Below are 71,765 nucleotides of genomic sequence, written 5' to 3'. Positions count from 1 at the left end.
GAAACCCTTGCCACTGGCCTGAGACCCTGAGAGCCGGGTGGAGCTTCTGATGTGGACCCAGTGCCCAAGGAGTCTTCTGTCTATGAGCAGGACAGAAAGTGAGGGAAGGGAGCCTGTAACACAGTGACGGGCAGAACAGAGGAGCCCCGACCCTCAGTCTGCCCCGGCGATAAGGGCGCATGTGCGTGTGGTCAGGCTGGGCCGGGGTGGATGTGCAGGGACCTGGCCCAGAGCTCCACCCTGACTGTGGGCAATTGTTTTGTCCTCATTCACTGTGACAACTGTCCCGGGCTGTGACAACCACAGACTGGATGCTGAGTCTGCGCCCAGCTCCCTAGCTCCCTCACAAGGGGTTGACCTGGGCCTGTGAGTGAGCCTCTTGTCCTCTACTAGCCTGCTCCTTACTGTGACAAGGACCAGCACCTGTGTGCAGAAGGAGTCACCGTGAGGAACAATGACCACAGTCCTCGTGCGCATGTGTACGTGTGGAGCGCATCTGTGTAAGGGTTTCACATCAGCACTGGCACAGACTGTGGGTCAGGTGCTGGCTAGCTGACCAGGACAGTGACTGGTCTTGGCAACTTCCCATGGTCACTGAGGGTCACCCTTGCCGTCTGTTCTGTCTGTTACCTTGTGTGTTATTCAGCTTCTATCACATTGGTAAAGTCCTTGGGATCATCAGCTTAAAAGGAGGAAAGATGCATTCAGGCCCACGATTTCAGGGGCTTCAGGCCATGGTCACCGGGCCCTGTGCTTTGGTCACCTGACCTCAGCAGTGAGGCCACCCAAGAGTGGGAGTGCATGCAGCTGGGAAGGAGGGGAGAGGGAGGGGACCCCAGAGGCCCTCCAAGCCACACCCCCAATGACCTCACTTCCTCCCAGCATGCTCCCCCTCCCAACAGTGCCACACACTGGAGACCACACCTTCAATACAAAGCTTTTGGGGACACTTCCAGCCCCTGCTGTGCATGAGCAGTGATGAGGGACAGCAGAGCCACCAGGATAAAGTCAGTCTGTACCCTATGATGTAACTGATCCAGAAAACAAACGTAGAAAGTCATAGTTGATACTTTCCTATGTTCTTATTTCAGTGTTTCTCCTTGACTAACATTTTGGAGGAAATGGTTCTGAGGCCAGCCAGAAATGACGCCAGTGCTGCTCTCTTCCTGCTGGCAGTGGCATTCACCTGCCATGGAGAGAGAGAAAGGCCATGCATGCCTGGCTGGCCCTGGAGGGCCACCGTGGAGAAGGGAGGAGCCGCATTCCTCTCCCCAACGCTGTACCCTGTGAGCTCCCAAGCGCCCCAGAGGCTGTATTCCCGTTTGCATTCACACAGAAAACCAGGCACCCTGACGAAAACCTGCCTCACTGGCTCCTGCCAGCCGTCTGACTCAGCCTGCTGTTCCAGACAGTTTGTCCCAGTCTCCTCGCTCCTCTGCCAGACCCGCTCCCCGCTGGATCCAATTCCCAGGCCATTTCTGGCTTCTTGTTCAGCCCCTAGTCTCTGGAGCTGGGGTTTCCATCTGGTGCTCCCCCATGCCCACCACCTCAGCTCCCTGCAAGGCTCCCGTCCTGGCTGGGGCCTGCACACGCCCTCTTCTAGGGTGGCCCGGTGAAGGACAGAATACCCAGGTATATTTGCATTTCACATACTTGAGATCTTCTTATTTATTATAAGACTTACCCACGTTTATCTGAAATCCTACTTGAACTGGGCATCCTGGGTTGTTTTTGCTAAATCTGCAGCCTTTTTCTGACTTGGGTTTGCCTTGGGGACTGTACCAGCTCTGGCCAACTCCCAGGACAGCACTCCTCAGTCTGCAGCCACCCAAATCCCAAAGGTGGGCATCATTTCAAGTGAGCCCCACCTCCCCCGTCTCCTTTCCTGTGTCGAGGAGAGCAGTCTGCCCTGTATATATCGACTTCCGCTGTACCAAAGGGGATGAGAGAAGCTACATTCAGCCCATGTGTGTGCTCTGTCATCCCCAGGGCAGACGACCTCCAGCTCAGCCTGCAATCAGCCATGGCTTGCGCCCAGGTAACTGACGTGTTTCCTTTACAGATATGCAGGCCTCTAGGCAAACAGAGGCGTCTGAGGTGTCAGAGAGCAGCCTGCAATTCCCAGGATCCTTTTAAGAGCTGAGGCTTTCCAGACTGTTGTGTTACAGGTACTAAAGCAGGTTTTCATCTCCAAGGCAGAGATTCTCCCTGAGACTCGGAATAGTCCGTCAGACCTTCGAAGACTGCAAAGTCCAGCAGAGGAGACAGCATGGGCATAAAAACCAGCATTTGCTCTGAGGCACCCACTGGGATGGCAGGTCACTCATATGACAGTCAGAAAACTGGGCGCTCGGCAAGGATGCAGCTGGACGTACATCCCCAGTCTTGCAGTGTGGATTTGTGGGAGGCTGAACAGAGGCTGTGATTAGGGTGAATAATCATCAGGGCGCAGTCACAGCAGTGATGTCACACCAGCTGTGGACCCGGAAGTCAATCTGGCAAGAAGACTTCTGTACGCATGTCTCAGCCGTGTAACGTTTCTCAAGTTTTACTTTTTATTAATACGTGTTTTTGTACATAACAATTGCATGCATAAATGGGAGTTAGAACATGGACATAACACATCTTAATTCTGACTTCCCTTCTCCCCCCCTCCATCTCTTGGTCCCATTTGCAGAAGGTCACTGCTTAATTTATGCTTAGACTAGCACATGAGACGCAGGCCGAAGGCCAGACATGTAGCCACAGGTGAGAGGCAGAAGTTGTGCGTGTTAGAGCTGCAGCAGTGTTGTTGATAGCCACAGGAGAGATGCTCACACAACCCACCGTGGTGGGCCCGAACCGGGTGGTGTTTTTCCTAGCAGAGAGGAGAAAAGTGGATCTGGGGAAGTCTGTGCATGTTTGTATGTGATAGATAAGGAAAGGGAGCAAAGAACTGGTTCATCCTATGGGTTTGGAAGTCTTGTTTTAAAATCCTGCTTCTTAAGTTCTGCTTACAAATGGAAAGGGAAGTTGCAAGGCCTGACCAATAAAGGTAGATGACGTCTTTATTCATTAATTAATATCCTAGTTTTTGGAGAAACACTGGAAGCTAGATGTCACTATGTGAGGACAGACAGACCACTGGCTTGAGTAGGGGGTGGATGATCAGGACAATGGTGTGTGGCAGTTGGTCTCTGCTTTTAAGTCGTGCCTGGTCTGCTGAATGTCACAAGAATACCTGCCTGCTGCAGTGTTAGACACACTGCAGTACTGTCCCTGGGGCTGCTGAGTGTTCTGAGGCTCACAGGAATGTGTCAAAAGCCTTCAGAAGGGTTCTGCTGTGGGAAGCTTATATATCCGATGACCACGGCTACAACCTCCTTCCTGGGGACATGATTAATGCATGGCGTGTGGCAGCACCGTGATGATCATGTTATCATCATATTATCCTCAGTGGTGGCAGGGGATAAGATGCAGGTAGAAGGCATGGCACTGGCTGATCAGGAGGCTGTGGCGCTTGGTTGCTATGGCAACAGTAACACTCAAGATAAAGGAGTCATTGAGCTTCCTCCTGCCGCCCAGCGAGCTTGCAGAGGGAAAGGCAGAAATTAATGCTCTGCATATTCAGTTAAGAGCATGGTGCACAGCTAGCTCTTGAAGAGTCCTTAACTGTGGTCGTGTGTGGATGTGGGTGAGGTGCTGGTTCAGGTGCTGATTACAGAGCTGCACAGTGAATGCTCATTAAATGCTGGACCCAACCAGGAGTTGCTAGGGTAGGGAAAATGGCAAGGAGGACACTGGGTATGGGATGAGGACATTTAAGCAGATCCGGAATGAGCTCCACAGCTCTGAACCTCCATGTTAGTGTGAACAGTTCCTTCATTAGACAAGAACCAGCCTGCTGTCCTATTTGGGTTTGCCTTCACTGTCCTGTTTCCCCTTGGACTCCACCTGTCCCTTCTCTGAGAATACTTTTGTCACACCTGGCAGTGGCAACTCCTCCTACTCCAAGTGGCTGTGCACTGTGTCACTCGCTCTGTTGTCATCGCTGTTATTTTTTGTTGTTGGTTTTGCATTGCTGGGGATCAAACCCAGGCCTCACATACCCTGGGCCGGGGCTGTACCACCAAGCCACATCTCCAGCCAGTGTTTTACCCACCTCAGCATCTTATTTGCCAGCCAGAGTGTGTCTACTTACCTGAGGGTGGGTGTCTAAGGGCAGGCCTTTGTGTTGAACACCATGTTGCTCCCACACGAGCGCTGTACCTGGTGGACAGCCGAGACTTACTGAAGATTTGCCACATGAAAATATGAATGTGAAGTACAGCAGTGAATGCGAATAGAGAAACAAAGTGTTAATCTGAGGGACCGACTGGGTCAGCCATCATCTTCTAGTGAAGCCTAGACCTGTGTTGATATGAAAGTAGAAATGGCCAATGCAGAAAGAGGGACACTGGGAATTAGGAGGCCTGTTGTTATGGTTTGTGTCTGGATGTCCCCCCAAATCCTCATGCAGTCATGGGGCGGGCTTCTAGATTTATAATTGATCCATAGTCCAACGCTGGGATTATGGGTATGAGTGCTACATCTGCCCCTGGGGCGGATAGTTTGCATATGGGGGAGAAAAAGTCTGCTTGCCTTAGCTCCTCCCTTTTGCTCTTGCTAATTTTGCTCTCCCCCTCCCCCACCATGAACTATTGCTCTCTGCCTTGTGCCACTCTGCCTTGGAGCCAGCCATGTATGAACTGAAACCTCCACAAAGTGTGAGCTAAATAAACCTTTCCTTCCTTAATTTTGGACGTTGGGTGTTTTGTCTCTGCAACGAGAAAAAAAGTAACTGAGACATGTATTAGTCAGGTTTTTGTCCCTATGACAAAATAGTTGAGCAAAACAATTTAAGGAGAAAAGGTCTATCTTGGCCCATGGCTTGGAGAAGTTTCAGGACATGGCTGGCTGGTTCCATTGTTTTTGACCGGTGGTGAGGAAGAAATATCAGGCACAGGGATGTGGTGGAGCAAAGCTGCTCACCTCATGGCAACCAGGAACCAGAGAGGAAGAGGTGGTCCCCACCGGTTTGCACTCCTGTGACCCCCTCTTCACCTAGCCCCCACCTCCTGCTTCCATCACCTTCCAACAATGCTGTCAAATTATGAGCTCTTAAGTGGATGAATCCACTGATGAAGTTAAAGTCCTCATGATCCAGTCGGTGCCCCCAAACCTAGCAGCAATGAAGATTTCAACACAGTATGTCTTTGGGGGGACACTTTGGATCCCAGTCATAACAAGGCCATCTAGCAAGCATTGTGGCATGGGAGTGGTGGAACACTGGACAGGAGGAAGAGGAGAAAAGGGGTTTGCTTCACTGGGAGAGAAGAGCCTGCCTTCTGTGTGCAGGTACAAAGTGAGATGCCGGAGGCTGAAGCCAAGGACATGTATTAGACAGCTTTCCTGTTGCAGGGACACAACTCCTCGCAGCCTCAATTTAAAGGAAAGGGTTATTCAGCTCTCAGTTTCAGGGGATTCAGCCCATGGCTGCCTGGCTCTAAGGCAGGAACATCATGGCAGAAGAGTATGCAGAGCAAAGCTCAGTGGTAGCTGGGAGCAGAGCAGGGGGCAGCCCCAGAGAAAAAGGGGCCAGGGGCCATATTCCTCCATGAAGCACCCAGACACACACAGAGGTGTGCTTCTCCAATTCCTTGGGTGGATTCCAAGCCAATCAAGTTGTCACAAGCACTTACAGGACATCAGTCATCTGGCCTGCCTCAGTCCACAGGACATCAGCTCAACACTAGAAGAAAAGAAGCCAATGGTAGAACATCATCCTGGAGGTCCTCTTCTGGGAATTTCATCCAGTATTTTGAGTGACCCCCTGGAAAACCACTGGGAGCTGAAGTTCACCTTTGTGTGGTGGCAGAAATTGATGAACCTGTCTTATTCCAGTACAAGAAATTTCCTTTCAGCTCAGCACCGCTACTTCATCCTCTTGCAGTTCTCTTCACCCTCTCTGTCAAATACTTCTGCTTTGGGACTGCCCAGCTGGATGCTCATCCTGACCACTGCAGCAGCCCCATGAGGTGATAGGAGTGACATTTATCCCTGTCCTATGGTACACAGGATGTTCTCAAGGTCACCATGTTCATGATGTGCAGTTTCCATGGAATGCAGTATTTCTTTCCACTGGTCTTTACCGAGTCCAAATCATTGACAGACAGACCACATCCACGCAGCTGGCTTCATCCAACGCAAACAGGTGTGGGGAAAGTAGTGCTTTCCTTCGGAGACTGTTCAGATCCCCAGACCATTCCTTCACATTCTGATTTCCCAGGTCAGTCACTCTGGCCCTCAGTCATAATCAGTTTAACCATGAATCTATTCCACAGCGGATGCAATCTGTGTCTTCTCATTCCAGTGTGATAATACATTTGTTGAGGGCTGGGGCCCTGCTTACCAGTTGAGGGCCATGAAATCTGTGAATCTAAATAAATACCCCACGGGTGATTATTTTGCAGACAGGCTAAAAACAAACAATCAAGTAAACAAAAAATTCAGCAATATCCTTTTACGGAATTGCTGACAGGCAGCTGCACAAACAATGGGCTTGCTGTTTCTTCGCTTTCAGTAATTTGTCACTGGTTTTAATTGCACTGAATTAAACTAGAAGTCAGTTGTAGCTGACGATAAATAACCAGATTGAGGGGTGTTTTTACCTTTTTAGCTTTATGCAGATAGTTTCACTCAAACACACTCATCCACGAAATAAAACATACCTGTGAGATGGATCCCACAGATCTGAAAGGGAGTATGTGTCTGGGGTGGATGCTCATGGCCAGAAGCCAGCTCCAGGGAGGTCTGGAAGTTTCCATGGTGACATCCCAAATGACACAGGGGCCAGCGAAGGTCAAACTTAAGCACAACAAAGCAGGCTGCCAAGGTCTCGGAACTAGGTCAAAAGAAGTCACTGTGCAGGAAAACCACACGGGCACAGCCCAGGGACAGAGCAGCAGCCAAGTGAGCGCAAATCCCCTGACCTCTTTCCATTCTTTTCCATGGGAATCTATGCTTTTTGGGTATTTGTTTCCGCATAGCTTCTTAGCTCTGGCTGGCTTGCTAAGCAGACCCTCAGCACGCAGGCCTCGGCATGGCGCAGTTCCATGATTCTGTTTAGAAGGAGCCCAGTTCCTGCCAGTGGGTGGTTTTCCCAAAATGTCTCATGGCATCTTCAGCAGCTCTGTCCACTGCTGGGTTTGCAATAGGCTGGGGCCGGGTTGTTACTGACAGGAGGGCTCATGTTCATGTCCTCTCTACCTTGTGGAGGAGACCATCCAATGCTTATGGAGTAAGAGGCACTTTGCATTTATGTTGGTTATTTTATTTTCTGTGGTATAGATGTGGTTTTAGAACCTTTAAGAGGTGGCAGTTAGTGAAAGGTGACTGAGTCACAAAGGCCTCAGCCTCAGAAGGGATCGATGCAGGACTCAAGGGACTGTGCTAGTTCACACCATCCTGATGCAGTCTACAGGGACACGCTCACCAGGACTGAGCTGGAGCCAGAACCATGAGCCAAATTTCTCTTAATGCAGAGTCTCAGCCTTGGGGATTTTGCTACAGCCATACAGACTAGATTAAGACACTGACAGCTCTGTGACCTTGGGTTAGCATCCTTGTTTTCCAGATAGGAAAACTGAGCTCAGAGAGTTTAAGCAACTTGCCCAAAGCTATCCAGATAACACACGGCAGAGCTGGGTTCAGTCTCAGGTGTGTCTTGATCCGAAGGCTCTGCTGTCTCCACAACAGGGGGCTGCTCTGTGTTTCTGCGGCTGATCGTCCCATTCTTACAAAATGAACAGGCAACTCTCCTGGGTTTTGGAGGCTGGTCCTAGTGCTCAGAACTTGGAACCCCGCTGGTGCAGCATAGGAGACTGGGGCCACATGTTCACGAGATTATACATGCTTCCATTTGAACAGCATAACTACTACATTTATTTTAAGATCCCAGGAAAAAGAACTGATGTGTGTGGTTTAAATGTGGACTTATTATCCAGTTTTTAAAATTGAATCAATGGGCTTAATTTACTAATGGTCAGAGAAAAATAGCTAAGCCAGTTTTGGATACTTGTAATTCAAACATTTATGTCTACAGCATGTTATTTAGAGGAAGATGTGCTCCAGGCTAGTGTAAGCAGCGAGCTCCTGTGCTGTCTGGAAGGCACATGGGTCTTTACAGTCCTGCTCGTCCTAATTCTCTTTTTTCTGCCCTCACTCTATGACATGTTGACTCAGATCTTGAGGAGTCCACATACTCTGCGTCTCTCCTCTCTCCTGTCCCTATGACCCTACCCACGCCTACTCATCCTGCAAAACCCAGTCTGGGTGTCTTTTGAAGACAGCCTGATTCCCAGGCTGATATTGCCCCCCTGCCTGCCACACCCAGCATGTACCCTGTGTATTAGCTTCCTATGGCTGTGCTGATAAATTGCCACAATTAAGTGGCTTGATACAACTCAGATTTATTATTTTACAGTCTGGAAGCCTGAAGTCTCACAAGGGTTTCAGTGGGCGTGGATCAGGGTGACAGGAGGGCTGTGCCCTTTTTGCAGGGCCCCGGGGAAACCCATGTCCTTGTCGTTTCTAGCTTGCAGGTAGCTTGGACTCCACAGCTCATGTCTTCCTCCATCCTTAAAGCCAGCAGTGGCCAGCTGCACTTTCCACATGGAACTGTTCTGACCTTAGCTTCTGCTGTCATGCTTCCTCTTCTGACTCATTCCCCTTGTCCCTCTTATAAGAACAGGTGACCCCTGTGAGTACCTTGGGTCACCTGGGCAACCCAGAATCACTCCCTTTCTCAAGGCCCTTAGCTCACCATATTTGCAAAGACCACACATCTGTGTTAGGCCACACGGTCAGCTCTGAGGCTCAGGATGAGGACATCTTGGGGGCATTGCTCTGCTGACCACCCCATGTGAAATGAATCTGGATCTCCTTGTCCTGCACATTGTTCTTCCTGGACGTGAGATCCCGGGAAGGGCTGTGTCCTGTGCATCTTCATACGCTTCCTGCCCTCCTGAGCTTCAGATGGACTGAGTCCTACTGTCCCGCTGCTTTCCCAAGCTGCATTTCAGTCACCTCTGCTACCATGTTTATATTGCTCAGCTGGAGTTCTGGTTGACCCCCTCCCCTATGCCAGGAAGGTGGATATTTGAATGGGGGACTCTCAAGACCAGACCCTGCAAAGCTAAGGGCAGAATGACAGGCTGTGAGGTGGACAGTCTCAGATACACCCACACCCACTCCTCTGGTGGCGCAGGACAGGAGCTGGGGATAAACCAACCCTTCTGTGCAGGGATCAAGAGGGACATTTTGTTTTCTAGTATATATGAGGTGTGACTGAAATACATGGTGAATATTTAAATTTGTAAAATGTGTTACAGTAAAAGACACATCCCCATGAATCCCCCTCAGAATCCCTCCCTTCACTTCAAACTTACTTACCCCATCATACTCGCCACTTTCTGAGTGGTTCTAGAATTCCTCGTTCATGTGCGTCTTTCTGAGAGGAGATGACTACCACTGCTGAGTGTTCTTCAACAGGTAAGCAGGCTTCTGAAAACATGACACTGTGCCCGCATCCGCCTTACTCACCGGCTCTGGCACTATGTGACTCTGGCTCTTCCCCAAAGCCAAAATGAGCACAACAGGGAAACATTTTGGCTGCATTCAGGACACCAAGAGGACAGCTAGACCTGCTCCAGAAAGTCACAAGAATGAAGGGGTAAGTGTGTTGGGAGGGGGTGTTTCGAGAGGTACTAATGGCAATGAATCTTTTACTGTAATAAAATTTTAAAACCTTAAACGTGAACCATACTTGATCGCATCTCATATACTGATGCTTAGTTCCCTTGAGGTCCACGTGAAAGACAGACCAAGCCATGGGAGACAATAAATGTTTTCCCAAGGTTGCATTTTTGCCCATTTAGCTCCCTTTCTAGGGCTTTCAGATGCACAGGTGGGTATAGCCATGCCCTCTTCAAGCAACTCCTGCCTCCCTCTGCTTTGCTATCTTTGGTCTGCCTCTATGATTGGGTCAACTGGCTCGAGCACAAACAAATTAAGCTTTAAAAATGCCATGCTCAGAGAAACACTAGTCACTGGGACAAAACGCCCTACACCCATAACTTCAAGGAGAAGAGGGTTACTTTGCCTCACGGTTTCAGGGGGTTCAGTCTGTGGTCAGCTGGCTCCAGGGAAGAAACGGCAGAGGAAAGCAGTTTACCTCATAGAAGTCAGAAAACAAGAGCGAAAGGAGGAACTGGGGATAGGAATATTCCTTTTGAAGATCTGTCCCTGGTGACCCTCACCCCTTCCAACCAGGCCCCATCTCTGAAGGTGAGGCTTCTGGGGGCATTTTAGATATAAACCATCATTACAGTTCTAGCCTTTGAAAGGTTCATGTGCATCTACTTTTGCAAAATGCATTTAGTCTATGTCTAAAAGTTGCCAAAGTCTTAACAGTTCTAGCATTGTTGAAAAGTCCAAGTAAAGTCTCCTCTGAGACACAAGGGAAACTCTTAGCTGTGAGCCTCTCTAAAAATCAAAAAGAAAGGTTCCAACACAGGCTAAACATTTCCATTCCAAAAGGGAGGAACACGGCCCAGAAAGAAATTGGACCAAGGCAAAACTGAAACCCAGGAGCTCATACATTGAATACTCTAGCTCCATGACCAGAAGCCAGGGCAGACTGTGCTGAGATGTAAGCTTTATGGGGCTTAGGCAGCTTGGGTCCTACAGTGTTATTGGTTATAGCCCACATGGCCTCTCTCTTGGGCTTTTTACACTCATTGCCTGTAGTTTTCCTCAGCAGATGTTCTGTGTTCCTGACATGTCTGATGACCTGGGGTTTCCACTATACTTTCAACTTCATTCTAACAGTTTATACACTGTCCTTTCATGGGCTCTTGGCAGGGACTATGACCCCATCACATATTTTTGCCTACTTTGCCAGCCTTCATCTGAAATCTTGTTGGAAGCCTCTGTGACCCCATAACTCTTTCACTCTGAATGCTCAGAAAGGCAGCACACTGTGGATGATGCTAAGGTGAGTTTCCAGCTTAAGAAGTAGCTGAGTCCCCTTGTACTATGACTACAATTGCCTCTGAATGTCTAGATGGCTGAACTCAGGGATACATTTTTCTAGAAATCCTGAATGAGCAAGTGTCCAAGAGACTCCCTTCTCAAATGAAATATTTATAGTTTTCCACCTTTGGCCTGTGATGGATGGGGTTCTGCCGATTTCTGAGATTCTCTCAGGCATCTTTCTCCTTTTTTTATATGCAAAGTATTTTGCTTCCTTTTAATGCTAATTTTTAAGGCTAGCTCTCCTCTTTCCCAGTATCTTAGCTATTTTCTCAATACTGAGACACAGTACTCAACACCTACAACTTAAAAGAAGAGAGGTATATTTTGGGCTCAGGTTTTAGTCTATAGTGAGCTATCTCCAGAGAAAAAGCAGTGTGGTTTACTTTGGGCTCAGGTTTCAGTCCACAGTCACCAAGTTCCAAAGGAAAAACTGCATAGTAGAGAGGCATGGCATGGGAAAAGCTGCTCATGTCATGGTGACGAGGAAGCAGAGAGTGAAGGGAGAAGTTGGAAGGGAGATAGACCCAGCAGGTCATACCCCCAGTTATCCACCTCTGCCAACCAAACCCAACCTCCTAATAGCAAGTCACCTATGTTACCCCACAGTTAAATCACCTTCCAAAACCCCCACCTATGGATTTATGAAGCTCTCAGGAACCATCACAACATAAATGATAATATCCAACTTTACAGGTACTTTCTTTCTGGTAAAAATACAACTTTTGAAATCATTCAGCTCTTCCATTTGCTCCTGATTCTCACTGTGTAATTGGTTAAAAGCAGCCAGCAGTATCCACACCACAGCCTAACTATTGGGCTGCCTTGAAATTTCCTCTGGCAGATTAGTTAGTCTGCCAATCTTAATCTTTGTTTCCTACAAAGTTTTAGGACATGGGCAAAATGTGGGCACATTTTCTGCCATAGCATAACACACATGGCCTGTAGTCCAGTTGCCAATGGAGTCCTTGTTCCCAAGTGAAAACTCCTGAGCCTGGCCTTTTCTATCTGCATTCTACCAGCATTCTGGTGTTCTGAGCTCTGGCCAGTATCACACAATGAGCACTGCTCACAGTATTTTAGGACTTTTTTTAGTGATTCTTCAAACTTTTCAGATTCCTACTACAAACAAGTTTGAACAGATTCTAAGCCACATGGTCAGGTAGAGTGACAGCATCACTTCTACTCTTGTTACCAATTTTCTGTGTTACTTTCTCTCCCACTGTTACAGGCAACTGAGGTAGATAGAAATATTATAGGCAGTCAGACAGGACCAGGCCCTTGAAGGAGCCAATATGGAAGACAAGATACCTTGCAAATGGAGATGTACTTGCTGCAGGCCAGACCTCAAGACAAAAGACTAAACATCAAGGATTGATATTCTAAATAGACAGCAATCACCTTGAAGTGTCACTGACCCAACCCATTACAGGAAATGCCCCTGTTCTGTATTCATGTCCACTTGCTACGTGACTCACTTCCCCCGCTTGATCGCAATTTAATCAATTTTACCTGAACAATTCTTATAGGTTGACCATAGTTTTGTCCCACCTCATGCCCACCTTATGATTTCCCATTTTTCTCTTACCTTAGACCTGCCTCACCTCATGGTTTTGCTCTATGAAAGTCCCTGGAAAAGGCCATCTCAAGCAACCCACTCAGGGCACCCCCTTCTTTCTCTCTCTCTTGGACAGAAGCTTTCTTTCCCTCAATCAATATATTCTGCTCTCAACCTCCATTGTTCCTAAAATTCACTCTTTGATTTTAGACAACACGAACTCGTCCCGGATGCTTTTCAGGTTGGGAGTTTCTATTTTCCTGTATCATCATCACTGGGACAGAGTACCCTACATGAAGGAGGAGGAGTTTACTGTGGCTCACAGTTTCCATTGATTCAGTCTGTGGTTGCCTGGCTCCAAGGCAGAAGATATATGGCAGAATGGTATGGCAGATAAAGCTGTTTACCAGATATCAGCCAGGAAACAGAGAGAGAAGGGAGAGCCAGGGCCAAGAACACACCCTCAAGACCCTCTCTCCCTCTCTCCCTCTCTCTCCTCCCTCTCCCTCTTCCTCTCTCTCTCTCTCTCTCCCTCTCTCTCTCTCTCTCTCTCTGGGTGTGTACCTCCATGGTGGAAGAGCACAGAGCCTCTTGCATAGACAGAAGAGAAAAACAAAGCTGAATCTGTAATTAGAACCCTCCTGGGGCCTTCCCACCTTACTCTCACTGCAAAGCATCCCCTCCCCCTGCCCTCAGGCCATGCAGACAGCCTCTCTGAAAACCTTGGACTGCAGCTGCCCTTCCCTGAGTTGCTGAAGGTAAAACAGACAGTGAGCAACAAGCGCAGTTCCCACAGTGACTCGCAGGTGTCTAACCTTCCAGCAGATCACCATGCTGCAAGGCAGCATGTTTGGGGGCTCTGAAGTCCAGCTGCTTAGTTCCTCACCTGCTTGAAGTCAGAGTCGGCATGCTCTTCCTACCCAGGGCCAGAGAAGCTGTCGATAGCAATTATGCAACTCAGCCCCTGTTATACAGAAGCAGTCAGAGATAATACATAGGTGGATGAGCATGGCTGAGTTCCCACAATATTTACAAAAACAAGTGGGGGTAGGGTTTGCCTCAGAAGTAGCAGTTTGCTGACTGCTATTCTAATTTGTAAAGTGAGGATCCCAAAGGTGGCCACCATACCGGAGTGTTGAAAATGGTGAAAATGCCTACGGGGCCTCCTGCAGTCACTGTAGAAAGTAATTGCGATCAATGCTTGTAATTAGCATTGAGTCTCCAACACTGGTACAGCGGTCAGGGCTGCATACTGCACTGACTGAGCCACAGAACTCTGTCCCCTCCTTTAATGTCCCTGGGCTCCTGCATATGTAAAATGAAAGGATGAGCCTGAGTGAGTGCAGATGGTTCCCCAAAGTCAGATCCACTGGCTCTTGAGATGAGCAGTGGTTCCCAAACCCTTTGCACTTGCCTAACCGCACTGCAGACATAGAAACGCTATCCTACTTATTCTGCCTCTCAGTACCTCTGGACTATGCCTTTCTGCTCACATTTTTGCATCGTTGCTACAGTATCTCACTTCCTGTCCCCATCACTGGTCATGACTCTCTTCCCCCTTAACTTTCCCTGAGGCTGCCAAGGTGATGTTTCCCCAGTGCAAAGCCTTTGCTGTCTCTCCTAATGGCTCCTAAGATACTCAACAACTCTCACAAATTCCCACAACCTTCTCTCACACATCAGACCTTTCCTGGAGGCCTGGTGGGCTGACAGGGTGTGTGCCAGGCCACAAGCTGGTTATCTCTGCAAGGGACTTGGGTGAAAACAAAGGGGAGGGTGCATGATTTTTTTACGCACTGTTTCCTGACTTTGTGAATCATGCAGTATTAGTTTTCTATTGGTGTGTACCAGTTACCACTGAGATGAATGTCTTGAAACAATAAACATGTTTTGCTCCAGTGTCTGTGCATGGGGAATCCCAGAGCAGCTTAGCTGGGAGGTTCTGGCTTAGGGCTGCAGGCAAGATGCTGGCTGGGGCTGGAATGGGGCTGGCTTACATGCATAGCCCTTGGCAGGCAGTCTCAGTCCTTGCAGGCTGTTTGCTGGGGGCCGCATCTCCTTGGCACTGGGTCTCCTGAAGGACTCCTTAAGTTCCCTCATGTTGTGGCAGCTGGCTTCCCCCAGAGGGAAGAGCAAGAGGCAAACTTTGATGCCTTGCCTCAGAAGTCATACACATCACTTCTGCCACACTGTGTTCAGTGCCAGAGTCACTAAAGCAGTCTACGTTCAAGAGGAGGACGATTGCATTTCACTTCTGAAGGAAGGAATATCCAAGAATCCAGGGGTGTATTTTAAAACCACCACCGACTCATGCACAAATTATGCAACCTGCATGCCTACGTATGAAAGTACAGGTGCTGAGGACCCAGGTAGACCTGCTTGAGAATTTAGTGTCCCTTCTTGGTCTGTTCAGGATCTCAGACAAGGCTATTCTCTTCCTCAGGCTTTAGTTTTTATCTGTAACAGAACAACAACTATGCCCCATTCCTCAGAATGCTAAAGATTGAATGAGAACATGTGTGGGATCGGAGCCTAATGGAACACATCTGATGGTTACCGTGCAGTGCGAATGGGCCCCTGCCTGCCTGGTCTCCCTCTGCTGTTCTGGCAGCTGGCCCCCCAGCCGTGCTGAAGGACCTGCTTCCCCATGGGTCCTGTGTCCCTCACACCCTAGTTCTTCACAGGTTGCATTTCTTCTGCTTACAAGGCCCAGTCTGCGTTTATAATTATTCTTAACACTATTAATTATTATAATTCTTATTTCCAAAAGACTTCTCAAAAGACTTTAATACCAAACAGCTTATATTTTAAATAGTCTACTACAGAAAGTCAACACACAGAAAAGAGGCAGTTCCCTGCTTCCCTTTCCCTGCAGTGACACTGTTCAGGTAGTATTGGCCCAGATACGTGTGCTAGCTGGATAGGACATCCCAGCTCTGGGAGGCTGGACTGGTCCCAGGCTCTCGGGCCCTCCATGGTCTCATTGGACTGCTTTGCAGGTAGATCCCAGAGCACAACAAGCAAGCGCAGGTTTGATGCTGCTTGTTTTCTGTGTCTCTGAGGCTGTTGTGGGGTGAAAGTATAGCAAAGTCCCCTGGTGGAACAGCTAACTCCAGAGTGCACCTGAGAAAGGAAAAGGTGCTGATTCTTATCATTTGCCACATACATTTGGCAGTTTCTGTCCTTAGTGTCCCCGTCATGAGCTGCAAAGATAAAAATCCCCCATAATTGCTCTGCAGAGGATCAGTCCTTCCGGAAGCTTCTAGGCCCATGTTCTGGGTGGAGTGACAAGGACCCCTCAGCCTACTTCTTGCACAGTCAAATCATGTCTGAATCACTTTTCCCATCACTGAAACAAAATACCTGACACCCACAGCTTAACTAAAGACAGGTTAGCTTTGGCTCATGGTTCCAGAGGGTTCAGTCCATGGTTAGCTGGCTCCAAGGCAGAAACAGCACAGTGGCTGTTCAAGGGAAGCCACTCACTCATGGCAACCAGGAAGCAGAGAGAAGGAAGAGCTGGTAATGTGACACCCTTACAGGTCACTTCCCCTGTGACCCAACTCCTTCAACCAAGCCCGAGCTCCTAACTGTACATTCAGCCATAAACTCATCCATAGAATGGTCCACTGATAAATACAGTAGCCCCGTATTCCACTCACCTTCCAAACACTTGAGATGTTTGGGGAACATTTTAACTGCAATTGCTATATGTATCAAGCCCAAGAAAAGAAATATTTCAAAAAAACACAGAAGTCATACCCAGTCCCTACCTCCCATGGCCACTTGTCTTCTTCATTAAGAAGATGGGAAGGTCATCTCTCCACTGGCTACACCTTCATTACAACATGTCTCGCATCCTTGACTATGAACACTGATAACTATCAACATGGGGAGATTCCTGGGCTCTGTGTGGAATCTCAGGCAAACATTTTATCCAATGGAGTGTTACTACTTTTTTAGACAAGGTCTTGCTATGTAGTCCAGGCTGGCCTTGAACTCACTATGTAGCCCAGGCTGGCCTCCACCTCTTGGCAATCCTCCTGGCTCAGCTTCCCAAGTGCTGAGATTACAGGCATGTACTACCAAGCCTGGCTTACTGTACATTCTTTATGGGAGGAGGAGAGCTAAGAGAAAAATCATACTTGGTTCCAATTTCAACACAATTCCCAAACAGCACACTTTCCACCTGCCCCAGATCTTCAGCAGGATGGGATAGGAGTGCTCCTCAGAGGCCGTGCTGGCGGCTGTGGGGAGCTGTGGCTGAGGCTTGAGGGGAAGGTGGAGGACTGGTATCTCCCAGGCTACCAAGATGTCACTTCTATTCTGTTTTTCAAGAAGCAGTCACCCTAAAGAACCAGCAGTCTGCCCTGTGGTCCTCCCACTAGGATCTTAACCCATGGCCCAGGTCTTCTGGGAGCTAAGTCAGAAGCTGGAGTGAGGACGTAGGTTGATGGCTGGCTGCTGCTTTACCTCTGTTATACCAAAAGCTAAATGTGTGTGTATTGGGGGTCTTCTGGAACTCTGCAAGGAGGTGTGACAGGGATGCATAGCTTCTTTCAAACCCAGGTGAGCTTCAAACCAAGAAAGTGGCAGAACAATCTCCATGTGCTAGGAATCCTTGGTCTCTGCAGGTGCTGCTGGAAGTCCCACAAGTCCGCAGTCTCTTCCTGTGTGATATAATTCAGTTTTATTGCAAAGGTGGCACTATGGTTTGGATGATGGCAGTTACCAACAAGACTTTGATTTGAATGTTGACTCTAATATGATGGTGAGGTATAACTACATTGACACCAGGCAAAAAAGAGCTCTGAAATCAATTACCAATGCCTGCTTTGAGCAGGGGAGGAGACACATGGATCTGTGTGCTACCCTGGTCTGAATCCTTGAAGTCAATGTTTACCCCATGCTTGTGCATGAACTAGACTATCTTTCTCCTGTCATCTTAACGTAAAGAGAGAAGCAGCCTCTGTGATGCCTTGGAGTCTCCAGAATTCACTTATGGTCTGCAGACTGGTGCTTAAGAAATCTTGTGGCTGGCATCCTGCCCTCTGCAGAACTCTGAGAAACTGTGTGTGGATGGGTCAGTGGTCTGGAGGTTGGTGATGAGAGCCGAAAGAGCAGGTCCATGTACCAAGTAGCTCGCAGTCTTGATCATAAGACTAAGATTTCAGAGTCTGTGAGGGAAACCAGTGCAGAGTCTGTGTAAGGAAAAGGGCAGGAACACAGGCAGGAGCCTGCCAGCATGCGCTTGCTGCACATCTACAGGCTCCTCACCCGGAGTCGACCAAGCTTGGATTGAAAGCATTCAGTGGGAGAGGGGCTGCACCTGTACTGAACATGTACAGACTCTGCTTGGCATCAGCCCCCAAATAACTCAGTGTTTGCATGGTATTTACACTGTAGTGGGCATTAGTAGTAATCTAGAATGATCTGAAGTGTGTGGAGGATATGCATAGCTCAGATGCACACGTTATACTGTTTTACGTAAGAGACTGGAGAATTCATATGGTTTTACATCCCTGGGCATCTTGGAACCAATCCCCATGGACACAGAGAGATGACTTTATATAATCTGAGAATCTACTCAAGGCAAGCGCAGAGTCTCAGGGGCTAAGCTGGGAGGTTCTGATGATGCTTCCACTGACACATCATACACTCTGGGGCTCCCGTAGGCCCTCTGGTGACTGAGAACTCTCATTGTCCTCACAGCCGCGGTCTCAGGAGCCAGCAGAGGTGGACAGAGTGGCCATGGTGCGGGGGAAGAGCCTTTGTGTCTGCCCTTCTACCAGAGCAGCCCAGCCGTACTAGCAGACTCAGCTACTCTGCGTGCCACCATCTGCAGGATCTAGCGGAGGAGGCCCATGATGACAGGGTCCTGGGCTCTCTCTGGGAGGTCTCCCAGTCAACACTCATCCATCTTCAGTCTGGATTGGCTCAGCCATAGGGTCACCAAGAATTACCCAAGCCGCACTGTGGGTTGGCAGGGCCTCTGCCCAAATATGCAAAACGCCGAATTTCAGATCCACGAAGAGCTTCCTGTAGTCACGCATTCTTTGCCCATTAGTAGAGCCAGAACAATATTTCAAGCTTTTCAAGTTCTTGCTGAGACAAAGTCACCAATGTGGCCATGGTGTGAACGAATGAATATTCACAGAGCCGCGGGGGGTGGGGACGAGAGCAGAGAGGCTGTGTACACGGAGAGCATCACGCTGCTGTGAGTACAGGGTACACAGGAGCAGAAACTTCTGCCCTCAGCAGAGGGCCAGGCTGTGGATGCTGCCTCTCGGCATCAGGCAGCACTGAGTCGGCTCCTTCTGGCATCTGCTTCGCTGGTCTGCTGCCCATTCCCAGGATTCCCACTCAGACTAGTCGCTGACTTTCCACACCGGTACTCCGGCGGCCTTTGCCATATGGAAATGGAGTAGACACATCATTAGCAGTCAAGGCTGCATCCTCCAGTGCTTCAGGGATACAGCCTCCTGAGAGCTGGCCCAGGTTCTAGGTCTGCGTGCAGTGTCTTCCTGACTTCATGACCACCTCCTCCTGCATCCTGGGCTTCACAGAAGGGAGTCGTCATTTAGAACTGGTGGGTTACCGCAGCTGTAAGAGGATGAAACAGAAGTTATACAAAATACATCAGAGGGGAAGGATCGAGGTGTTTTCTTTCTGAATCTGCTTTTAAAGATAACTTGCTGATGGCCAAGAGATTGTTGTATTCCCCAAATAAGTTCTAGCATTAATCACATGCTATTTCTATAAGCAATAAAGTTGAAGGATCCTGCTTCTCCAAGCAAGTCCAAGTGGTAGCTTCTGCTATTGTGGTCACAGAGCAGTCCTGCTGTTGGGGACAGGGGTGGGCATAGAAGGCCCCATATGAGGAAGTGCTCCAGTGTAGATATGGGTGCTTCATGGAACATTCTTGCTATTTTGTTGAGCCCTGAGACTTGGTCCTGATCTTCTGACCTCTGGACTAGAATACGGCAGAGCCCAGGGCCTAACCGTGGTCCAGTTGGAGCCTGAGCCCTATGTCTGCTCCAGCCACATTCATCAAAAGAGGAGATGATAGGCAACGGGATGGTTAATTTTATTGGCAAACGTGATCTGCCTACATGATGCCCAGATTGCTGGAAGCACATCATTTCTCTGTGTGCCTGTGAAGATGTTTCTGGAAGAGACTAGCATTTGAATCAATAGACTGAGTAAAGAAGTTCCACCTTCTCCAGTGTGGTTGAGCACTGTCCAGTCCAGTCCACAGAGGGCCTGAATAGAACAAGGCACAGGAAGGAGGAATTCTCAGGGCTTGAGTCGGGACAGTCATCTTCTCCTGTCCTTGGGCCTCAGAGCTTCTGTTTTGGGCCTTTGGCCTCCTAGATTTATGCCACTGACTGCCTGGTCCTTAGGTCCTAATTCATCGTCACTTTTTCTGGGTCTCCAGTTGGTAGATCAAGGGACTTCTCAGCTTCCACAGTCTGGTGGGCCAGTTCGCACACTGGTCCTTTCTTAGATATCCTGTATCTCCTAATGATTCTGTGTCTCTGGAGAACCATGACAGATTCAGGTAATTGGTGCCACTCCCGGCAATGGCCATCATCTCCAATTAGCTCTCTCCTTATTTTCTCTCAAGTGACAACTATTGGTTGCCAGATTCCAACAGCAAGTTAAGGAGAACGAAAGATGATGCTTGAGTCCTATGACCAGCAGAGATGTCATAACCTCATTTCTGGCCAACCGGGAGCTCCCACATGGTCCTCTGTTCTCCATGTCCTTTCCTGGCTGCCAGACCCAGAACTTGATGTCTCCTCTGTGGCTTTGTCCATAGCTGGTACACACACCAGTGGTCATCTCCTGGGCATCCTAGGCCTCCATGATATCTCTGAGAGCCAGTATTTGGCTACAAATGTCAGATCTACTATGTCTACACTGTGGATAGCAGCAACAGCCACTGTCAAGACCATGAGCATTTACCATGTACTTAGACCACCTCAGATGTGCTGTGGCTTCACATGCCTGAGCTCCTTCATCTTGCCAGACGCCTTTGAGGTAGGTGTTTGACTTATTGCCATTTCACAGACAAGGAACATAAGAGTTAGCATTCATTAATCACCTCCTCTACACTACCTCCTTTGTGAAGTGCACTGAGGATATTCCACTCACTCTCCTGTTAGCTCTGTGAATGCATGCCCGTTGCACAGATAGGAATACCGGAAGCTCAGTGGAAGGTAAGTAACTTGCCCGAGGACACAGAGTTTATGAACATGAGAGCCACAGGACTCAGTCTCAGGCAGTCTACCTTCAGGGAGCTCCCACGGCCACCCCCAGGCTCAGGACAAATTCACTCTGCTGAGGGCACTTGATGGCCCCACGTCAGTGAGCTCTCTGAGATGGCGCTGGTGTTGTCACTGAAGATTCTAGCTCTGCAGAAGGAGGTCAGTCTGCTCCAGCACCTGGAGGCAGTGCAGCCTGTCCCTAAGCAGTGAGTGCTGGGATGCGGAGCTCAGGAATCAGCCCGGGGAAGCTCTGGAAAGTGAGCGCACTCAGAACAGCCATTCAGCCCTGGCCCTAGAAGCAGTGGGGGCGGTGTGGGTGCCAGAATGGCACAAGAGAACTTTCACGTAATCACAACCACATGTCCCGAAATAATGGCAGCGACTTTCTCCTCACACACGAGGACCCTGGAAACTGCTTCAGGAAATTAGCTCCAACCCCTGATTAAGTTAAGCTAAACGTGTCAGGAAGGCAGACAGAGTGGAAATGGATCTTGGAGCATCACGTGGCCCCCGACATTCCTGGCCATTAACCATATTAAATGGACAGAGGGACCATAAGTAGACAGAGAAAACTTCACGTTCTTGGGTGAAACTAAATCCTGTGAAGATCAGTCCATTCATTTTTCATCTATCTCTAGGCAGACTTGAAATTCAATCTCACACCAGCTAGGCTATTAGAAGAAACATTCACATAGCAGAGAATGTGCATTGTTTACTGCCATTTGTTCTTAATTTTAAAGACTGCAAAACACTGTGACACTGATCTTCCCACCTCCTGGAAGCGTCACACCGAGACTTGTTTCCAGTGTCGTTGTCAACACTCACTCGAAAGAGCTGTATGGACTCTGTGTCTTTTAAAAGCCCCCTCCTCCCAAATCCTGGATGAAATAAACAACGACCATGCTGATTCAGCCCGGTCACGTGACCACCACACACTTTCAATCTCCCAGGCATTTCTTTGTCCATTGGCATCAGATAATGGCCACTTAAACTGGATCCATTTCCTCTCTGTTTTCCTACCTCGTTACCCTGATTAGTGTGGGGTGACACCCCTTGAACCTCGTTTTATGACCAGAGTCAAGGAAACAGTGGTCCTTTCTCGAAGCTCCTTGTCCTTCCTCTCCCCTCCTTCTAAACTGCGCCCTCACAGTAGAGACTCTCTGAAATCTCTTTCTTAGGACAGGAAGCTGCGTTACTGCAGGACGCAGGAGACCCGGAGGCCTCAGGGCGTGTCTCCAGTCCAAGTGTTTAACGACATCGAATCATGGGATTCTTGGGCAACTGAGAACCAGCACCCAGGAGTGTGCAAATTAGCTTTTAAACCTCAGTTTGGAAAGTGGAGTCATTTTTGTTTTTTGAGGGCTCGGAGGAAACCTGAGCAGGCATCTCAGTTGTGAGCACACAACTGAGTTTAAGGGGTTTCCTTGGGACCAGATTAAGCTTTGAAGTGGGGCCTCCCTTCAGATGGCGGGGCAGGCATATGCCTAAATGATCGCGTTTCTTTCCTGGTCTTTCTTAGAGACCTAAGATGATTTAGGAAGTGTCTGCTGATATCCCAAAGTCTGACACTGCTGAAAAGCCGCTGCGTGACTCTGTAGGGTCCATACCTCCTTCTGTGACTCCCTGCCTGTGTGCTGCTCTCTCCTCCCCAGTGAAGGAAAGGTCTTTCTGTCCTGTGGAGACAGCTGTTCTGAAGTCTGAGGGGTCCACTTCCCTGTCACTTTCAATTGTCTCTGCATATGAATTGTCATGAGACACACACCTTTCTCTCTGACCTTTAACTGCTTTTGCTTATTAAACTTCTCAGTTATCTCCTTGGAATAAAGAATGAGATTGCATAGGAGAACCACACACAGATTTATACAGGAGGGCTGAGCTATCAAATCAGCCACAGCAAAAGAAAACAGGCGTCACGTTCCCCCAGGACAAAGGGCGGAAAGATCCCCTGACAAGTCAAAACACACTGTGTCCCAAGCCACTCAACTCCAGTTAATGACAACTTTATTTGTGAAAATAATGTAGGCCAGTGGTTAGATGTTTTCTCTTTACTAATGACTCAAAATCTGGAGATGAATGGTAGGTTCTGTTTTTGTAATAATAGGTATTTCGACTGATATTTTAGCCACAAATGTCACATTTCTTAGCTCTCCCCCACTATCCTCATCATTCAGAGTGAATGTCTAGATTACAATATTGATAGCAGAGCACATTCTCCCTTCCTCCACCCATGTTCTTATCTTTGGTGCTGTGTTTATCCCTAACTAGTCACATCTGAAGTGGCATTAAGTCTAAAGGGTCTGTGCATTCTTATTTAATATCCCCGGAAAGAAACTGAAGCCCGGGACAGACTCCTCGTCCCTGCCTTACATAGCTCCCTGCACTGAAGTCTTTCCCAGGTTCATCCACTCATTGTCCTGGTCTCTCTGCCAAGGTACCACCGGACCTTGGAGAGTCACTTACAGCTGAGCAGCGACCCTCTGACCAGAGTGCAGAGTCACGGGGAAAGTTGCCTGCACTGCCAGCCCCTTGATTATCCTCAGTACAGGAAGAGCCAAAGCTCATTGAAAAATTAGTCTTACCCAAGCCTGGGCATCAAATAAGAGTCGACACAACTAGAATTCATATTTGGTGTGTGTCTCATCAAGACTCCAGCCTGCAGGCCACGTGTGGCCTTGGCCATCACTTGGATACACAAGGGGTGATTGAAAACCACTGTGAAGGCTTAATTTTTCAGAAAATTATAGTAAAGAGCACATTGTCATTAATCCCCTTCAAAATCCTCCTCCTCACTGTGACCGCACTCATCCCATCATCCTTCCACTTTCTGCAGCAGCTCTAGAAGTCCTTCTTTGGTGTCATTACAAGGTGTGATAAAAAGCCAGGGAGATAGCCCCAAGCCTCTAGACCCTCCCCTGCTTCCACCACAAGAAAGAACTGTCAAAAATTTTCATGAGTTGCTTAATCTCTTCTGTTCATGCAGAAACTTTGAACCCTGCTCATTAACACTTAAATGTCTACAGCATGACCTAAGTGCCAGAAATCGAAGTACATTTTTCAACTTCTGTGCCCTAAAGAGTGAGGAAACAATGATTTACAACTGTCCAGTAACATTTTTTCCTCCAAACTGAAAAGCTCTAAGTCCTTCATTCAGCAAACAAGAAAGAAAACAGTTACCCCATTTATCTTGTTTTCCAAAGAGCTGACCATTTTGTCAGCCTCTCTGTGAACTAGCTTTTCCACAGCACCCTTCAATTTTGGAGACTAAAACTGGACACGGTTTTATAATGATACCCAAATGGATGCCAAATGTCCCTAAAACTTGTTTTTATGTCAATATATGGCAACAAGTGACTTCCTCTTTGCACAGTACTATCCATCCCTGACTCATACCTTATTACTGCTCAGGAACTAACCAGGTCTGTCCAGGGATGAGTATATTTGACACGGTCATCTCCTCATCTCTATTTATATTCCAGAGATTCACACTACACTCCTATTCCTATTGCAGTGCTTCCTGCTTGTGGTAGAGAGATCACGGAAATATCTGCAAACAACTATTTTCTTTTTTTCCTGATGTTTATTTACATGTTTCCCTAGGCAGTATGGGCACAGAGTTGGTGTGGTAAATGTACTAAACCACGTGGCCTCAGGGAGCTAAGTGACTGACAAGGAGGTGTCAGAGTGTCGGCCACTGGATGGTGTGTGGGGAGACCTGACCCCATGGCTGATTCGGCCTGTGTTCTTTTCCTCGTCACTTATGGGAGCACTAACTCTCCAGCAGTTGTGTGTGAGCAGAGATCTCCCAGATGCGTACAGGGAGAGGTCAGCAATACACTTCCAACTATGAGCGTCCAGATTACTATCATTGAGGGCCGTCAAACTTAACACTGTGTGTGCTGGATGGTAAAGCAACAGAGCCTATTTAGCCAGCACAGAAGCTGTACTTCTGCATGTCATGCTTTGTGAGAGGGCTTGTGTTATTGTTGTTGGGAGTGGTGGGTGTTGTTACTGCTTGTTTAGGTTGGAACAATAAAAGACTGAGGCAAACAACATAAGATCAGCAAGGGTCACAAAACAACTGGCAGTTATTTCTTGAATCAACATTTTGAAGGTAGCAGGCCCTGCCCCGTGCTCATAAAGTCACTCTGAAAGCCACGTGCAGGGGTAAAGTAATTAAAGAGGAGGACATAGACACAATTTTGAGGTTGTCTTTCTTTTTTCATTTTGCAAAATAACAGTCTGGTCATGAAAAGTGAAACACTGGAGCAGACACATGGCACCTTCTACTTCCTGCTCATGTGGGATGGCCGGCCACAGCCAAGCTGACCGTGGGCATTTCACACTTGGCAGCTGTCAGAGGACCGCTGTGAAATCAGACCCGAGGCCCAGGCCACTTCCGGGCAACAGATGCACACGCGGCACATCTGAACTGGGCTTTGGGAGAGACGTGTAGTCCAGGGACTGGGTGGCCTGAAAGGTGGATTACCGCGGAGCTGACTGCAGTAAATTCATTAATCCATGGGTCACTCATTTCTCCTCTCCCTCTTTCTCTCCTTTACTTCCTTTTGCTTTCCTTGCTTTTGTTTTTCTTTCTCTTCTTTCCTTTCTGATTTCGTACATTCGTTCTTCCCACTCATTATTCGTGTATTTCGGAGACCAGTCTTGAGCACCTATCACACTTCCAAGGCTGTGAAGCACAATTTTCCACATTCTCTGGTAAAGCTGCAGACATTTCAAGATTCTGAAAATGGTTCTGTGCGTATTTGTATATGTGTCCGCGTGTGCATGTGTGTGTGTGTGCATGTGTGTGCACGTGAGAAAGAAGAAATCTAAATTGAAATGAGGTATTAGAGAGGAGAGAGAGTTTAGTTCAGATCAAAGATAAAAGTTTGAGAACTAGTATTAAAATCAACACAAAAAGAAAAGAGGCCCTTAACTACAGGCAGTTTCTGCATTCTTTGTGAAATGAAAGCTTATACTCTGTATTTCTCAAGTAGACAGCCTGCCCTGATCTTTATTCCTGATATGTACTCTTGTATCACATGCTTACCTGGTGAGGCAGGATTTTCTTTCCGGCATCTTTTTATACATTTGTGCATATAAAGTTTCCACAGCTTGAGCCCTGCTTTTTGCAAGCAAAGTTGTCACCCTAGAGCCACAGTCCCAAGCAGCCCCTGCACAGACTGCGAAAGTGGACTTCAACTGCTTTGGGGCTCCCCTAAAGGCGCCCTCAAGTCCTTCCTATCACCTCATTAAAAATCTATGGGTTACAATGCCCTGTTCTTCATCAAGAACCAATTTGCTGCAAATAAGAATGTTTTCAGGTATTTTGTGCCTCCTCTCTTTTAACCTTGGGTCATGGTCCCTCTATATTTTTCACTCCAACTTTACCTTACTGTGAAATGTGTCAAATGGAAAGGAGACCCTTTTGTTACTCCCTCCAGCTCACCTAGGGGATCTAACCCCAGGTCTGCGTGCAGCGACCGGGGTCACATGCGGCCAAATGCGGGCGAAAGGGCTGGTTACATAAACACGCCGGGAGCGGAGATTGGTGACAGGCACCCACCATCGACCTTCACATTAGCCAAGTTCAGTTCCGCCCCTACTGTCCAACAGTGCAATAATACCTAAAGGAACCGCCTTAGGAATGTGTTTATCACTAGGAGAAAGCGACCTCTTGCCACTCTCCTGACTCTTCAAACAAACATGTCCTTCCCACGGCAACTGGCTGTGCCTCCTGTCTTGTCCTTTGATCCTGCCACCACGGGCCTTTGCCCCAGCAGATGTCAGGCCAGGTTTCACATTTCGCTGGCGTGCACTGGCAGTTCCCTCTGTGAGAAGACGGGCGTGCATCAGGGCTGTTTGCTGGACAAAGCCAGAGAAACATGGGGCCAGGCGTCCTTGACTTACAGATGGTGAGAAAGTCCCAGATGGCCCTGGAGGCTGCCCGCATCCCAGCAGGAGGCCACGCCCACTTTCTTCTGTCCCCCCTGCCCCTCCACTCCATTGGTGGGGCAGTGTTGGTAATACTGTGCTCGTCAGCCAGAGACTTTGTTAGACTAACACGATATTGATTGACTTTATTGCCTATGAAAGTGTGTAGTGTAGCCAGGGGCAGCAATGCTGGTCTCACAGATGCTGTGAGAATTCTCACAGAACCTAGAAGAACTAAAGGCTCTGCAGCCAGGCCCCGGGGAACACTGATGGACAGGAAAGGCCCCGGGGACCCAGGAGAAGGAGATGAAAAAAGACCTCCTCACAGACAGCCCAGGAGGAAAAGCCAAGTGTGCGTGTGGGACCCACTGTCTTTGTGGTCCCAGAGATCCCCGCTCAGCTTCCAGGCTCCACTCCAGCTACATGCTCTGAGAAGCTGCTTCCAAAGGGTGTACTTTAAAGGCTCTTAGAGAAAGAGTATTATTATATCATTCCCACTTGTCCCTGAAAGCTTGCAGGTCAGAATGAGCCTTTGCCTGGGGTTTTGGAGACACCGCGGAGTGCCCCTCAGCCTGGGCAGGCACCTCCTCCGGGCCTGCCAAAGAGCTTCCAGCTGTCTGAGAAGTGAGGGCCCCACCGGCAGGCAGGGCTGCGGGGAGCAGGCGGTGGGGAGTGTGCTGCATCACAGAGGCCCCAGCCACCCAGCCGAGGGGGACCCGTCTGCCAGCCGGGGTCCTTGTGCTGCCGTCCTGCGGAGGAAGGTGTCAGCCATGCAGGAGACAGGAGTGCCTGGAGGCTCTCTACAGCTGTGCTGGGGTTGGCAGAAGCTCTGGCAGAAGGAGTAGGCTGTCTGGCTTCCTTGATACGGCTGCCAGGAAATAAGAACCCCGAGCAGCCCTCGCGTGGCCTGCGCTGACCTGAGCCGCTGCATACAGCCTCTGAGACTCCTGCCTTCCTCCTTTCTCGGCATCCTGGCTGAGCTGGGGTCTGGGTGACCCTCTGCAGCAGCTTGTTCCTGAGCCCAAGGACGTCACACACCCCACAGGCCTCCTCTTCAGCCTCCAGAGGTGCAAGAAGACGAAGGTGCGGAGCTCTTAGCTGCACTCCCCTGGCAGCACAGTGAGAGGCTCAGCTGTGTGGGTGGAAGGGAAGTCAGTCTCATCCACCTTCTGGTTCCTGAGGACTGACCACACCGTTCACCAACCTGTTTCGGTAGAAACGCTTCTGGTGCAATGCTCAAGACATGTGTTTCTGTGCGAGTGTAAGTGCTATTTTACTAGGGCCTTTAGATCATCAGGACGGTGTTTGCAGAGCCTGACAAAGTGATAAATTTTGCTTATTTTAATCCTTTCCTTTTTTCCACCAGAGGTTAATTGTTTGGTATTCTTTGTTAAACTAACACTTTTGATGGGGTAAGAGCCACTAAGGCCACTTAAATAAACAGACTATTCAGGTAAGAACAGAAAAACCAGCAGAGACACAAGCCATTAACTTGCTGGCTTGGGGCCTGGCACATTAGCGGCCTGACATTTTCAGGGACATGTGGATTCTTTCTGAGATTTAAAGAAGATCCATTAACGACTAACAAGAATATTTTTTAGGTAGAGGAAATAGATTGTTTGATGTTCAGTCTTTCTGAATTATTAATATAAGCCCTCTTAAGTCATATTATATTGCCCTTCCAATCCACTACTTACTTTAATTGCTATTATTTGTACAGTGGTGCCCCACTTCATGAACTTAATTCATCCCATGATTCTGGAGAAAGTGGCCACAGTGGAGTTCATCCCCAAATACAGAATTCATTTTTTGTTTGTTTGTTTGTTTGTTTTCCAGTACCGGGAATCGAACTCACAACCTTGTGCTTTCCAGGCAGGCGCTGTGCCACTGAGCTAAATCCCAGCCCCTAGAATTCATAAACGGAAGCAAAATTTTGCCAAATGGTTCTCTCTGCAAACCGAATTCTCTGTGAGCGGAAACATTCAACAACTGAAGTATTACTGTATTTTTTAATGTTTCACATAAGCAAGATACATCTGTCTTTATGTGCATCCTGTCCTTTCTGTTTGCAGATTTTAGAATCTAGATTTTACACCGTCCTAAAGTGATTGAAGGAAGCTCTGCATGTGTTCTCTGCTCCAGGAGAGCTACTACCTCATGGGAATTTCCTATTTCTCTTAGAGATTATTTTACAGTAAAAAGGTCGAGTAATAATCTGTGTTCAGTAGCAAGAGGGAGAATGATCTTGATGAAGGGGAGACTTGCCACAGGTTGGGTTCCAGGTCAGCTTCGGGGTTCAGATGTTCCTTAAGGGTGAACAGCTGCGGAAGAAAGTAGGAGGAGATGACCTTGAGCAAGATGAGCTGGTTCAGTCCCAAACCTCTACCAAATGGTTTCATTCTTCTCGTGAGTCTCGAAGTTAAGTTATTGTAACTCCTCAAACTTGCTTCTGCTCCAAAATATTTTCCTTATCCCTAGGCATTTAAAGTTCTATACAAATTTTAGAAAAAGCCATCAGTTTATACCCAAAAATCTAATAATTGGAACTGGGTTGTGTTATGGCTTATATCTAGATGTTCCCCCCAAATTTCATGTGCTCATAGGTGAGGCTTTTCAAAGCTGGGGGGATCTAGGGTATGTGATCCTGGGATTAAGGATTTCTTCTACTAAATTAGTCCACTGGTTGGAGTTAGCATAGTTCTGAGTGACCTCACCCCAAAGCCCGGGTGGGATAAAAGGCAAAGGCAGGCTGGCTGGCTGCTGCTTGCTGCCTTTTGCCTGCCCTGCCATGAGCTGTTTTCCTTCTGTGATGCCCCACGGTAGATGCATGGATTCAGAGGTTCCCCACCAAGTGTAAAGTGAGCCATAGTTTCACTGCAGATTCTCTTTAGCAGGATAAGATCATATAATCTCATTCCTGTAGTGTGCTTATCATTTTAAAATATGAATGGGATTTAAGTACTATCCATTTTTTGTATATTTTTTGAGATTACAATATGGTCCTTTTTATTCTGTTAATATAGTAAATTTATTTGATTTCCTTCTGTTCTGGAATAAATCCCTCTTGCTCATGATGCTTTATATTATACTTATATATATTGTAAAACACTATTTTCTAATATAGTTTTAAGGACATAGCATCTATGTTCATAGATGATAGTGGTCTATAGTTTTCTTATTGTGATATTTTCTTGGGTTTTGGCACAGGTTAATGTTGACACTATAAAGCATTATCAAGTGAATTTGGAAGTGTTTCCTCCCCACTCTCTCCCCAAAAGAGTTTGTGTAGGGTTAGTAAAGATTATTTATTTTTAATTCACACATGATTGACATATTTATGGGGCATGGTATGATGTTTCCATATGTATGTACATTGTTTGATGATCAAATGAGGAAATCAGTATATCCACCGTCTGAGAGAGGTGGAGAATAGTATAGTAGTTACTAGGGCCTGGGGAGGGTCGGGCAAAGAGGTGGTAAGGGGCTGGCCACATGCACAGAGCTTCAGTCAGATAGCTAGCGGGGTGAGTGCCCACGTAGATCTGTAAGGTACGGTGACTGTAGTTAACCACAGTGCATCTTATATTTAAAATAACCAGAAGGAAGGATTGGTATTGTTTCTTTCTTAAATATTTCATGCAGTTTATCAGTGAGATCAGCTGGGCCTGGTATCTATTTCCACTGGAGAAAAATTTTTAATGTTCAATTCAATTCTTTATTTGATATATACTATTGAGGTTCTACTTCGTTTTGAATAAATTTTGCTAATTTATGCCTTTCATGGAACTTGCCTTTTCCATCGAGGTTATTGTGTTTATGGGCATAACAATATTTAATTTTTTAATGCCTGTGGACTCCAGAGTGATGTCTTTTCTTCCTGATATTAAAATTTGCATCTTCTTTTTAAAAAACTTGATGAGTAATGGTATGGATTATTAATTTCATTAATATTTTTAATGAGCCATATCTGGTTTTATTAATTTTCTCTATTGTTTGTTTTATATTTGATTGTCATTCTCATATCTATTATTTCTTCTCCTCTACTTCCTTTAGGTTAGATTCTTGTTTTGGGATTTTGTATGTTGCAAATCTGAATCACTGATTTTAATTATTTCCATAGTATTTAAAGGTAAAAATTTTCTTCTGTCACTGTTTTAGCTGTATTCCCAAAATTATGGCAACTTTCATTTTAGTTCACTTAAAATATGCTATAATTTCTTGTTATATTTATGTGGGGTTTTTTTAGAAGTATTTTGTTTCATTTCCAAATATTTGGGGAATTTTCTAGAAATATTTCTTTATTGATTTCTAATCTAATTCTATTCTGGTTAAATAAATAAACAAGTCATTGTGATTTTAATTTTTTAGAATTTCTTGAGACTTATTTTACAGCCCAGTATATGGTGTACTGTGGCAAATACACCATGTGTGTCTGGACAGTATATGTTTCCTACAGCTTTGGGGTAGTGCCGCAGGAAAGCCAGTTAGGTCAGCTTGGGTAACAGTGTTTCCCATATCTGATATACCTCAGCTAGTTTTCTACTTGTTCCATTATTTAGAGAGAGAGAGAGAGGAGTTTTAGTCTCCAATTATGGTCATGGATATGTCTATTTACTCTTCTAGTTATGATAGTTTTGCCTCAGATATTTTAAAGTTCTATTAGATCCATATATCTTTCTTACAATATATCGTTAAATAAGCCTCTTGTCTTTATGAATTGACCTCTTTTGCTCCTGGTGCTGTTTATTTCTTGCTCTGAAGTCTCCATCAACCTATCTCTGCCATTGTCTTTAAAGCTAGTGCGTTCTTGTTGTATAGCATGTTCCTGGGACTTGTTTTCTTATTCAATCTGAAGATCTCTGCCCTGCGGCTGACATATGGAGGTCAGCACTGTCCGGCAGAGCTTTCACCAGTGATGAGGATGTCTCTCTCTAACCACTTTTCAAGGCAGAGACCACCAACACACATGGCTACTGAGCCTCAGACATGTTTCTAGTTTGCCCGAGGTCTGAATCTTTTTAATCCTAATTAAATTTAAATTTAAATAACCACGTGTCTAGTGGCTACCATATGGGCAATGGAAGCTTACATAATTGACATTCAATATATCTTGAGATTAGTTGTTTCTATTGGTTAATCTTATATATGTTCTTTTCCCCCCTTTTACCTTCCTTTTTTTTTTTTGGTCTTTTTGAGACAGGGTCTCACTATGCAGTTCAGGCTGGCCTTGAGCTCACTTTGTAGCCCAGGTTGGCCTCGAACTCACGACGATCCTCCTGCTTCAGCCTCCGGAGTGCTGGGATTACAGGTATGCACCACCATGCCCAGCTGTACCTTCCTTTTATAATTACATTTTGCAATTTCATTTTGTATCCACTATTGCATTATTAGGAAGACCACTTTGCTTTAATTTTTTTGGTTGTTCTAGGGTTTAAAACACATTTAAAATAATCTCCATCTTTAGACAATTTTTTTAGCTTTGAAGGAGAGGTTTGTTGAGCTCACAGTTTTGTAGGTTTAAAGTCTAAATGGCATAGCACAGGCTCTATGGCAAAGCCTTTCTCTTTTTACAACAATCTTCTAATGAGAACTGATCTCTTATCCCCTGTGTCCTCAGGCCCCACGGGCCTATGTTTTAAAGGTCTTAGCCCCTCCCAATAGCATCACCCTGGGGGACCAACCCTTTAACACATGAACACCTGGGGGAGACACAGATCATATTCAGGAATATTACATCACTTAAAGATAGTGTAAGAACTTGGTATCTAACACTTCGTCTTTTTGTTGTTCTTGCATACATATATTATGAGCTACACAAACCAATGTTGTTACTAACAATATTCGTTTGTTAGTAAAAGAAATTTAAAAAACTAAAAAACAACTCAATTTCACTTTGTTTGCACACACCATTTCTGGTGCCCTTCCTTTCTCAGACAAGTCTTCATCTGGAGTCATTTTCCTTTGACCTGGAGATTTTCCTTGAACATTTCTCATGATGAGGATATGCCGATGCTCAACTCTTCCTTGTCTGTCTGATAATGCTTCAAGATAGAACACATAAAATTCAAAATTGACAGTTTTCCTCCCCTTTTAACAAAGGTGTATAATTGTCCCCTGTCTTACACAGTTTTTGACAAAATTTGTCTTCTTCTGTTCGTAATGTGCCTTTTCTTCTTTGGCTACTTTCCCCATTTCTCTTTATCACTGGATCTCAGCAGTTTCATTATGAAGAGCTTGATGTGGTTTTCTTTGTGTTAATTCAGATTATGGCATATTGGGCTGCTTGGATCTGTGGGATAGAATTTTCATTAAGTTTTAAAAGGGTTCTGGCATTTCCTCACTGTTTCTTCTTTTTCTCCTCTTTCCTTGACTCCAATTACAGATATGTTTGGTAGCTTGATATTGTCTAACAGGCCACTCCAATCTAGTCATTATTTTTTATTCTTTTTTCTCTTTGTGCTTTCTTTTGGATAGTGTCTCTTGCCGTATCTATTATCTACACAGATCTTTTAAAGTTCCTAGTATTTTCTTAATTCAGTCCAATGACATTTGTTTATATTTTATTTTATTGATTTATATTTTTTGGTACTGGAATTTGAACTCAGGACCTTGCACTTGCCAGGCAGGTGTTTATGCCACTGAGCTGTGTTGCCGGCCCTTGTTTACATTTTAGGATTCTTTTTCTTCTGGAAAATTTAGTTGATTCCTTTTTCACAAATCTTTTATTTCTCTCCTCTTACATTCCTGATTTCCTTTCAACCATTGAGCATATTAAAGGTAATTACATAGCTATTTTCAAGAGTTCTTTTCCTGCTGATTTTACCATTCTGACAATATCTAGTTCTGTTTTTGCTGACTGTGATTGCTCTTTTTTTGTGTGTTATATTTTCTTGTTTCTTCATGTGTAGGAGAGTTTGGAAAAGTGTCCACCAAAGATCTGAGGCCTAAAAGCTTAGTCCCAGGACTATGGTATTACCGGGAGTTGGTGGAGCTTTTGATTTAGGGCCTGCTGGGAGTCTTGCAGTCACTGGATGTGTGGCCTTATAGGAGATATTGTGACCCTAGACCCCGTCCTCTCTTTCCCTTTAGTGTCCTAGCCATGAAGTGAGTGGTTCTGCCATCACAGGCTGCCTCACCACAGGCCCAAGAGGAACTGGGCCAACTGACGAGGGACTGTAACCTCTGTAATCTAATTAACCCTTTTCTTTATAAACTGATGTATCTCAGACATTTGCTACAGTAATGGAAAACCAACTAATACAATATGTTTAGTAATTTTTAATTAGATATCAGCCACTATTTTAGAGCTGGATTTTTAAGAATGTTAGATTTTATTTGGGCTGGTACTTATTTGTTGACTAATTTGGTGTGTTTTAGTACATATTTTTGATCTTTTGAGTTTTTCTAAGATGAGATTAGTTTAGCCCTGCTACTGTGGCATGACTTTTCTGCAGCCTCTACTGAAGACCTTCATTATTTAACACGGTCTCCCCTCTTCAGCTGCCAGCCAGTTGGTTTTCTGACCCTCAGAATTGCGTGGTCTACAATTACTTGGTATTTCATCTATGCCTAGGATCATCTCTTCATCCAACTTTGTGGAGAATCACTCTGTGCACGTGTAGACTCAAATTCTGGTTATTGTCATGTCAGCTCAGGGAGATGGGCTTGCTCTGTGGGAATTCTTTTCCCACATAATAGTCTGGAGTCTGCTTCCTGAAATAAGCTGAAGAGCTCTGGAATCCTCATTGCTGGTTTCTTTCTCTCAGAGACCTTGGTCTTGCACTTCCTATTTTCTAATGTCTGAAAATGGTTGTTTCATATCGTTTGTCCAGTTGCCTGTTTAAAATAGAGCAAGCTTCAAATATTTTACTCCCTCATGGCCAGAAGTTGTGCTTTATTTGTAATATATGATTATAATCATCATTCATACAATTTTGTGCCTCCTTTTAAAAACTAACCTAATCTCCCATGCTGTTCATGTGCTCTATAAGCTTCCTGACCAGGGGTATTTTAATTTGACCTTGTCTATTTCTCTGGAGGACACTGAGACTATTTCCAATTTTTTCAGACTTAAGATAAATATTTTGGGCTTAGTGGCCATCCTAATATCATTGTCTCCACCTTAACTAATACCTCAGCCCACCTTCTTCCAATGTGAATTCTGCAAAGAAGTCCATCCAGATGTTCCATGAGAAAAGGGCGCCTGTTTGATTAGATTCAGGAAATACCACATGCTAAATCTTTTTCCCACAGTGTACACTGCCTTGTTGAAGACTCAAAAAATCTTGCATAAAGGAGCCATATTTATCTTTTTTGTTGCAACTTTAATTTTCCAGAAAACGTTATATGTTTATTATGTTATGTTGTTGAACAGCACCCACATCAGGACTACTTTCAACTTCAAACAGTAGGGCTTAAAGCATGTGCCTCTCCACTGGGGCCTGAACCAGTAGTTTGGACTCCAGTACACGATGTACTGCAGTTTTATGAACCCCTAAAAGATCTGGAAGTGATATTGCAAGTGAGAGAATCCCCAGTGCAAACCAGGACTCGGACCCCACTTGGGTGGGCAGGCTGAGGCCCCAGAACAGGTGGGTTCTTGATGGAAAGAAATCGTGATGGGCATTAGCAGCCAGACTGCTCCATGGAGGCTCCAAGGAACATGGAGAAAGAGGCTCTCTGGAAATACAAGTTTTGAGACCTCTCCAGGCTGCTGTTCCCCACAGGCCTCAGGAGAGGCAGTGGCATCTGGGAATCATGAGATTGTATCCGGGGTCTCAGCCTGATGCCCTGGAACTGTGGAGGACAGCCCCACAGGCGGCAGAGTCTGCTGCCTCCGGGCCCCTCTGTGATGGCTCCCATGTGCTGAACACCTCTGCCCCTTATCCAGAGGGAAGGAAGGAAGGGAGAAAGAAGTTCTTACAGAAAAAGAAAATGTGAACTTTAGGGAAATGATCTTGGACCCTTGGATTCTGCCTTGAGATTTTGGTAAAGGCTTCCAGAGAAGCTCCACTGATGGTTTTGGATGGGAAGGGGTCGCCTGGGTGTAATCAACACAACTACAACTGCAAATCCCGGGAGCCCCAGTAAGCCCCAAACCCAACAATGCGTAGTCAATCAGCAGAGCTCAATGGTGACGTTGATAGGGTCCCCAACACTAAGCACACCCAGCCTTCCAGGGTGAGGCCAGCATGTGGACAGTCTCCCACTCACACACCCAGAGGCAGGAAGGAGATGCTGCGGCCATGACAACATTTGGTGTCTGAGCCACACTGGAAAGTGGCCCCATTCTCCTCTGGGGTGTGTGGCAATCCTGGGGAGGAATCCTCCAAGCGCAGAATGTGGGCTAAGTGGGAGGCCCGCCTGACCTGCACTGGCCTCCTCAAAGACATTCTGCTCAGGCCCTAGACTTCCCAGTGCACACGCACAGCAGCTTGTCAACAGATCCCCTAGGAAGACATCAGGGACACCAGGACTAGGAGCCCTGGAGAGCTGTGCATGTGCCCCCAGCATCCCACGACACAGGGTAGGGGAGGCTGCTTCTCACCCATCTTTGGTTCTTAATAAAAGTAGTAAAGTTTTAAAGCTATATGAGAACTGAAGAGGCTGGGCAGAGCCAGGCGCCTGCGCTTCAAGGGCAGCAGCTCAGGGAGAGTCAGCAGAAACCAAGGGAAGCCTCCTTTCCCTGTGGACATGCGGGAGTAACACGGAATTCCACTCTTCCGAATGAGGAAGGGGGCACTAGCCTGTAGGAGCGAGCAGCTCCCTGGGTGTTGCTCAGGTGTTAGTAGCAAGCTGGATTGTGCATCTCAGTTATGGTGTAAAACTCTCTGGAACGTGCCCAGGACAAATCTGGGAAGCATCCCAGTTGGGGAAATGAGTGAGGGGGCCTGGTTCTTTCTGGGCCGTCCTAATTTCAATGCCCATCCGCCCACACCTGGGTTTTGGCTTGGAAAGATACGGTCGCTAAGAATCACACGTGGAAGATTTGGGCAGCAAGAGATAAGAGGGACCCTCAAAGCAGTTCTTACTGATAGCGCTGTGACCAACACTTCAAGCACTTCCAGCACTGTGCCTTCACTGAATGACCTTTCAAAACATGGGTTAAAAAATTCAGCGATACCTGTCAGAAATCAAAGTAAGCGGTTTGCCTTGCAGACAAAGCCACAACCAGGAGTTGAGGAAGGAGGCCACACTATTGCTCGGATGCTGTCTTCCTGGTAGGTGAAGTCTGCCCTCAAATACAGGCTTCACTTTTTGCTGTTGTTTCTAGGAGCCCCGGGGAATCCTCAGTTCCACCGAAGACAGCGGGAAGTTTTGAGAATAACTCACCAGTCCACCTGGGCCATCATCGATCTATTATCTTCCCCTCCACATCCCTGCGCGCAGGCCTCCGTGAACAATCGCAGTTCGTCAAAGCATCGCATGTTCCGGGCCTCTTGCCCCGGGAGATGGCAGTCCGTCTGGTCAGGACGCCGTCTACCCTGCTTCCCCTGTTGGGTGTCACGCGCTTTGCCAGTCTCCTCCACCACGCTCTCCGGAGGTGTAAAGCTCACCAGCTCTTCCATTTCCCGGCCGATGAATGTTTTTTAAATCAGCGAATAACGCTGATTAACTAAATGGCAGGCTGAGCAGCTGCCTTTGCAGTGGTGTACCCGGCCACGGCTGGGAGTGCCCCCAGGAGCCTGTGTTTTGCACTTTCCCATATTATCCATTTTTGACCCTCTTACTACACCCATCTCGTCTACTTATGCAAGCAGTCCTAACACAGAAGGTGCTTCCTAACTACTTACTCTGTAAATATACATGCCCAGCCAGGGTGTGGAAACGAGTTGCATTGACATTTCTTAACAGGAGGTAGTCACCACTTTCTGAATGGCCTCTCCTCTGTGTCAGGTAGCCAGGACATTCCGGGGACACAGGACCCATTTCCTGGGCAGACAGGTGATGACTACCAGGAACTACCAGTTCCTGGTATCCTTGCATGGGGCTCATGCTCTTGAGCCCCCCAACATGTAATAAATCTGTAGGACACACAGGTTACATTTCATGCTGTGCGTCTCTGACTTTACTGGGCCTGTTCACTGTGCTGGCCCATGAATCTTCCCCAAGTGAAGGTAGATGAGGAAATGGAGTCTTTGCTGTGCGGGACGGGAGCCTCTATGTGCGCTGTGACCGGTGGGACACAGAGGTCACCAGGAGTAGGACTCCAGCAGGGCACTGCCGCCTCCTGGATGCGACATCTGGCTGGGCCTGGTGAGGCAGAAAGGCATTTTTATTGGCTTTTCTTTTGCATGGAATTTTGAAGCTGTTTGTGGGAATTGGCTGCATTAATCAAACAGCTGTTTCTCAGAGACATGGTTTATGTTTGCTGGAGCCTCTGAGGGTCCAAGGCATTATTTTTGCTTGCTGAAAGTAAACCATGGGCCAGATCTAAAATGCCAATGGTTCTCTTTCATCACCAAGCCCTGATGGATTTATGTGTGGTCTCCTGACAAAGGAGGAGGAAAGAAACTTGAGGGAATCTCAGGACATGACAAGGAATAGAAAAGTTGGGTCTCTGAGATACAAAGAAAATTCGGGCCCTTAAAGGTGCCAGGGCACCGCGATGTGGGTGAGGGAGATTTGCCGTCATGGAACATCAAGGGCATGGTGACACTGTACCAGGCTGGGCACTTTCCCACGTGGTGCTCGAGACACTGACGGTTGCTTATTTAAATCTTTCTCAAGTACCAAACTCAGCACAGCCCTGTGGAAGATCCACCTTGTTTATTACTCAGGACTGAGTTCATTAGGTACAAACATGGCATTTATTATTTTCTCTGAAAATAAAATATATGAATCCTGTAAAAAATAATTGGAAAATAAAAAAAGTATAAAACGAAATAAAAATCATGTATAAGCATACAATTCAGGAAATAATGCCTACGTATACTGTAATATATTCCTTTTACATTATATTAGATTTTAATAGTCTGAGAATATAATTTGTATGGGTTGTGTCATTCTTTATATGATCGTTTTTCTGCTATAGGTTATTTAAGTTGTTTTCATTTTTCTCACTGTTGTAAATAAGACCTCATTGAACATCCTTGTACACAATTTCAGGCCACATTCTTTTATAGTTTTTTTTTTTTTGGTACATATTTCTAGAGGCGAAGATGTGGAGATCATTGAATATTCATTCTTTTGAGGATTTTAATTCAAAGCAGTAAAAACACAGCATTCCACCAGTGTGTTAATTTACCAAGAATAAAAGCAGATTTACCATGTGGACCCCAGGATTGTCCTAGATATTATCTTATGTATATAGGGTCATAGATGATATATATACATCAACCAAATTTTTGCTCAAAACAGGCATGAAATAAAGTTTTGCCACTAATATAAAAGTGATTCATTTCATGAGTTCGATTCTTGGTTCCGGGAAAAAAAACGAAAAAAAAAAAAAAGTGATTCATTCTTTCTTACATTGTCTATTTGCTGAAACGGTATTTCTCAACTTGCTAAACAGCACAGTGCGAGAGGGCACTGCATGAACCTAAGGTAGAAGAGCCGTGGCCTTCATGCAGAGAGAGGGCACTGTATGAACCTAAGGTAGAGGAGCCATGCTAGGTCTCTAGCAAGTCTCTTTCGTACTCGTGGACCGTATAGACATCTGGACAACATACAACTCCTGAGCGCCTCAGCCATCACATAGCCTCAGCTTTGGCTCCCAGGTCAGCCAGACAAAGGTTCATTCAGGTTGCCATGGAAACAGTGATGTGCACAGTTTATATTATGCTAACCTGAGGTTATCATTCACTCTGCAGGGCTGTGATTTCCCCTCTGGTCCAGGCTTCTAGATAAATGAGACTGCGCCATCTGCAAGGAACTTGTTAGTTTCCATTGAATAGGTTTTCTCTTTCGATCCCAAAATTCCTGTGTCTTTATGTAACTTCCCTGTTAACTAAGAGAAAAAATAAATAAATGCATTCCTCAAGTGAAGAAAGAGAGAAAGACAAGTAGAGAAAACAAAGCCTGCACTCTCAGAGAGAGAGGGCTCTTGATTAGACAGGAAAGAGTGGAACATGTTTCCTGTAGATCCGGTGGCCTGTGGCTCCTCGCCACCCCGTTTTTCTGCAGAGGCCTTTGGATAAAACCCTCTCACATATTTATATGCCAGTCACCTCCTTAGAGGAGCAGCCACTGTCCACTGTGGCCAGACTGGAGCCAGGACATTCAGAGTCAAGGCCGGGAGACCGTAGCTCTGGGGTCTTTTCTGTCCGGCCTGGTTCCAGGCCCTGTAAATCACAGCTGACAGCCCACTGTTTAGAGCCCTGCTCACCAACTGTTGGCCCAGAGATGTGAGCCAGTTCTGTTCACACCTGGAATTCTGCAGGAGGTGGGGAGTAAGTGAAGCCACACCCAGGACCATATAGAGAGGCGTTTTAATCAGCCCTGGTGTCCCCGTGTGGGAAAGGAGGGAGGGGGCAGCGGGACCTACACAAGAGGCCATGTTTGATGGGAGCGTGCTCACAACTTGTGCTTCGAGACAGGTGTGAGTGAGCAGATGAGCCCCTGCCTGCAAAGCACTCCCCCTCAGTGGGGAAACAAGCAGCAGACAGACTCGGAAAGGAAATAGGCCCATTGTCATAAGCCACAGGGTGACATGTCCTTTGATTCTATGAAAGAATAGAGCGCAAGTGAGGAGAATCAGCCAGAACTCATCAGTCTGGGGCCTCACTGTGAGGGTGACTGGGGTGACCAGGCAGAGATCTGAGGGTGGTGGGGAGTTGTCTGTGGGCAAGCGTGCCCAAGACTAGCACAGGAAGGGGGTGGCACAAAGGGAGTGAGGATGGTCTGAGGCCACAAGGGGAGAAGGACCTTAGGACACGTGGGGTACAGAGGCATTGTAAGGATTTTGCATTTACCCCAGACATGGGTATCCCTGCGGGGCTTAGAGCCAGTGACCCCCAAAGCCATTTCTAGACCTTCAAGAAGAGACTTGCTGTGATCAGCAATGCCCGCCACGCTGGCTCCCCAGCCACCAGGAGCCCTTAAGGGGGCCCTGCTGGGCACGTTGGGCCCATCAGTGCCGTAACGTCTCTCTGGAGCCAAGGCTCTGCCTGCTGGGTCACAGAGGTGGAATGACTCAGTGGGCCACGGCTGTCAGGACTGTACCTGCTCAAGCCTCTGAGAGGGAAACTGAGGCGCTGACCCCAAGGCTGTGCTGCCTGCTGTGGACAGGTGCTGGGTTTGCGGTGAGGGGTGCAGGGCCGCCATCCTGAAGATACCATGTGGCCCCTGCCTCCTTCACAGCTATAGCTGCCACGGGGGTGGGACAAGCCACATGTCACTGATTTCCAGGTTCAAAATTATATTCACCAAACATGGCTTAATCCTTGCATGGAGGGGAGAAAGGCCTTTCACTTTACTCTGCTTTATACTTTTCAAAAAGGTCTTTCATCTCCAGCATGACTAAGGATGAAATGTCATCGGTTTTATGTTTCCAGATAATGCCGTCCCAGAAAACATCCTGCAAGGATAGAGACAGGGAGATCACGAACTGGCCGTCTGCACTTTCCTTCCCTGTGTAAACACAGGCCTCTGGTCCTGTCTTGGGGTCTGTCGGACCCCATGGGTCACAGTCATTGCTGGGCCCAAAGCCGCCCTTTGAGCCTCTGAGATAGGCCAGCAAGGTTAACAAGTTAATAAAATCCTACTTATCAGACTCGCGAGCCCGCTTCCTCTTCCCTGAGCTCATGGTTGTAATTATTCTTTATGGACTCTGCGTGTTTCTTTAGATCTGGCTTCCCCCAGCTCCCTCCTACTTCCTGAGGCTTCACCACAGAAGTGGAGGCTCAGGTCCACGGAAAGCGGCTGTTACTCATTCCGTCTGGGTGGAGCAGGGGTCAGTCTGCAGGAACGCACTCACGCTCTCAGGATCTCAAAACATACCTGGGGGAGGTCACTGCTCTTCTGGGGTTGACACAGGTTAGGAATCCCAGTGGCTCCCAGTTAGCCCCAACCCACTGCTCCCAAGTCCGGAGGTAAACCAGTTCTGGCCTCTTTAAAGCCACAGAGCTTCACCTGAAAAGCTGGAACTACGTCATTTGAACTATATACTCATGAAGATGAATTATAATAATGTATATGAAAGTATGTGATGTGATCAAAACAGTGATTTTGTTTGATTATTTTGTTTTTTGAGACAGGGCCTTGCTATGTAGTTCAGACTGGCTTAGAACTCACTGTGTAGCTCAGGATGCCCTTGAACTCATGGCAATCCTCCTGCCTCAGCCTCCTGAGTGCTGGGATTGCAAGCATGTACTACCACACCCTGAACAGTCATTGTTTAAGTTGAAAATTTATTACAGTAAAAGTCATTGGCGTTAAACCTCCTCAGAATCCTTCCCCTTCTTCAAACGCTTAGCCCATTGACCTTGCCTCCTTCCGAAGCAGCTCTGGAAGTCCTTTTTCACGAGTATCTTTAGTCGTGCTGCTGTGGCTGCCGTGATGTCCTGAATCCACTGAAAACATATTTTCATAGTCATTTGGACTTTGGCAATGAGCCAGAAATCAAATGGCCCTGGGTCCGTGAATAAAGCGGAGGAGGACACAGGGCCTGTTTTTACAAGCCTGCCTTGCTACTGGATGGCGCTTGTAGCAGCATTCAGAGTTTTGATCCCCCCTTGTAAAGACACTTCCAGAACTGCTTCAGAAAGCGGCAAGAACAGTGGGCTAAGTGTGGCTGAAGGAAGATTTTGAGGCAGATTGATGGCAGTCTGCCTTTTCTATAGTAATGTTGTAAAATGTAAACATTCACTGCAGTGTTCTATTGCCCCTTGTATCTTTTTAAAAACAAAAACACAGAAAAAAATACGACGTTATCTGAGTTGACTCCACTGCTATTGCTGGCCTCCACTTTATGCTAGAGATGGAAATTGGGGATGAATAACGCAGATTTCTAGTAATCGAGATTTGTTCACCAGGTTCCCTGACTGTTTCCTTGGGAGGCACAGAGTCTGGTGCTGCAGTGATTGCATCAGGGAGGAACGGGGACCCGCCCTCCAAGCAGGACTCAGGGTGTGCCTTGGTCTTGGGAGTGAGTTGGGCTGCAGGGTCCCTGGGCTGTGAGAACCCGGCAGAGACAATTCCCTGGTACCAGATTTCTTTCTCAAAAGGAACGGCTAAGATCCAGGAGGGGCCTGTACCTTGTGTTAGTGGCCTTTGCTCCCTGTAAGTCTCTCTTGTTAAGTCACCTGAGTTTCAACCTTTCACCATATAAATATGCAGCACAATATAAATGTGCAGGACATAGGCTATCTCCCCCACCGCTGTCTTTTAAAAATTTGAGACTTTTCTGAATATACCCATGGTGACCTGGGGTGACTCATCTACTGCCCTGTCTCTCAACACTACCACTGAGTGACCTGTGCATATCGACTCGGAGGAAGGTACACGGCCTGGAGGTGGCAGGGGGTGCTCAGTTGTGGACCTGGCCAAGTTCTGTTAGGTGGGGGGCAGGAGGGACGGGTAAAGGAGAGAGACTCCAGCCTGGACCTCATGTCCAGCCTGCAGGAAGAAGGAGCACAGCCCTGGGGCTGCCGACCAGCATCTAACCAGGGAGACCAGGTGCATGAACAGCGAGGGGCAGCAAGGTGTCCTGTGCTGAGGCCCCTACCAAGTGGGGTTCTGTGCGTGGGGGCCATGCCCAGCAAGTCACGCAAGCAAACAAACGGGGCCTGATGGTGTTGGCGTGCACACGAAGAGCACCCCAAACCCTAGATTCCACCTCTGCATGCTTCAGTGTCCCCGCAATGTCCCTGCTGCCCGAGTGACAAGCTAGTGGAGAAAAGCTGCTCCCCGCCTGAGACCTGAATGCAAACCTCAGGATCCGCATCACCCAACGCTGCACAGGCACAGCCTTCTTTTGCAAGGATTTAAAACTAGGGGCACCAACTCCAGCTTAGTGGCATGTGGACCCGTTAATCAATTCGACACTCAGTGAGCTGAAGGAAGAAAATAATATGACCAGAGCTGGTCTACGTTCCGTTTCTGTCCAGCGTGACAGGTCCCGAGAACGAGGTGCCGCGGATGAACAAAAAAGTTAGGGAAAAAAGAAAAGCAAGAGAGGCATAATTCTGGGATGAGGGGGCTAGCCGCCTCTCGGACTGCAGCCTCCATTACCAATCTCAGTCACCTTTTATTGAGAAAGAACAAAGGAAGCAGTGGGCAAATGGGAGGATGTCAACCGTTTTAGCAAGGACAGTACAACTCAGTTATCATAAGAGTGAGACTTGACTAGTTAGCCATCTTGTACTCATTCCTTCCGGCATATCTCAGCAAAGCATTTAGTGTTGACCTCAGGGCTTTCCACAAGGACACAGGTTCTGCAATCTTTTCCTTTCCACCAATGCTTTTGCTAGACTTCCTCCCAAACCAAACAATCACATGGCTTGGTCAGGCCTGAGGCAATACATTGAAAGAGCAACTAAAGAATGTCCTTCTCCACAGACCAGTCTAATAAATGCTGAAGGACGCCTCTGCTGAAATACAATATATCTTGATTTCATACACACATGCACACACACACACACACACACACACACACATAATTGGTGTTATGTAAGAATCCATTGTAAGTCTTGAATATGCTTTTTACAATCTCACAACAAAAATCACTGATATGCTTAAAAAGATGACACAAGAAAGCTATTCTAATCCAAGTCAGGACAATGAAAAGAATGCTTACACTCACTTTGTTATTTAATATTGTTTTGGAAATACCAGCCAAAGCAATCAGACAAGAGATAATTTGGAGATGTAAAATTGTGTATCTAAAACCACCAAAATAACCAAGAAATTATTAGAATGCATTGCAAAATTCAGAGGTTTGTGTGGTTTTAAAGTTAATATGCAAAGATGAAAAGCTTTCTTTATTTGAAAAATAAAATTTACAAAACATAGTGGAGCATTCCCATTTGAATGGCAAAACCATTTAAGCAGTAAGGATTAAATTTTGTAGGACAACTGCAGGACTTAGATGAAGACAATATTTTATTCTGCTGAAAGACATAATTGCTACTGAGGGATATTTTCTGTGAGTAAATGAGATAACATATCTTATCTCTGGAAGAGGAGACTCAATTGTGTAAGGAAATAAATTACCCTAAATTAGGCTATCTATTCCGTGAAATAGAAGTAAGATACTAATAGGATACTTTGGAATTCCTCAGAATGATAGTGAATCACAGAAGGGAAAATAAGTATCTGAGAATGATCCAGAGGATTGTGGAAAAGAACAATGATATTAAAATGTTGAGCTACTCCAGGAAAATCAGAACGCTGCACAGGAGCATGAACAGACAGATTGCGGAGATGCAGGCAGAGCCCAGAGATAGTCTGCAGAGCCCAGGGGACATTAGCACTTCCTGAATAGCAAAGCAGACATGGTAAGGCACAGGGGAGGTGCTGGGAAAGCGAAGGGACCAGCCTTTGGGGAGAGCAAGTTTCTGAGCATTATGTGCCTGGCAGTGCCTCTGTGCCAAGGGACCGCCCACTAGTGAGACGCAGCAGAGGACAGAAGGAAAGGGTGGGGACAGTCACATCTTTGCTGGGGAGGATTCGAGGTGGAAGCAAGGAGAGGGAAGGGAGTTTTTATTAAGTTTGGGGAAATGTCTTTACTGTTCTGAAAACAAAAAGATATGCAGCTTTATGTAGATGATCCAAACAATTACCAAGGGGAAAAAATGCTGAGCACAATTCCAGAAATGTCACAATAGATCAGCACTTGAGTAGACAGATGGAGAGACAGTTGTATAAAAACTGGATCGTGTTATAATGTTATTTATTAAAAATGCCTTACATTGCATATTTTGGGGAACTGATGAATTTCAGACAAGTCTTTCATTTTTGTTTTGTTTTTTTTTTTTGCTTCTTCATTGTGAGAAAGCAAATTGATTTCTAAAGGACTCTTGGAAAATGAAGAAAAAAAATGATGAGGATCATTAGTACAAGGATCACTGTGTGTGTCCCTCATTTCAGCGTCTCACAGTTCCTGTTAATTTGCTGCTTTAACTCCGCACAAAGAGTGTAATCGTGGTGAACTGCAAACAAAAAGTAATGCGGACAGAGATGGTGACTGGGGGCACCTGGCATCCCTCCTCCCCAGCTCCCCCACCCACCAGGCTGTGGCAGCTCTGTCATTATTTGTTCATATTAAAGTTTTATAGCATCTACGACTGGTGGCATAGCACTGATTTCCACACTGCTTAGTCCTGACTCTGCATTCGTGTACAGGCTGCTTGCCCAGAGCTAATATTCCATCATCTAAGCTGCTGGCATAGAGTCAGTGTTTGGTCAGCTGGGGGTTTTGGGGGGTACCTTATGCATCTGGAAGCACCCGCGGTCTCTCATGTTCAGGAATGTCTACACATGGTCTTCATTTCTGGAGGGCAATGTGATTGCAAGAAAAGAAGTGTGTTAGGTGAGACATCCCTTCTCCTTGACAACCCTGAGTCGCCCCTCCTTGGGAGTGTTCGGTGGTGGAAGGAGGAACTGGAGTGGGCAACCCTGGTCACACCGTTTGGTCTGGGACACTTGGTTATTCCTATGTGGCTCTTTGTCATGATATGAACCGTGTTAAACACGCACACACACACACACACATACACACACACACACACACACACAGCCTAATAGCACATCATAAAGGCTGAAAGTCACTATTATTATCCTTATTTTCTTCATTCTTGAAATTTAGCCGCTTTATTAGAATAGGTCTTTCATCTTTTAGCATTCACTTTTCCTGAACCACCAGATGTTCATCGGACATATAGAGTCCAGAATATTTTTATTTCAGGTGAGTTTCTTTTTAAACACGTCTTCAAATTGGGGGAATATTTTAGCATTTTTATTCATAACCATCCCTGTTCTTTTGCGCTTTAATTTGTACAAATCTTCAAACTTGCCTGTCACGTCCTTAACTGTATCAGTGGTGATTATTTTCTTTTGTATCTCTTAGTCTGACTTGTAATTAATTGTAGTTCCATCTTTAATTTGAAGAAATTTGCATGTAATAAATGAATATGTACAATTAAGCTAAAGGAAGAGAACTATTAAGCTTTGCAGTACATAGACTTCTCTATAAGCCAACTCTGTCACTAAAGCAAATTCCTTAGGATTTTAGGAGAAAATATGAACCTTGATTTTTGTACCCAATGAAATTGTTCTTTACATATAAATTCTATGAAAAGTTATTATCAAAAATTCGAGAAGCTTCTTCTGGAAAAGAAAAACCAATAAACTATACTTGAATGATTGAAACTAAAGAACTCAGACAGAGAGAAGACATTATGGAACCTAAAAAGTCAAGCTTATAAAGCAAATAGTGGAATAGTGATTTCTGGAGTCTCGACTTAGGGGTGAGAAGAAAATTTGGGAAATATTGGTCAAAAGCCTTAATTTCAGCTACACAAGAGGCGCAAGTTCAGATGATCAATAGTACACATGATGAGTATAGTTAATAACAATGTATGGCATACTTGAAAATTCATGAGGGGGGGAGGGTTAGAGTGCCCTCACTGTAACAGCAGATATGTTAATAATCACCATGGCTTAGCCTTTCCACAATGTATACATATATCAAAGCACTGTGCTGCATACCATAAGCATATACAATTTGCATCTGTCAATTTAAAAAGTTAATTGTTTTAAAATGAAAGGGCTAGTGTAAGCATTGAAATGTAGGACTAAAGGTAAACTTCTGTACAATAGGCCTGTGGGATACTGCAAACTAACACTTTTCAAGAAAAGATGATAAAGTAAAATTTTAAAGTAATTATACAATAAAGAGACTAAAATTCCTATGCTTATTAAGAGAAAGAGGTATAGTAAGTACTAATATTTGCTTCACTTAGTCTTTTGCAACTGTTCTGATATTGCACTTTGGTAGAATTATTAAAAACTGTTATGCTGTTCCAGTAAAACAGACTGAACGCAGAAAGACACGGCACCAAGGAGATCTAGGAGACAGTAACTTTATTATATCAATGCGCCAGACTGGGGTCACTCCCAAAGAGTCAGCGCCCCACCCAACGTGGTTTTGGAGCTTTTAAGGGGAGCGCAAGTGGGAGGTACAGCAGCAGATATGGTGCAGTATGATTGGAGGGTAGAGTGACACCACGGGTGGCCAAGGGAGCTTACACATCTCAAGTTACATTGCAAGGCTATCATCAGTTACACAGAGACAGTGAAGACAAAGGTTACACAAAGGAAGAAGTGTTCCATGATCGGGCTTGCCCCAGCATGTCCACTTGGTTTTGGCGGGCATTCTTGGTGGGTCTTTACTTAAAATTTTAATTTTCCTTCATTGTGGTAAGCATAGCTGTCTTCCAAGCAGTTGACCCAGGTTTGTTTCCTGGCCAACACACCAGATGGTACAGCAAGCAGAACACTGAAAAGACACCCAGGATTTGGAGGCAGTGTACAGCCTTACTTTACACCGGTGGTCCTAGATAGGCTTGCTCCCAACAACAAAGAGAACGAGGCCCAGCCGTCTGGTGGCCTGGAGTTTTTATAGACTTTCACAGGCAGGAAGTAGAGAGCCAAAACTGCATGGTTTTGATAGTGCAGGGCAGGTCCCACGACTCTGGGGAACACATGGATCGAACCAGGAACAGAAACATAGAGCCCAAGGTGTCGTGTAGATGAAGGACCAGGAAGTGAATTGCAGGCATTCCCGAACAAGTGAGAGGGCCATATTATATGCGGCAGGTTAGAAAGCCAAAAGTAGAATAAAAGGATCTTTTCCACTTTAATTCTACCTATCAATATTGTCAAAAGCTATAAAATTAGTCAGTAGAACTAAGAGCAAATTAGCTCCTAAATTATCACAAGATGAAAAGTACTAAACATAAAATGAAAGACACAAAAGAGCTAGAAAGTATTTTATCCTATCCAAAAATGATGAAAAACAAAGGTAAATGTATACAATTCTATTAATGTAACTCACTGCCAGATTTATAAAGAAAACATATGGTTGTCTCTGTAGATACAAAAAAGTACTCAGTTAAATGTAACATTTATGTATGACCAAATAACAACTATTAGCAAACAAATAAGAAAAGGAAACATTCAGAACTTGCTTTAAAAAAAAAACACCAGTAGAGCAGCTAGAAGTCATCTTGTTTGAATAGTTAGACATGAGAAGTTCTTATTTTTAAAATGAGAAACAAGAAAAAGCCACTATTATCATTGCTTCTAATTTGTACTGTATTGGAACCATAGGGAGTAAAAAACCAGGAAAAAATACCCCTTATTCCTGGAAAATAGAGAAAAACAAAACCAAATATAAAGAGAAAAGGATGGGAAAGAAACTTTATTTTTGTTTCCAGCAATGATAAATTTGAAAATGTAATTATAAAAGTTTCTGCAATAATACAGCAAACTCACAAGAATCTGGAAATAAATATTACAAAATATGAGTATGACTTTTACTGAGAAAATTACAACAGAATTTTTTAAAAACTGAATAAAGTGAAACACATTCTGGGTTAACAAGTGGAGAGATAAACTTAAAAAGATATCAAGCCTCTGTAAATTGACTTCTGAAGTTCACGGTATCCCTGTCAAAATCTCAGAGGATTGTTAATGAAATTTGGTAGTTTTTAATCATCAAATCCACAGGGAAAGTCAAAGGCTAAGAATGGAGGGAACACGCTCCGTGCTGTGGGGCATGGATGGTGATTAGAATGGAATGATGTCCACACAGAGCTGAACCAACAGACCTAGAACACAGGGCTGAGGCCCTGGAAGCTGGCCCATGTGTGTTTATGCCACCAAAGCTCCGTGTCCACAGAGTGGCAGAAACGCTAGAAGATGAAGTATGTGTACCAGGAGCCTAACCATCCCGTATGGAAGATCAAATCAAATATTTCCAACAGCTTACCGCATGCTAAATTCCAGATAGACTCAAGCGATCCGAGTGAAAAGTAAAACTTTAAGGTCTGTAGAATTAAAGTAGGGCAATGGCCAAGTTTGGTAAAGACACGGAGAAAGGAGCTGCACTCCGTCTGGTGTGGGATGGAGAGGAGGAGGCCGTGTAAACGGGACGAGTCCTCCGAGGACATTTGTTTCTTCTGTGCGCTGATGAGGGGACGCTTTATGCTCCTGCGTCTCGCTTGATGCCCCACAGATGGCGTCACACAGAAGGATGTGCTTGAGAGCACTACCTGTCAGAGGGAATATCTGAAATAACTGCAATGTTCACCCATGGGCCAGTGGGTGAACTGTACCACATTCATGCAATACGATAGCACACAACAATTATTATGAAAAATGGGGTGCGAACTTTGCCTGTCTGGACTGGAATGGGACGGGGACCGAAACTTCCAACTCTATGAGCAATATTCATCTTTCAAGGACTAGTGTCTGAAGCCAAATAGAAAACACAGTCGAGTGACATAAATCACGATGTTGACACCTGGCATCAGGGTTCTTTGGGAGAGATTTGTCTCTGTTTAGGAGAAATAGGCTTAATAAATTCCTTTAGGTCCAGAAGGTGAAATTTAAACAGTATACTTTGGAGAAAATGCAGGGCACCTCATGCTATTAATCTATGATTAACTTAGGAGTGAAAAATCATAGGCCATTGTTGTAGTCAGGGGTACACTTCAAGTAGAGACCAGGGCTCCTCCGAAAAGTACCACAGCCACTTTCAGGGAAGCAAAGTCCTGAGCTCCTCTGACAATGAGAACAACCGAGTTCATCAGGAAAGCCAGTGCAACAAGCTCCTCTAGGAGAACCGACAGCTCCCTAACAGCTTTTGTTCCTTCTCCAGTTCTCCTTTTTCCTGCTACTGGCAACAATCCTCAGGTGGACCTCCCACACAAGCACCACGCTGATTCAGCTCAACTGGGTGTTATAAGTCAACCGCCAGCTGTCAATTCACCACAGCCATATTGACATAAAAGTTAAATATTACACCTGTAATCTCAGCAGTCTGAGAGGTTGAGGAAGGAGGATGGCAAGTGTGAGCCCCTGCTGTACAACTCAGTAACTTTGGGAGAACCTGTTTCAAAAGTTAAAAACTTCAGAGGGCTGGAGGTGTAGCTCAGTGCAAAGGCCCTGGGTTCAATTCCTGATACCACCACCACCAAAAAAAGATGAATACCCTAGTTCAAAGTCTTAATGTTTTCACACTTTATAATTACCATATCTCACTTTTGTAACTAAAAATATATAAAATCAAGAAACGTGAATTGCAGTAATAAAACATCATTTTACACAAATCAAATTGTCAAGGATTGAATTAAAATGACAAGACCTCTCTTGGAGTATGTTTGGGGAAATGGACAGGCTACTGCTAGCAGAATGCAAAATAGTATAGATTTTAGGGAGGGCAGCTGAGCCTTGGAAAACAGTCAGACTCTTAAAATCTGAATTGCACTTTATGTAAATTATGCTCAGAAAGGTCAGAAAAGAGCAAAAGTATTCACATGCGGGAAACACGTTGCCTCTTAAAAGAGAAAAGTAGAATAAAGGTGATCTCTGTATATGCAGGGTAGAAATGTATTTCAATAATCTATATCCTATGATGAAATAATCATCAAATGTTAAAATTGATTTTTCAATTTAATGGAAAATGTTTAGGATATACTGTTCAGCTTTAAAAGTGAATTTCAAAATAGTATACTAGTTCAACTCCTTTGCTTACATTTGTGTCCATACATATGCATATAAAGGGTGGAAAGAAAGGATATAAATGGATGGAAAAATAAAGTGAACTAATTACTATTTCTAGATTTTTAAAATAGTTCCTATACTTTCCCTCCTTTCTCATATATATATATGTATATGTATATATATATATATATATGAATGACAGCAATTTCAAAATCAAAGCAAAAGTCATGAGAGAAGGGAGAGGTAGGCCTCTCACCAAGTCTGGGGAGCACTTTCCAGTTTGGGGGGCCAAATCATATGGCCTGTGGGCTGTAGAATAATTCCTGCTGGTCCAGTCGCTTTCTGTTTCCTCCAACGCCAGACAGGAGGTGTAATTCAGAATTCACCCCCTCCAAATCCATCCTTTGTGCTGCATTACAGTGTAGAAGGACAGAGGAAAAGAAAATGTTATTTTAGGGGATGTAGATCAAGGAATCAGAAACATTATTCTCAACTTTTTCATCTCCATGAACACAGATGTCCCTTAAATAGCTGTGCAAATCCATTATGTGATGATCAATTCATCAGAACACTAAGAAGTAAATTAAAACGGCACCATGGCCTGAACTACATATGAACCAGAGGGGAGGGATACCATTTCTGTTGGGAAAATAAAGGTACTAATTTGATAAGGAGATTAAGGGAGTGAACTGAAGGAAAGGGAGGTTTCCTTGTTAAAAATTTACCATCGTTAATAGAATCCATTCATCACGCCCATCTGTTACTTCTGGCTGTGAAAACAGCAGACTAAGGAAGAAAGTTACAAAGGTTTTACACCTCTGGAATGTTCTTACACTTTTAAGAAATAAGAATTTTTGCATTTATACTTAGCGAAGAGTAAAGGTTTATTATACTACAAAGATCAACGTGTACTGGTATAAATACTGACGCACATGCTCAAACCAACGGCTGAGGCCAGCACACGCCAAGTGCTTCCTAAAATAAAATGACTGCGATGCAAAAGGCAGAAGCTGGTGCACACCCGCGGCGTGTATCCTCCCCTGTCTCCGGGCAGCAAGTTGGCAGCATGCTCGCAGTTGATTAAGATTCCATTACGTGACTCTATTGGGCATCCGAGCAGTGACCTGCAGTGAGATTTCCTTGGCTGTTCTTGGGTCCTTGGAGTCCTAATCATTTCACAAGCTATGTCCATTTTCTGTCTGAAGTTCAGGAGAGGAAGGACTAATTTATTTGAGGCTATAAAAATACATTGTAAGAATAGCAGATAAGGAAAAGTTTGAGTAAGTTCAAAAACTATTTTTTTCGGTAGTACATTCAAGCACCTGCTCGCCTCTGACCTCTGCTGTAGGACCTGCAGTTGAGACACAGCTGCTACTGAGTCTTAGCCTGGAGAAGTTCCTCTCCAGGAGACCTGCAAAGGTCGGATCCAGCATGCGGAGTGTTGTGAATGGGGATGTACACAAAAGACCTTGCAGCACACTAACTCTACTCACGGTGTTAGGGGCATGATACTGATTAGTGCTTTTCACAGATATTCTCACTGTCCTGAGCACATGGCAGGATCACAGCTGTCTGCTGCCACTCAAGTGCAGCATGCAAGTGTGACTTGCCTTGCCATGGTGACCAAGGCGCACCCTCTTGCCGCCTAGGAGTAGGGAGAGTAACAGAGAGTCCCGCTGCTGGCCACCCAGGCCATGCACAGAGTGAGAAATTAGCCTTGGTTGGGTACACCACTGAGATTCAGGAGCTGGGGGGTTGTGGCTGCCATCCACCCTAGCCCTGCTGATTAGCATAGGGCGAGACACATGGGCTGGGATTTGGAGGGGTTAACGCAGGGTAGAAGGACAGGGACAGAAGGAGTACTAAAAGCAGAACTCCAAAGTGCAAAGCCATTTTCCTTTGACATGACGGGTCCTCCCTGGATCTGTCTGCTCGGTGGCAGTGTCCTCTCTTCCTAGGCTACTGGTCAAGCACAGTTTATCAACCCTAATCGTTTGTTTCCCCTCCGGTCCAACCTACACCAAAATTTCAGGAGAGGAACAACCAAAGCAGGGCTTTGGTAATAATAGCAGAAAACAAGAAACCTTAGCAAAGAAGTATCAAGACAATTTGGATGGACAAGAAAAAGATAGAAGACCAAAACTAGAGGAACTCAGAGACACTACCCAGTTTTCTTGCAGAACCCTCTGAGAGGCACTGTGCCCCAGGAGTAATGCTCAGAAACCATAGGACAGAAATCAAGAGGAGTGTAGAAAGGCCAGCCAGAGGCATGGTCAGACCCCCAAATCTATTCCTCTACTGAGCACAGCCTAGAACCCCTCCCTCCAGGAAGGTAGAGAGGCTGTGGTCTTGAGTGCGGATCAAGCTCAGAGGGAGGCACAGATGAGAATCAGAATGTAAATGAAAATCCAAAGATTTAACAGTGTGTTCTCCAGTTTTCTTCCCCAGTGTGGCTTCTAAAACACTGACAGCTATGTTTACGTCCCCAGAAGGAAAGTCCATGGTGGGGCACCTGAATAATAGCAGTCAACTTGCTTCTCACAGCTTCCAGGGAAGCCGCCGCTCAGCATGCCCTTCCACGCACCTGGGCTTTGCGTTAGTGTGGTGGTGTCCCACCGGACACATGGATGAAGGACAAGAACCATGGACATTAAAGGCCTCCAGCGTGGAAGTGTAAAAGCCCATCAAGGGAATGGACACAAGCAAACTGGAGAAAACTGGCTGTGCAGAGCTAGAGGAAAACTTCCAAACATGTGAAATGCATTTTTCAGAAATAAGGGGAAACATTGTATCTTTACCTCGAGAACAGAATGTGTTTGTAGAGGACAGGACAAAGAAAAGTAGAGACATGAAAGAACTCTGGAAAATGAAAAGCTTGAGCTGATATTTTAAAATGTATGTGATGCTAGAGTTGAAGACAGAAAGGGAATAAACAGTCAAAAAGAAAATATTAGGAAAGAAAAGGCTCAAGGATTAATCTAGGAATTCTAACATCAAGACAGAACTGATTAAATGGTGTAATTACCAAGGAACAGAACAAAGAAAACCCACACTACTTTTGACATATGAATTTTCAGATTAAAGAAATTTACAATAATCACTAAAAACTAACCCAAACCGAAATGCACAGACATGAAATGTTAGTGCACCCATGAAAAAGAGAACCTGAAATAATGTGCAGATGGAAAAAGTCGTAAAAGAGAATCGGAATGAAGTGGCTTCTGATCTTTCAACAGCAAATGCTATAAAACAGTGAAACCCTGTCTTAGGATTTCTGAAGGAAAATTATTTTCCACAGAAAATTCTGTCTGGCAAAATCATCAAATGTGAGAGTGAAATAAAGTCATTTTCAGGCAGCAAAGTACTAACAGCAGTTCACATTCACCTTTTCTGAGAGAGCTACAGAATGTGCTCTAGTAAAATGAAGGCATAAACAAAGGATTAACAGGAGTCAGGAATCTAATCTTAGGCGAGTTAGGCTTTCCAAATGCAACCAGTTTTAACTACTTGACTGTATCTTCTGGTAATTATTTAGACTTAAATTATATGCTTTTCCTGCTATTTGGGGAGCAATATTTTCCTTAGACATTTTTCTTCTAAGGGATGTTAAAGGTTTATATAGATGATGTCTGTGCTTTTTTTCTCTCACTTTATGTTTGGATATTGAAGAAACATCAATTACATCAATGGATGTGATGCTAGAGTTGAAGACTGAGAAAGGGAATAAACAGTCAAAAAGAAAATATTAGGAAAAAAAAGGCTCAAGGATTAACCTAGGAATTCTAACATCAAGACAGAACTGATTAAATGGTGTAATTACCAAGAAACAGAACAATGGTTAAGCTGGTCAGGTTTGTTTCTGCAATTCCTGTTTCTACCAGTTGCCTGTTTTGTTTCCCTGCATGGTAAGCCTCAGGGACGTTTCAGTCCTTGTAAGTCTCCTTTCTCTTGCCAGAAGCAGAACCGACCATCCTAAGCATCCCAAGCTTTCCCATTGTGTGATTCTTCAGTGGCCAGTGCTACCACCCAGCATTCCCAGACTGAGTTCAGAATCCACGGTCCTGGAACCCATAGGTGAGTGGGTGCTGTTATCTGTGTTCAGTCCTTGCTAGGTCCCTGTTGCATCTTCTTTTCTCTTCTTGGTGTTCACATGACTCTTTGCTGGCATATTCTTCTAGAGTTTGCCTTGTTGTATCAGGATGGTTATTCTTCTATTTACCTGTAAACTGAAGTTTGTTATATTCTCTAATAATAATGTAGATATGAGCTATGTGCTGCCTTATTTGTCCTTGGTGATTTGTGTGGTTTTCAGAGGGTATGTAGGGAAATTTAGATTTAGGTGGCTGCTACTACACTGGAGGGACATGAGAATCCAGAAAATAGCACAGGAGTGACATTTGTGTTCTTGGTGTAAGCAAAGACTTACACCAAGCACACTCATCCACTGCTGGGGAGAGTATAAGTGGATCTTCTTTGGAAAACTGCTTGGCAGTATCCACAAAAGCTGGCCACACACACTAAGTGATCTTGCAATTGATTTCCCTAGTTACATACCCCAGGAAATGGAATACCTAAAAGACAGAAGTACGCCTTTGGCATTCTCATAGTATTCAGAACCAGAAACCCAATGTCCTCCATCATAGCATTGATACACAAATCTCAGTGAATGCACACCACACACACACACACACACACACACACACACACACACAAAGGCATACTAGTAATGAAAAGAAATAATTGGGATACATGCAACCACATGATGACTAACACAAGCATAATATTAACTAGAGGGAATGGATAGAGTAAAATGAATACTGTATATTGCATTTACATGAGGTTCAAACTAGGTAAAAACAAGCAAACATCTAACACACAAAAAGCACAACAGCCTGCTGCGCAGGCCAGATCAGTGGCCTCCTCTGGGGGAAGGGAGGTAGGGAGGTTGAGAGGGCCTGGAAGGGGCTCTTCTGAGCTCCTTCTACCCTGGCTCAGGGTCTGAGGGGTGGGTCAGAGTGTGTGCTCACTTTGTGACAACTCATCAAGCTGAACCCTTTGGATCTGTTCGCTTCTCTGGATAAATGTTATACTGCAACTAATAAGTTGATTAAAATAAATCCTTTGAAACCATTTTCAACTTAAAACAGAAGATCTGTGCTGAGGAGATGTGATCTAAACTCAGTGCTAAGACTTCTTAGCTGTAGGTTTGTCTTCTGCTTTGCCAAAGCTCTCTGACTTCTGTGCACAAAATGAGATGCACTTCGCATATGTGCAAATGCTAGGAGGAGTGAACCCTGATGCAGACAATGGACTCAGCGACCATCAGCACTGAGCGGGTCACTGTGGGCTTATGGGTTCCAACAGAGGTGCCACCCTGGTGGCAGATGGTGGTACTGTGGAACACCAGGCACATGTGAGGCGGGGGAGCTCTGTACCTTCTGCCCAGTGTTGTCTTAAATCCCAACTCTCTAAAACATAAAGTCTATTTAAAAACAAACAAACAAACAACAGTTTTGCTCCAAAATGAGGTCCAATCTTAGTTTGCGGGTATCTGCAGCCACATCCCACCTGCCCCAGCAAGAGAGTCCAACAAGAGAGGTGTAAGCTAAAGCTCTGTCATCAGTGACTCTAAATTGGCCTGGAAACCCAGAGGACCACTTGCAGGCCCTGGTGGAGCATGTGTGGGCTCCCCAGTAAACTTGGGAGCAAAAGAACAAAAGCTTGGACAACTCCGGGGGCGTTAGAGCCAGGGCGACCTCCAACTGGGGCATGTCCAGAGGCAAATCCACTTGGCATTCCACTGGGAGGTTGCTGGTAGGGAGAACTCTTTGTTCAGAATTTCAGAACTGTGTGGTTTTGTTCCCCAACACGCTGGCTTCATACACATCATTTTTCTCCATACACATCATCATTTCAGCAGCGCAATTTTTCTCTTGCCCTTTAAAGTGCACTTGTCTCTGTTCCCAGAAGGAAGAGCATAGTAAACAGAAGTCAGATCTCCGTCCTGTGCAGAATGCACGCCATAACCTTGGGCCCAGCTCCAGTCGCTCTTGGCGTCCACATGACACAACTGTGAAGGGGGGGATGCAGGTTCTGAGCTGGGTGAGCACTTGACACCAGGCATCCAGTTTAATGGATATTTTCCCAGGCCACCAGGGCTGTTTGATCAGCCACACTGACTGGTTGCTTTGGTGTTCTACAGACAGTCTTGAAAATCAGATTCAGTTTGTGTAATCAACCAGATGGCCACCGCTTCGCCCCTCCCCTTACTATGTCCTTTCTTCTGCCTGTTCTTCACTCCATTTGAAGGGGGCGGGTCATGGGCAGAACATAAGCGGCAGCCTCAGAGGGCCTTGAGCAAGTTCCAGCTGGGAGATTTGCCAGGGCCACAACCTGGGCAAGGTACAGCCCCAGGAGGACGGGGAACAGTGTTTGCCTGACACCACACAGGCTCAAACATAATTCTCCAGTTCTTGTGTCTTCCCTACCCTTCCACTCATGCTGGTTAGAAGTCTTTTAGGTAAGGGGTCCAGTTTTGCTCATCTTATCCCTGCAACAAAAATAGGTATGCTGTAAATACTTGCTGAATTAAATGATCAGCTCAGCAAAGTCATGGAACATTGCCATTTGGTGGTCAGGAAAACAAACACCCCCAGTTCCACATACTCCAGTTGGAAAAGAGCCACGTGTGTGTGTTTTCTTCTTGCTTAATTTTATAGCACCTTTCTCCCGAGGTACACGATAAAGCCACTAGAGAAGCACTCAGTACACAGCAGGCACCCCCTAAGGATTGCTCAAACCAATTAATTGGTAGCCTTTCATTTCTAATTCTGTTTTAGAACAGGTGCTGCATGAAGACATTCTGGTGCCAGTCTGCTCCTCTAAATTAATCTTTGACATATAAGTTTGGGGAGAGGAGAGGCACATACCTGTAATCTCAATACTCAGGTTGCTGAGGTCAGAGGATCATGGTGAGTTCAAAGGATACATAGTGAGTTCAAGACCTGAGCTGCATAGTAGAGATCCTGGTTCACAAAAAACAAAAAATAAATATATAAGTTTAAGGGGCCTATGATGGGATCCAGGCTGGAATGTAGCACAGAATCCTTAGTGAGCATTCCTAACTCAAGGAAAGAATAGCTGGCACCTCGACTTACCCTGTTAACTCAGTTTCCCCCCCAAAACTGTTCTGCCTCTGTCACAAAGCCACAGAAACTAGAATGATGAGATAGAGTTTCCTTGTTCCACAAGACAATGCTGTAGAGGAAGACAAACTGAGTGTTAGCTAATCAGAGAACTCACAGCTGCTTGGAGCATTAACCATCACTCAGTTCTTGGGGCAATTTGACAGTTTGGAAGGAAATATTTAATCCAAATGCATTTTGACCCCAATGCTCTGCTTTCGGACATTTGTTCCCAGAAATCAGCAAGTCTCTGTAAAAAGGTTTATGAAGACAGTGCGCCAATCTGTGGGGAAGCAAGGAGCACTGTGGGGCGCCTGTTAGCTGGTTCCCCCCTGCGCTGACTGCGGCATGGCCCTGTCAAGTTCTGCTGAGCAGCATTCCAGAGTTTTTCCAAAAAGTGACGCATTCCAGGCTGTGGGAGGGCTGGATCATGGACAATGTTTTCTTTATTTACAGGTTTTGTATTTTCTATCATAAACTGTACAGTAAGCAAAATAAAAAGAAATATATGAAAGGGACTAGGTCTTCCAAGGCACTAGGTTAGCCCTTGCTACGGGCACTGCTGACAAATTGCACTGATGAGGATGTGCTTTGGGTGACTGTAGGAGACACAGTGCCAAAGTACTCCGTTTACATGATGCAAGGGCCCATGGGCAAGCTCACATGACAAGGGCACAAACAGCCATCAGAGGTTGCTAGATGGGGTTCTCTAGAGGAACAGAATCAATTCAAAGTATGTGTATGAATATACAAAGGGATTCATTAGGTAAGCGTACAGGATCAGAGGCAGAAGAGTCACAGTGTTTGCAAGCTGGAGAGCTGAGGATCCAGCAGCAGTCAAAGATCAAAAGCTTGGAGCCCACTGTGGAGCCACTGGTGTGAGTCTGCACTGGAAGGCCAAAGAGTCTGTGTTGGAAGGATGAAGAATCTGCACTGGAAACCTGAAGAAACTGGAGAGCAAGGTCCAAAGGCAATGGTGAAGACTGGAGCTCCTCCAAGAAAAGAAGCACTTCCTTTTTCTTTCTGTTTTCATTCCCTCCAGGCTACAAGCCAGTTGGTTGGTGCCACCCAATCCAGGGTGGATATTCCTCACTCAGTTTGCTGATGTACGTGTCAATCTTCCACAGACACGCCCAGAGCTATACTAATCTGCTCCTCAAGTCAAGTTGATACATCACAGTGCCTGCTCACAGAAGGCTTGTAGAAAACACAGACTGCTGGGGAAAGAAATCCATTAAGAAGATGTAGAAACAAGGAGGAGATCATACTGAAGGTCAGGATGGAGCTGGTTTATCCTGTGGCTGTACTAAGATTTTCTGAATCCTGCCGTTTCATCTTTATAGTGGAGCTGTTCCTGGTGTTATCTCCCTGGTTTGTCTCTTAAAACCAGGAGAGACCTGAAATGAGCAGTGGGGAGGGAGACACTTTATGACAAGGCTGGCAAACACAAAGCCCACGGGCCACCAGGTTCTGTGTTTCCCCTGGGAGAGACACCAATTAGGAGTCACAGAGCCCTGGCCAGCCCAGAGGTACAGTTGCCCCTCTGGACTCACCAGTTCTGCATCTTTGCATTCAAACAACTACAGATGAAAAATATTTTTTAAAATTGCATCTATATTGAATAAATACAGACATTTGTCTTATTATTATCCCTTAAGCAATATAATAGACCAAATATTTATGTATCATCTATGTTGTCTTATGTGTTAAAAGTAATCTAGAGATGATTTAAAGAATACTGGAGGACATATATAAGTCATGTGCAAATACCATGTCCCTTTATGTAAGGCACTCAAGCATGCAAGGGTTCAGATGTCTTTGGGGTCTTGGAGCCAGCCAGTCCTTCACAGACCCTCAAGAACAACTGTATAGCCACAGATTACTGAAAAATCAGATGAGGAGAACAGAGAACAAAAATACCATCCATTTAAAAAGCAACAAAAACACCCTTAGTATTTCTTTTCAGTTGAAAAATCTTCCTATTATCCAAAACATCTTGTATGTGATGCCTAAAACATGGCAGAAACTCAACCAATATTTGGAATGAATGTAAGAAGGAGCCTGTAAATGAACATCCATGGTTAGAAAGAATCCCGGGTGTCTTCAGATTGTTCTCTTTGATGCACAGAAGTGACAAAGTGGATCACCACACAGTGGCCTCTGAAAAGGGAACCCACATTATTTGAGTCCCACACTGTGTGAAGCCAGGTCCGTGGCTCATGCTCAGTAGGAAGGGAAACAGGCATGCATGTGTGGGAAGCCCCTGGGGGTGGACATGGTGCATCTGAGGGTTAATATCTACAGGAAGTGGCCCACAGGCTCAAGGACTGGATGGTTGGTGTGGGTTGGAGGTGCAGAAAATGTTTGTAGAGCACATAAACTTGAGTTGGCCTCAAGCGTATGCAGGATTTGGGGAGCTACTAGGACTAGGGAAGCCCCAGAGAGGGAAAGCAGAAGTCAGGGCTGGAGGCAGGAAATGGGCAGAGTCCTTCACCATGGGTGGGCACAGAAGTCACCGTCAAAGAAGCACAGCCAAACTGCTCTGTGACACTGCAGGAAGACAGGTCACGTTCCTTATTTTCCTAAATTAGATCAACCCCCCAGTCCCGGGGAGGGCGGGAAGCTGAGATGAGCCATCTGTCCTCAAGTGTCTGCCCGTCCTGCAGGGAGGCTCCAGAATCACTGCACAACATTCAGTTCAAGACGGACTGGTCCGGTCATGGACACAGTTGGTGCCTCTTTCCGGCTCAGCAGCACCCTCTTATCTATCACCCTGTCCAGTGTGATGCGGGTCAGTCTGCTCCAGGACCCTCAGTGCTGTCATTGCCCACCCTTCAGACACCCTGTGCTGCCCAGAGCCTCACTGCTGAGAATGAATGGTCCCTCAGGCTCTCCTCCCCAGCCCCTCCATTCACCTCCAACCTTGCCTTGTCCACCATCTCTCATGGGAGTCTTTGTGTGCTCACTGTTGATCCCTCCTGGACAAGCTTCCTCGTTGCTCTGTCTGGCCAGTACCTACAAGTCCTGTTCCTCCTCCTGCATAGAAGCCCTCTGGCCCCACCACCCTGTGCCCTCAGATCCTGTACTTGCAGTCCCCGGTCCCCATCGGGATGCACATCCATCCTCCCATCTGTCTCCTTGGCTGCCTTGACTTCCACAGTTCAGGAATTGTGTTGATTTTGCCCCAGGTGCACTCGGAGCACCAAGCCCCAAATGGATCTTGCAGTGGCCACCCAGAGCAGGACTCATGGCACTGGGCTGTGGAGAGAGTCAGTAAATCATAGCAGCAAAGGACTTGGGCGAGGAGATGGGGTAGACAGGCTCCTGGGAGGGATGTTGCCCAGAGCCAGGCTCTGCTAGATCACTTGACCCACCTGTCAGTCCAAAAGGTAGGCCCCACCAGGGTACCACTTTGCACAGTGCAGATGCAGGTTATTATCTCATGACCCAAATCCACCATCTTGCAAATGGCCAAAGCTCCCCTTGACCCTAGACTCTTCTCCCTCCCACATCCTAAACCAGGGGCCAGTACAGAGTGACGTGGAGGCCACAGAGCCAGGTAACAAGAGGAGAGAAATGCCTCCCTCAGGGCAGGGGGAAGGCAAGTGGCCCTGGGCACGTGAGGATCATCAGGCTGGTAGCTTCTGTTCTCCTCTGCAGATAAACTCAGTGTTGTCCACTCAGTGTGAGGTGTGACAGGGTCAGGGTGGTGAGAATTTCAAGGAGAGGTGTTGCTACTGCTGCTGTTGCTACTGCTGTGCTGCTGCTGCAGCTGTTGATGATGATACTGACGTTGATACTGAGGCTAATGTTGATGTTGCTGTCTCTGCTGCTGCAGCTACTGCAGCTGCTGATGGTTATATAGGTACCAACAATCACAGCTAATCCCTGTCCAGAATGGGACCCCAGATCCCATCAGCCCAAGACCACCTGTCGACATGTGTCATCCTTGTGATTAGTAGGGGTGGCCCTTTTCCCTGTCATGTCCTTGGGATACTCTATACTCAAGGGTCTACCAGGCCCTTCTCACAGAGTTACAGACACACAAGTGCCAGGTCGTCTGGCCCATTGCTCCACGCTGTTGGTGCCACAGCCTGTGAGCCTCTGGGACCTCTTCTAGACCACATATTCTGATCTGTGGAGGCCCCAGAGTGATTGCAGTCCACAGAGGAAGGCTCAGTACTGCTTCCGCCTTGAAGTAGACCACGGTGAGGGTGGAGGGACCTGGAATGAGGCAGGTGCCCCAAAGGATAAGACCCTAGAAAAGAAGAGAGAGGTTTAAAACATCTCCAGCCCTTCCTTCCCCATCTCTGCATGGTGCTTGATCAGACTGGCTGCAGAAGAATATAGCACCCCAGGGCACCTCAACAACATGAGTCCTGCATTCAGCTCCTCAGCTGCTTGGTGAAAGCCAGCAGCAGGCTTCACTGTCCTTCGTTTCCCCCAAACTTTGGCAGAGTCTGATCCCATCATGTGTCACAAACAGTCTGTTAAATCTACAGCTGAGAGTGTTTATACTTTTTCTCCCTAAAGAATAATGATTCTGACAGGATGAGGCTGAGTAAACATTTATTTATCTGCTGTTTTCATAAGGCAGATGGAGAAGTCATTTTATGCTCAGGGAAAAGAATTGATCTTAAGAGTGCAAGTCTTAGAATATTGTTTCCAAGTCATTTTCAGTGCTATTATTAACCAGATGGTAGATGTCCCTTTTGAATTTCCTTTATGGAAATTGAAAACACTGCTGCTGCCGGCGTTCCTGGTGCTGCACTGTACTGGGGTGTCATTATTGTGCTGGAGGTTGTTGCTGTTAACCTGTAAGTGTTCCCTAATCATTCCCTGTATAGACTCTGTTATATTGGCTAGTTTGTGTTTTCCCTAGACGTGAGCTTCTGGTTAGGATGGATATCTCTATAGACTTTGTAGCTCCTGACATTCATTTCATGCCCCATTCCTGGGACAGAAGAAAATTTGTCCTGCACATACTACATATTAACATAGCTCAAAGCAAATGACTTGCTAACAGAATAGGACATTTAACTGCTTCCACCTTTGAGAACTGATATAACTGACACATGGCCATTGACAGCAGGGAGGGGGCATGGTTTTATGTTATTCTTAGAATTTTCTCATGTTGCTTACAATAAAACATTGCAACAATAGGCAAGATGTGGAATTGATCCAAGTGTCTATGAGCAGATCAGTAAAGAAAGAAAATGGGGCACATACACACAGTGGAATATTACCAAGCCATAAAAAAGAATGAAATCTCACCATTTGTGGCAAATCAAGCATAGAAGAAAAATACTGCATGATTCTCTTATGTGTGGACTTTTAAAGAAAATGGTGTCAAAGAAATAGAATGGTTACCACAGGCTAGGGAGGGGTGGGAGAAGGTGACAGAAAGAAAGGTTAGTCCGTGACTACAGGGATAGATGTGAGGAATAACTCTTGGGGTTGGTTCTGTGGCACAGTAGGGTAACGATAGGTAACAATACTGTACTGTATATTTCAAAATAAGTAGAAGAGAGGATTTTGAAAGCTCTCACGAGAAACTGATGATAAATATGGAGATGATGGATATGTTAAATAGCCCTCATCTGATCATGACACATTGTCCACATCTATCAAAATGGCACATTGTATAGTTATGCGCCAATGAATAATTTACAAATTAAAACCAGAAAAGGAAACAGCTTTCATGGAGATGGAATCCGTGTTCACCATTGGCATAGGAACGTCCTCTTTGCCTCTGTGTCCCAGAAGACATGTGGGTGTGCTAGTCGAGCATGAGTATGCACAATCATTCCAGAGGAAACCCCTTATGACCTTGGGCTCCATGCTTGTCTATGCTGAGCCTGCACGTGTGTTTGTGTTCATTGGTTTAGTCGCAATGCCACCTCCAGAAGTAGAAGTGTCACTCATGGCCATTTCCCACCAGCAGTGCCTGGGAGGAAGATGAGGACCCCTGCAAAGGAGGATGGGTAGAACTGGAGCCTCCCAGGCAGAATCTTAGCCTGACCTGGCACCCATGGAGAGGACTCTTCGTGCAGAGGATCCTTGCACGGAAGCCACCCCTGTGGCTCCTCTCTTGGCGTGGTAGCAGGAGCCAAATTCCTAAGCCCGTGTGGGGGTGTGATGGAAGCCGCTTTACCTCTCCTTTCCCAGGGATGGCTCTTGCCCTGGTCCCAGAGGAGATTTGCACTCTTGGCTTCCTGGGAGGATGAGCCTGGAGCCCCTCCTGGCTGGTGTGGCTCCTTCCCTGGTTCTACCCCACTGTGCTGGATGGCCATGCACTGGTAACAATGTCCAGCTCTGGCTAGCTGGACCTCCCTTGCAGGGGCTCAGCTGGCCACAGACCTCTACACACTGCTGCCAAAACCAACTCTGGAAAGATGGCTGTGTCTTGTGGAACCGGTTCTTAATGATGCAGAACTCATTTCCTACCCTCGGTCTGTCATCGTCTTAACATGACATGACCTGGGACTCTGCCTCAGAAACCCAAGCCCACTCCTGCCCTATGGCACCCTTTCCTAGGCCCTGCAGCCCTAGGACACTGTCCTCTCTGTCCCACTCCTGTGTCCACTGTCAGGATCTTGGAAGTCATCTCTCTATCCCTTCCTCTCCTCAGACCCTCTGGCCCATGCATCTTTGAGTTCTTACACGATTTGCATCTGTAATAAATTACTTGCTATTTCATTATATTCTGTCATATTATTCCTGTTGAACTTGGCTGAGAACCATGCACTGCTTGAAGACGGAGGCTGCCTTTGTTGTTCTGTGCCCCGACTGCTGCAAGGGACTTCCAGACTCCGTTATTCGAGCTCTGCCAGATCCTGCTCGGCCTTACTTCTGTTTTTCCAAGCCAGTCTTTTTTGTGTGTGTTAACTTAAATGAATTCATTGTTTAATGAACTTTTTATCACCTCCAGAAATGGAACATGGTATCATTTGCCATCAGGCTAAGCTGGCTAGAAAAGCAAGTTCCAGAAAAGCAGAGCTATGCTGTTGAGTTCCACTTCCTGTTCACCTGCAATACCTGCTCTGCCTCGATTCAGTGATGGGAATCCAAGGGTCGGGGATGTGTTAAAGACACACAGGAACAAAACCTCGATGTCTCCACGGGACTGAAAAAGAACTGAACAGGGAACTACTTCCTCACTCTGATCCATGCTCCCTGAATCCAGTGTCCGGAAGTCACCCTTTGACCCCCACATGGGGACCCTCTCTGTGTACAGACTCCAGTACCTACCTCCAAGAGTGATTTCCATGTAGGTATGGCCTTGTGTAAGCTGCCCAACCCTGCATTCTCCAAGGCAGAGACCACTGTTACCCTGCTTTCCAGACAAGGAAACTGGGCACTGCAGCGTAAAGCAGTTTCCTGGAAAACTTGCAGTGGAAAGTGACTCAGTCAGCATCCGGTGGGCATAAGAAGTTGTTCCAAGTTTGAAAGCTGAGAAAATTAGATCATAAATACTTACTATGTGTGCCAGGAAGCAAGAAGCCCAAAGAGGGACACCAAGGTAACCATAGCATCTGAGGTAACCAGTAGCATCGGGATGCAGCTGGCACCTCTGGGGAGGGGTCCAGAAGGACGTATCCCCAGAGCCCAGGATCCAAGGTCACTTGAAAGACAGAGGAACAGGGTGGGAGCTACGTAGGAGGACCTGCGAAGTGGAGAGAAGGAGACTGGATCAATGTGGGTCCTACAGCTCAAACATGGGGAGAGGGGCCACAGCTCAGCCCCTTGGACAGTTAGGAGGCACCAAGGCAGACAGAAAGCTGGGATGACAAAATAAATTCCTCGCATGCTTTAGATCACAGAGTGTTTCAGCAGACCCTTCGTGAGACCCTGGTAACATCACAGAAGCAGAATGTGTGCCCAAAGTGAGAAACTGTTACCAAAGGAATTCCTAAATACACCCCCTAGCTTCACCTGCTCACAGTCACATCAAAGTCACTGACTGGAGTCCCACAGCCATTTCCCACCGGTGCAGATGTAGATCATGTCTCTGATGTTGGGTCACGATCACGGTTGGCTGAAGGACTTCCTGGGGACCACTTGAGCTACAGAAACGTGATAGGTGACTGAAGAGGGATGAAAGCTCGGCATCTCTGTCTTCATGTCGTGTCGATCTCCACCCCTGGGTCAGACCCTACTCAGCTCTGCACAGACAAGTTGATCATTTAAAAATATTTTGTCCAAGTCTACAACACGGAGTGAGCTTAGCCTACCACTCACTGAAGCTGTTACAGTTTTTCTTTCTTCCTCTTCTCTGTCCTCTTCCTTGTTCTTCAGAAGCCACTGCAACCCATGAACCCGAGTCCTTCAGCTCTGTCATAGGACCCGGGCTCACAGTGCCGGGGCATTTTGTGTAGAACGATGGCATCGACTGTACAAAAATCCAACAGCCTCCAAGATGAGTTGAGTGTGGCCACCTGGTGGTCCCAGCCCAGCACAGAAGTAACGTCCTTGGAACTGAGTCCCTGGCCAGTGAGAATCAGCAGACTGCAGCGCACCTCGGCAACTCCATCAAAATCTGCTGCTGACTTTCTTCTGCAAGCAGCAACTTGGTCCCTCCTGGAGCAACTGCTGATTCTCTTTTAGCCAAAGCCCCAATTTGGCTGAATCCTCTTCATCACAACCCTCAACAAAATCAATCTACTTCCTGTGCAGCAGTGTGTATGCTTGCAGTATTTTGCCCAGTCTCGTTTCTACCATCTCTGAGTAGAAAGGACCCATCACCTGGTGTCATTGCCACAGGTCCACTTCCTGCCAGGCTTCCCACAGGCCACACCAGGGGAAGACCAGAGACCAGAGCTGTGAATGGGCAGCTCTCACAGCCAGGACCTGTGGGGGTGGAGCGCAGCAGGGTGGGTGAGGAAGGAGATGCCTCTGAGACCTTCGTCTGCCTTCCCCAGGTGTCCCACCCTGGGTCCTCTTGGCCTCACACAGTCCTACTGCAGTTGACTGCTTGATTCCCCGGGAGACACTAATTTGTGCACAGTCTTCCTTCTGCTGAAAAGAGATGGCCCCTTTGTAGTTCTGGGCTACCAGAACATTGGCTAGGCTACCTGAACCTAGGTGAAGACCATCTCTCCTTTTCTCTATTAAGGTCATTGAGAAGACCAGGCAAAGTGTCCCAGGACACATTTTCTTTTTCTATTTTTGGATTGAGGACAGGCCCAAGGTCCATGGGCCTATGGACACAGGTTTCCTGTGTTCACTCCCTGACTACACTCCTGGAGGAGACTGGGACTCCTAAGCATTAACAGCTACAGTTAAGAGGCCGAGGCCACTGTCAGACTTCCCTCCTGCTCCACGGGAGCTCAGAATGGAGAGCTCACAGGCCACCAAAGACCAACTGGGTGTCAGAGACCCTTTTCCCACTGGGTGGGAAACGTAGTGGCCCAGAAGGATGGGGAGGGGCCATAGCAGAGAGCCTCAGTGCTCCCCAGCCTGGTGGGTGGAACATATAGGCATTTGAAGCAAACCTGTTTCTTGCACCTGTGGGCTGACATTCTCAAAGGCCATGTGCTATGGATATGATGTGATAGGGTGGAGTCGGCTCCAATCCCCATGAAACTGGGGCTCCACTGAGTCCCTTGGCAAGAACTGGATGGATGTCTATTTGCGAAGCATTCCAAGACCCTGAGCTACCATCTCAGCCAGGTGCATTGCAACACAGGCTAGGAAAGGACCCATTCTGCAGGCCCATGACTCCTGTGACCTGAGAGGAGACAGCAGCACAGGCCATGGGGGACGAGGAGAAGGGAGGGCTGCTGGCTGCAGGAAGCCACCCCTCCAAGGTGGGGAGGGGGAGCTGGCTGAAGGAGCCTTTGGTCCTCTTGCCTGGGGAGAGGCAGGACACTTGGGGGTCACTCGCATAATTAGCAATCAAATAAGCATTTTTTCTTCTAATCATTTTTCTTCACAAGCAATTTTAAGCTGAGGCCAGATCCTCATGTCTGTGTGTTCTTTTATCCAGCCTTGATTGATGTTCAGCAAGTCAAGGAAGCATGTATTTCTCACACGGAAAATTTGTACTCTTTCCAAAGGTTTCTTTGGTCACTGGAACAGAATAGGGCCCCTGGGGTCGGCTTCCTGCTTCCATGGAAAAGAAAGGTGTTGGAGAGCTCGGGTCATCTTGCGTATTCTCCTTGTGGTCATAGACCCGTTCTTTTCCAAAGCAAATTTCCTCAGAATTTCCTGGAAGGGTGTTGGCCAGGAGGCTGTGCAGTGTTTATCTCAGAAAATGATGCCAGGCCAGTGCCACCCGAAGGCCCCGATGGTGACCCCAAGCCCTGATGGCTGAAAGGAGCCTCTGGTCCCTCAGAGTGCCTGCTCTATGATCCGTTATCCCTCAGTGTCATTGCTGTGACCCTTTGGGGCATTTCTTGGAATCATCCAAGTTCTCAGGAACTCTCAGGATCCAATTGTGCTTACAAAGCCACGGCAAAGAAAGGAACAGTAGTCTTGGGCCTCCCAGGAAAATAGGCTGAGAACGGTCTGCTGTAATAGTAGGTGAAGCCCCTGGAATTTGCCTCTTTGTTAACCTTGACTTTCATGAGGGCCCTTAAACACAATCTGTGCTTTGCACTTTAAAACCGATGTGGGCTTCTGCGGCTGGGAAGCAGAAAGCCAACTTACCAGGGAGGAGGAATTATTCTGCACTGCCTCCTGGGCCTGCTGGGCAAACAAAGGAAGAACATTTGCAATTTGAACAGAAGCCTCTGAAAGGGTCTTTTAAACCCTGAGATGTGAGGGGCTGTACTCTCTCAGGGTGCCCCTGCATTTGCATTTTAACTGCCGGGTTCAGGCAAGGCCATTGTGCTTGGAGAGCTGTCCTTGTCACAGGCTCCAGGCAGCTGCAGGCCGGCCCCACTATGGCAGGTGTTTCTATCATGCTCGTGTTTCCACGGCTGTTGGTGTTAGCATCCTGTCCTCCTGTGTAAGAATTCTGCCTATCATCTCAGTCACAGAGTAGGAAATAGAGCTCCAAGCCATGGCATACCTGTTAAATATTTATTGTGAGGAACTAGAAGGACTCTATCCCTTTCTCTAGGTATCTTGCAGGGTGATAGAGAAACAGAGGCATGAGAAAGCTTGTATGAAATTTGCAAAAATGCAGCGATCCGTGCACACCCATGTTTGTAGCAGCACAATTCATAATAGCTACATTTGGGAAGCAGCCATTGGCAGACGAATGGATAAAGAAAATGTAGTATTTACCCACCATGGAGTACTACTCTGCCATAAAGAATAAACTGGGATCATTTAGAGGAAAATGCATGCACCATGAGACCATAATGTTAAGTGAAGTAAATCAGACACACAAGCTTAAACAGGGTATGGTTTGCCTTATGTGAGAAATGCAAAGGATGAATAACTTAAAGAGCAAAATAAAAGACAGGTAATAGGAAACAGGGAGATAGATGTTTTGCAGAAGAGAAAGAGACCAAGAGATGCAGGGAAGGAGTGAAGTGAGGGGAAGGGGATGTAAAAAGAACTAAAATGTGTCTTAGACACGTACCAACTCCCTCTGATGAGTATAATCACTATACACATTAGTAGCAAACATGTACTAGTAAAAATCTTTTTAAAAATTAAAATCAAGAAAGGCTCTGCAGGGGCTGGGGATTTAGCTCAGCGGCAAAGCGCCTGCCTGGCAAGCGCAAGGTCGTGAGTTCGGTTCCCGGTACCGGAGAAAAAAACCAAAAACCAAAAAAAAAAAAAAAAAAAAAAAAAAAAAGAAAGGCTCTGCAAACATCACACAGCAATGTTAGCTTTTTGCTTTTACAGTCTCCACATCCAAGGTGCACTATGATGAGTCTCGGATGGTCTTGGGATGTCACAACTGCCCTAAAGGTGCTCTATTTGCAAGGCCAGTGACAGCAGAAAGAGGTTTCAGCACAGAGCAGCCACGTGTCATCCAGAAAACACACCTGTCTCACCAACGGTCCTTCAGCCCAGCTAGTGCAGAAAAGGGGCCAAAGCTTAGAAGTAATCCAGAAAACTCACTGTGTGTCCCACCAAAGTCACCCTAATGCTGTGTCTCACAGTATGACAGGCCCATCTGAAGGTCATCCAAAGCTCTAAAAGAATTTTTAAGGATTTAATATAAGTAATATGGAGGTCAAACTATGTAGATGAGTGATGTCATAAATGATTTCTGTTCAGCAGAAAAAAATCATCAAGCCCAAATGTCACCAACTGACTTGTTAATTTTTTGCCCATAGGCCATTGCTAGTTTCCTTTCTAACTTGTCAAGCTGATTTAACGTTCTTTTCCCTGGCGATCATACACACTCCTCTCCTCTTTTGAGCTAGACTTCATCTTTTAATTCCCTATTGGTGAGTGAATTCCATCTCCGGAACATGTACACTTTTATTTGTATGAGTTACGCTTTATAAACTAGAAAATTCTGCTCCAAAGTTTGTCTGGGTAAGCTTTTAGAAAGTAATGCTATTCTTTGTGCTAGGTTTATAGCAACAGAAAATCTTTCACATAAATGCCCACTGCCCTGTGGTGTGGAACGTGGGGGGATGGAATGAAGTTGGCCTCCAAAGAAGACCAAAGAGTAAGAAGAAACATACAACAATAAAGAACCTGCTTCAGTCCCTTTCCCTGTGGAGCAATTGTCCTTTTCTCCAGGAAACTCAGCTTGATTATAAAGGCAAATATCAATAGGGCAGATCCTGGGAATGACTGCTTTAGGGAAGGAGGCCACACCATGTCCTCTCTAGGCTCCCCTAGGGAGCCTAGAACCTTCCTAGGGACTCTAACGGGACTCCAGAACCTTCCTAAGGACTTCCTAAACACCTTCCTAGGGACTCTAAAGCAGGTCCTGGTGATATACGAGGGAAAAAATTCCCAATTTGAACTATATCTGTGATGAGTTTGTGTCTTTTAAAATCGAAGAATGAATTTTAGGAACAACAGAGGTTAACAACAGAATATATTTATTGAGGGAAAGAAAGCTCCTGTCCAAGAGAGGGACAGAAGGGGGCCTGCGTGGGTTGCCAAGGACCCTCTCTT

The 71,765-nt window shown here is 46.1% G+C and overlaps 1 protein-coding gene and 1 long non-coding RNA gene across 2 annotated transcripts in view; both read left to right on the top strand.

The window, feature by feature from the left end:
• LOC106147308 overlaps positions 1-3,054 on the top strand; it is a 6,559-nt gene extending 3,505 nt beyond the window's left edge. Inside the window, exon 2 of the long non-coding RNA XR_001232145.1 lies at positions 1,092-3,054. This is a non-coding gene — a long non-coding RNA (uncharacterized LOC106147308). The remainder of the gene's footprint in view (positions 1-1,091) is intronic.
• Positions 3,055-21,054: 18,000 nt separating this feature from the next.
• Positions 21,055-37,632, top strand: LOC106147315. The gene is made up of 6 exons (XM_013508012.1): positions 21,055-21,099; positions 22,119-22,217; positions 27,880-27,957; positions 28,091-28,135; positions 32,160-32,182; positions 37,148-37,632. The coding sequence occupies exons 1-6, from the start codon at positions 21,055-21,057 to the stop codon at positions 37,491-37,493; spliced, it is 636 nt and encodes a 211-aa protein (XP_013363466.1). The 3' UTR covers positions 37,494-37,632.
• The last annotated feature ends 34,133 nt before the right edge of the window (positions 37,633-71,765 follow it).

This window comes from Chinchilla lanigera, unplaced genomic scaffold (genome assembly GCF_000276665.1).
Source record: "Chinchilla lanigera isolate Chin_1 unplaced genomic scaffold, ChiLan1.0 scaffold00141, whole genome shotgun sequence".
Lineage (NCBI taxonomy): Eukaryota > Metazoa > Chordata > Mammalia > Rodentia > Chinchillidae > Chinchilla > Chinchilla lanigera.
This window is presented reverse-complemented; position numbering and strand designations above follow the sequence as displayed.

Bases quoted from the DNA above. Each gene is read 5' to 3' on its own strand.
- LOC106147315 (XM_013508012.1), top strand. From the start codon at position 21,055: ATGGCGCTGGTGTTGTCACTGAAGATTCTAGCTCTGCAGAAGGAG. The intron at 21,100-22,118 runs GTCAGTCTGCTC...TCTCTTTCTTAG, and splicing joins TTCTAGCTCTGCAGAAGGAG to GACAGGAAGCTGCGTTACTG. The intron at 28,136-32,159 runs GTAAGTGCTATT...CTCCTGCTTCAG, and splicing joins ACATGTGTTTCTGTGCGAGT to CCTCCGGAGTGCTGGGATTA.